This window comes from Eptatretus burgeri, chromosome 15, assembly GCF_056783735.1.
Source record: "Eptatretus burgeri isolate ZD-2024b chromosome 15, Ebu_testis_v1, whole genome shotgun sequence".
NCBI classification, from domain to species: domain Eukaryota; kingdom Metazoa; phylum Chordata; class Myxini; order Myxiniformes; family Myxinidae; genus Eptatretus; species Eptatretus burgeri.
Window position 1 is genome coordinate 35,375,364 of NC_140975.1, and position 62,500 is coordinate 35,437,863.

Below are 62,500 nucleotides of genomic sequence, written 5' to 3' on the forward strand. Positions count from 1 at the left end.
GTATCCCTCACCCCGACCCCTTCCATGTAAAACTGGTTCCTCCCCAGAAAACAGATTATACCTGGTGTGTGTATGTGTGTGTGTGTTTGGGTGTGTGTGTGTGTGTGTGTGTGTGTGTGTGTGTGTGTGTGTGTGTGTATGCGTGTGTGTATGTGTGTGTGTGTGTGTGTGTGTCTGTGTCCGTGTGTGTGTGTGTGTGTGTGTGTGTGTGTGTGTGTGTGTGTGAGAGAAATCACCCTGTAACCCACACCGACATGAAAATAAATAGCACAAACTTGTTAATTAAGGGTACAATTTGGGGAAACTTTAACGCTGAAGTCCCTAACCCTATTTCCCCATGACCCCAACCCCTAAGTTTGTGGGTTTTTTTCAAGAATGTAACCTCTGCAAGCAACAAGACCCTCCCTTCTGCAGACACCTGAACACTGGGGGAAATTGAACCCGCACAGATCGTCGAACACCCGTGGGACAAACTGTACCTTGATACTTTAAACCGTTTAAAACGTACACATAAATGTTCCTATTCGTTTACAGCTTACCTGTGGAAGTTCTGGCAGGTAACCAAAGTTGTAGTGAAGGACGAAACAGAAGATCAAACTAAGGAAAGCGACGAGAAAAATTCCTGTCCTCGCCATGTCGAAGCAAAGTTTGAACTGGGACACATAGCACGGGGTAACGATCATGAATTTTCCATCTCTCTGTGACGTCACACACAATGGTCACGGCACGATGAAGGGTACTGTTGATTGTCAGTTTGAATTTGATATTTATTTAATTTCGAGTTCATTCATGAGCCCAACGTTGTTGATGAAGGGTCATCCCGTTTCACACTCGATCGTTCTCATTTCGTTATTTCTCTGTTTCCTTTCATTTCCGGTTAAGGTGGTTCATTCACTTCATATCTTTGGGTCTTGAGTTTGAGCTCCTGTCCGCTGTTGTATTAACATCAGGTGGGGTTGACTCAGCGTGTCATCCTTCAGAGGTCGGCGAAATGAATACCAGTGTATTGTTAATGGAGGGCACTGGATCAGTGTCACAGGTCCGCCCTCAGAAAATGATGCAACCAGCAGCCAGAGGCTGCACACAATAAGCATGCATCATGAACATCTTCGGGACTGTCTGTGTATTAATACACATTTACAAAAAAAAAATTTTTTCGAAACACCTCCAACGCCCACCACAGATTCACCCCCACCCCCCAACCTTTGTAACACTCCCCAACATATTACGTCACCATGGCAATATTATACATTGGATCTCATTCTGATAACTTGTTGAACATCTCTCCACCAATTCCACATCCCACAGGCAGTTCAACAGTTGCTGCTTCTCTGATGAAGATGCAATGCTGGTGTCACACTTATCACATGTCAATAACTTGAGGTCCATATATGTGTGTATATATATATATATATATATATATATATATATATATATATATATATATATATATATATATATATATATATATATATATGTATGTATCTGTCTCTCTCAAGTCAGGTATGGGAGCATGCACTGGAGCAGCGCATTGCTGCATCCACTTTCCGCCGGTACTCTAGGGGCCTCCGTCTGGCCATCCCCAAAGCAGATACCTGGCCCAACCCCGTCTCCTTGAAATTCCCATCAACCTGCTGCAACCACGAGGCACCTAGTTGGCCCATTGGCCTCCTCCACTCACGAGGCTCCCTCGGTGCGAGAATCTGGTGAGCAGGATCAGCATCAGGGCAACGAGCCACGTGTCCATGCAGCCGCATATGCTCATGGACTATGGAGTTAACTAATCTTATTTGAGTCTCTCTCAACAACGGCTTGGTGGACACAAAGTCTGACCAGTGATAGCCAAGGATTATCCATCGAGACCTTGTACCGAAGCAGTTAAGTCTTCATCTCAGATGCTTAGTCAGAGCCCAAGTTTAACATCCATATCGCAAGACTGGAAGCACCAAGGACTTGAAGACTCAGACCTTCTTCCTGCCTGCATTGGTACCAACAGCACTACACCCCATGATCCAATTAATCCATGACTCCTCATGTCCGACTGAGATGTTGATTGACGTCTGGCTCAAAACATGTGGAGACATGGATATCACTGCCAAAGTTAGTGAATCTCTCCGTGACCTCAACATCCTCACCACAAACAGGTACAGACAAGATGGCAGAATCCAATGTCATGGAAAGCCTGGATCTTGGTTTTGACCCAGCAAACCCAAAATACCAGCGGCTCAGATTCCTCATTCAGCACCCAATGGTCCAGACAAGGACATCCAGTGTCTCCAGAACGATGACTGCATTGTCTGCGAAATCAAGGTCAGAGATCTCAATATTCCCAAGCCATGCACTGCAGCTTGATCTCTCAGACATCTCCCCCAGATTGCAGTCCGTGCAAGCATTGAAGAGCATGGGGGGGCTACACACAAACCCTTGACGCACTCCAGTAACAACTGGAAATAAGTCGGAGATGGAAGCACCACACCTGTCAGCACTCTCTGCACCAGAGTCTGTTCTCTGTGTAAGAAACCTGGGCGAGCTCAAACCCGAGAGGAAAGTGTGGATCACAGACGCTAAAGTTCAAGGGACTGTGGTGACTGGACACTCGACTCCTCGTCCCTGCCAGATTGGCGTGGCTCCAGGGTCAGTCAGGTGGAACCGGCATAACCCGATGCCCATGCAGGTGAAGGAGAGTGGCACAGGAGGATTCAAAGCGTCGGACCAGCCATTAGAGGCCACGCCGGCTTCACCAGAACCTACTTCACCATGGGTTGCACCTGACACCATCAGGACAAGGTCTGGGAGATAAATAATGAAGCCTCAGAGACTTGGTCTGTGAGAGACTGATATTGATGGTTTCTCAGTATCAGAAATGTGCAGAGCTTCAACGCAAAGGCAGACTTCTCCAGCACCCGTTGCATTGAAAGAAAGGGAGAGATGTGTTATAATGTAAATATACACAATAATGTACAATGTAAGTGTGCTTGACACATAGATACACGGCACAGGATGTGACGTATCATTAAAATATTTAAATAACGAGCAAGCTCCAAATAAGGAGGAGTGACGTGTCACGAAGTGACACGTTCCTGTATCTTATTGGCTGAGAATTTTTTCTGACCACGCCCTCTCGAGGAGGCTTCTGGGACGCTGTGTGGAGGACTTGGGAGGTGCTCTGGGTTCAGTGACGCGTGCGCTTGCATCGAGGGAAGGTCCAATGAACGGGTCCAAAGTTTTCCGACTCACGCCGCGGCCATCGGCCGAGCACGTGACTCGTGAGTATCGCGACGATCCGTCGGTGTTTCGTCTGTTTCTGCAGAATAACTGCACGACAAAGTCAAAGGCAGCAAGAACCGCCAAATTTGGCACGGAGCTTCATATTTAATGTCTCGGACGACTTCCATTTCGAGCTTTCAAGGACGAACATGAAATGCGAGTTTAGTCCGGGAAAGCTTGACGACATATTTACTTGCACCGCCGCCGTGTGGCAGTACAGGATGACGTCCTTTCAGGGGGTGTTGCACTATAAAGAGAAAGCGAGGATGTGAATCCGCACCTCAATTGAATACATGATGGTTTTAAAAATATCGATGGATTTTGGATCCGAATGATTATTAGTTGTTTTAAACGTATTTATTAGTTATTTTAAACATTCGTATAATTCTGGTTCGTGGTTTTATTTTTATTTTTAAAATTATTTATTAATTATATATACAGTATATATATATATATATTTTTTTTTATTTTTTTTTTGATAAAGTGTTCCATTTGGTGCCATCATGATCCGATCCAGCTCTGTGATGAACGCACACGGTGTCTTATCCAGAATATTCGAGAGATGGGGATAAAAGTGTCGGATCCGCCTGGAATTATAAGTATGTTGAACCAGAAGTATCCCTCGACTCTAAAGCGGTGTTAAGTTTCCTCAAAGAGAGCGGGAAATCCGTATAAATTTTTCGGGAATTCTAATGGCGACTTGGGTACCATGTTCAAGTTTTGGTGCAAGGCGTGTGGAGAGCCTCGCGGCTCTGAAAGCGCCACTGCCCCCCCCCCCCAAAAAAGAAGAAGAAGATAAGAACTTCCGGTGAATCTCGCACAGATCGCCGACTCCATTGTGACCCTGCCAAAGCCGTTGGACATTCATTCAGAATTTAAAGAACACAGAATGGAGAACGCTTGTGGTATGGCACCCACGACATGGGGACGTGGAATTTCTCTTGAATTGCCATGTTGAGTACAGAGAGTAAAGCGATGTCCTCGTTACGGGGTCACCGGCACTCAGAATGCCCCGGAAGGAATCACGTGCCCCACCACTTTGTGTGTCTGACGTTATGTCCTCTGTTGTGTATTTGTCTGAAAACCCTCCATTAGTCTGTGACCCTGTAACAAACAAAAAGTATGTCAATAGGTTCTCCATAATTTCTACATATCGAGTGTGTGTGTGTGTGTGTCTGTCTGTGTCTGTGTGTCTGTGTTCACATCATTCTCTTTGCCGTCAGGTCAGGTATGGGAGCATGTGCCAGAACAGCGCGTCGCTGCGTCCACTTTCCGCCGGTACTCCAGGGGCCTCCGTCTAGCCATCCACCAGGCAGATGCCAGGCCTATCCCCATCACCTTGAGATGCTGGTCAACCTGCTGCAACCACGAGGAACGTGGTCGGCCCATTGGCCTCCTCCACTCACGAGACTCCCTCGCTGAGAGAATCTGGTGAGCAGGATCAGCGTCAGGAAAACGAGCCACATGTCCCGACAGCCGCAACTGACGCTCACGGACCATGCAGGTAACAAATCAGCAACCGCTCATTGGACAAAAAATCTGACCAGCGATAGCCAAAGATTCTCCGAAGAGACCTGGTACGAAAGGAATTAAGTCTCCGTCTCAGATCCTTGGTCAGAGTCCAAGTCTCACATCCATAGAGCAAGACTGGAAGTACCAAGGACCTGAAGACTCGGACTTTCGTCCTCCTACACAGGTACCGGCAGCGCCACACCCCATGATCCAATGAATCCATGACTCCCCAGGCCCGACCCAGACGTCTATTGACCTCTGACTCACAGCCAGCAGAGACATAAATATCACTGCCAAGGTAAGTGAATCTCTCCACGACCTCAACGTCCTCACCACAAACAGACACAGACAGGACAGCAGCATCCAAGATGTCATTGAAAGCCTGGATCTTGGTTTTGACCCAAGAAACCCATAATCCCAGCGGCTCCGACACCTCATTCAGCACCTCGAGGGCCCCCAAAAGGATATCTAAAGTATCCGCAAAGATGACCGCATCATCTGCGAAATCAAGGTCCGAGATCTTGACATTCCCAAACGATGCACCGCAGCTTGATCTTTCCGACATCCTCCCTAAAATCCAGTCAATACAAGTGCTGAAAAGTGTGGGGGCCAGTACACACCCCTGACGAACTCCAGTAACAACTGGAAATCAGTCAGAGATGGTACCACCACACTTCACAGCACTCTCAGTACCAGAGTAGAGTTCAGACATCAGATCGATCAGTTTTGGTGGCACCCCACGAAGACCAATAATCCTCCAGAGGGCATCCAATTCACTGAATCAAACGCTTTACAGAGATCAACATAAGCTGCAAGGAAGCAGCCCCTGCCAAAACTCGTCTGCATTCGGTGAGGACCCGAAGAGCAAGGATACGGTCAATCATTGACCTCTTTGGTGTAAAGCCTGACTGCTCTGGATGCTGGTGCTCAAGCAGATGGTGGTGAACCCTATCATTTATTATCTGAGCAAAGACCTTGCCTAGCCCCGAGAGCAGCGGTACCCCTCAGTCGTTGTTGCAGTCGCAGCAATCACCTTCCCTTTCCAGAGGGACAACAAGCCTTGTTAGCTGTCATACGAGCCTCAACAATGTATACAAAAAACAAACAAGGCCTCTCTTCCAGTCGGTTTGGGTGATGCCTGTGTTCCAGGTGGAGCAAAGAACTGCCTGCAATGACATGAGTGCAGCATTTCTACCCTCCTTGAGAAGTTCAGCATGGATGCCACAGATGCCAGGAGATTTACCCCATTGAAACCGGTTCACCGCATTTTGTTTCCCCAAATGAAGGTGGATCACAGTTGATTGGAGGTTCAGCAATAGGGAGAGTAACACCCCCAACATCCAAGTTGACGGTTGGTGGATCAGCCTGGTACAGCCACTCAAAGTAACCAGCCCAGCGGGCCTTAACTTTGGACTCTTCTGTCAAGAGCGCACCACCCTCTGCTCTAACTGCAATACACCAAGGGATGGGCTTGGAGGAATGCAATGTGCCAATTCTCCAGCACGAAAATCATTTGACCACAGGTGATGCTCTATCCCCTCACGGTTTCCTCGCACATAGGCCTCCTTGTCCACCTTCAGCGCACGTACAGTTTTATGCCTCAACTCCCTGAACAGCTTGGCTCTGTCATGTTGAAGCCTGGCCTTGTGAGTCTGGTCAATAGTATCCAATGTCCCTTTATTCTTCTTTGCCGTACGGTGAGTTCCAAGACCTCTACCGGCAACAACATGGATGGTGGTCTTGAAGACATTCCACAACTCTTCAGGATTCCCCAAAGTACCCAGACCCTCACCCCCACCCCCCCCAAATCTACACTCACCCTGTTCGCAAACTCCTCAGCTTCCCTCTCCTTGAGCTTGCCAACATCCAGCCTAGGCTGGGATGGTACCATTCTCCTGGATTTAAGCTGCAACTTCAGAGTTGCTACAACAAGCATGTGGTCAGTATTGAGGAACCGAGCACTCCAGTAGACTCTGCAGTTCTGGATCGTCTTCCAGTGACCATCAACGAGCACATGGTCAATCTCCTTTGCCACACCACCAGTGTTGGAATACCAAGTCCAGCGATGAGCCTGTGGGCGCTGAAACCATGAACCAGCCACCCTAAGCCCGTGACTTCCTGCAAAGTCAAGGAACTTGGTGCTATTGTGGTTCACAATTCCAAACTCATGGGAACAAACACATGGCTCATAACCATCCCTATCAGTTCCAGTCGATGCATTGAAATCCCCCAAGATGAGAAGAGTATCTCGTCTGGGGCACTGATCAACCACAGACTCGAGCATGGCATAGAATGCGTCCTTCACGGTGAGATCACTCACCTCAGTCGGAGCATTAAAGGACACCCAAGGAGTGATGAAGCCTTCATCTCATAATACGCTCGTTAACCGGTGTTTCCTCAATTACCATTGAAGTCAGCTTATTGGACACAGATACAGCAACTCCTTGGGCATGGTAACCATCAGAGCGATCAGACCAATAGTGGGTGTTACCATCCGCCATGATCTTGCCACTATCCGGTCTCCAAACCTCAGAGAGTGCTGCAACACCGATGTCCAAACGCTTGAGCTCAGATGATAACAGAGACAGGTGATCAATCTCTCTTGGGGATAGGAGATTCTAGGCACCCATCCGACTGGGACCGCTTCAGGTTCACCCAAGGAGACCACCGTCTGGTGGATGACACCTCAGCACCACTCCACCACACACCACCGCAATATGACCCAGGAAGTTTACACCATGCTTTTCCTCATTTTATGACGGAATGGGGGTCCCAAAGGCTTTGCCCCAATCCCGTCATCCAGTGAGCTGCCCTGCAAAGGGCAGCAGCACATGAGGTACTCTCACTGAGTGGGTTTTCAGGTTTTTTTTCTGTGTTTGTGGGTTTTGTGGAATGAAGTGTTTCATGGTGCCTGTAGTGCAAATCCTGCCACCTGCCTCCTAAAAAAAAGTAACGCAACTGCAGGAGGACATCCGCAGACAGTTGGGCACTGGATTTGGATGGCTGTTGCTTCACAATGAGTTTTGTTTTTAATCCTGCTTGTTGTCCATATCCATGCACCCTCCTCATCAGTAAACCTGGTGGGGGAAGATGGTTTATTTGCCGACAACCCGACCATGAAACAGGCTGGTACAGGTTTACGTGGTACCTGCAGCAAGTCACAGATCTAATCTGACCTGACAATGAGTCTGGTGACTGGAATTTTTTATACCCATGATTTTTATCCCTTTAATCCTAGATAGGTGTACGAGGGTAGGCGCTTCTCTCCCCTCCCCGTGAAACCATATTCCCGCCCCTTCCTCCCCCCCCCCGGTTTGCCTCACATCAGCTACACGCCCCACTCGGTACCTTCTGTGTATGGGCAGCCATCATCGGTGAAGTACGTGCCTTGTAGACTACCTGCCTACACCTTTCTTGTACGAATAAGGTTACATGCATTGTGTACCTGTTTTATTCATTATGGGAACAGTAGAAGAAATTACTGGCGACAGATGAACCAGTGCAAGTTCATGAGTGATCTCGGAGGTAAACTTGCTCGAACATGGGCTGAGAAGCATCTCCATCAGGAAGATATGAGGAACAGTGTGAAAGCTGCCATCATGGAGGGCTTTGATATCAATCCCTTGTTCGTACTTATCGCTGCCTCTGGATTTCTGCAAATGCAGAAGCGTTGTGTTCAGCAGAAAGGAAGACAGAAAAACCAAAACGGTGTGCAGCATATGCAATAAGCCGGTTTGTAGTCACCGTTCATTTGTGAGGTGCTTGGACTGTAAATATATAAGTGGCCTAACCTGATGTGTGAAGTGCAGCAATGCCAACCCTCCCGATTTCATCGGGAGGCTTCCGAAAATTCACCCAAACTCCCGCCCTTACGATCACTATCCTTATCCTCCCGAAATTTTGATGTTTTTGCACTGTTCACTAATCAGAATGTACTAGTATGAGAATTGAATGAAAAGCATCGTCTGCTACGTATAGCATGTGGTAACTCCATAACGTTCGCTGCTATCAAATTGTACGTAAAAAATTGCAAATTCAAATGAGGAGCAGCGAAACATTGGGTCTGGATCTCGCTTATGCGATCATGCACTGAGATTTAGTGCATGCGGTATGTGTGCAATACAGTGCATGCGGTATGTGTGCAATACAGTGCATGCGGTATGTGTGCAATACAGTGCATGCGGTATGTATGCACAGTGTATATGCATGCGATACGCTCACTGCATGCAGCTGGGGCCCGTACCAGCCCGGCGGTCGCGACCACCGTGCGGTGTTTAATTTAACAGCCGCTAGAGTTCTACGAGTCGCGCTGCAGCTGTGGAACATCGACTTCGAAGTTACCGATGCTTCAAACCCTCGATGTTGATTACGGAATGGCAGAAAAGAAGCTTACGAAGATCAAGAAATGGTCTCAGAAGTACAAGACCGAATACAGTCTCCAATACCCGTGTATTCGAAAGTCTGAAAGAGGAATTCATCATGCGTATTGTACAGTATGCAGCGTTGATATTTCAGTTGAGCACGGAGGTCGCGATGATATTCGGAAGCACGTTGGAAGCAAACGGCACACAGACATTGCAAAGGAGAGATCTTCGAGCACGAGTACCGGTACACTTCTGAATTATTTCACCAAACAAGGGACAAGCGAGGAAGAGGATGTTACCCGAGCGGAACTTCTCTTTAGTGGATTTATTGTGGAACATAACTTGCCCATATCAGTCTCAGATCATGCTGGACCTCTATTTCAAAAGATGTTTCCAGATTCAAAAGTTTCTTCAAAGTATGGATGTGCAAGAACAAAAACTTGCAAGATGTGCAAGATGTGCAAGAACAAAAAAAAAAAAAAAAAAAAAAAAAAAAAACAAGAACAAAAAGCAAGAAAAAAAAAAGAAAAAAAAAAAAAAAAAAAACAAGAACAAAGAAGAAAAAAAGAACACTGGTCAACAATTTTTTACTTTCTGAATGTTGTCTAGATTTCTACTAGTGAATTAGGGTATTCTGGCACTGCTGAATCAGGAAATGGCATCCGTTTCTCTCCATCAGGTCAGGTTTTTGTGCTAAGTTTATTTGAAAAAATCAGATCTTGTGACAAAATCAATTACATTTTTGTGGCATTATCAGCTGATTTTTGTCAACACATATCATCCTAAACATGTTTTTAAGAAAAAAAAAATGTTTTTCCAACAACATTTATTGATTACATGATAGAAACATCGATTACTGTCATCTGAATGGTGGGCATTGATAAAGGTAAGTACAAGTAAATTGCATGTTGCGTCACCACTGTTCAAACTTCAGGGCTTGAACTTCCGTTTCTTCGAACTCCTGGAATGTTCAGCGGCAGGGAGGTCTCTCTTCAGATTCCAACAGTAGTCAGCCATCATGACTGCATCCCAGCGAACCCTGATACCTGGTCTCCATCTCCTTCATGTCCTGATGGAATCTCTCCCCCTGCTCGTCACTCATTGAACCCAGGTTCTCAGGAAACCGGTTCATATGTGAAAATAGGTAGTGCATCTTGATGCTCATGTTGCAGCCTAGGTTTCTGAAAGCAGTCAGCATGTTGTTGACAAGTTCTGCGTAGTTTCTGGCCTTATTGTTGCCAAGAAAGTTCTTCACTACCAAAACAAATGTCTTCCACGCTTCCAGTTCCAATTCGTTCATTGAGTTTTTGAACTCTGGATCTCTGATGAGCTGACGGATCTGAGAACCATCAAAGATGCCAACTTTCAACTTCTCCATGGTCAATCCTGGAAAAGCCTGGCACAAGTAAGTGAAGCAGTCACCATCTTTGTCCAGAGCCTTGTTGAACTGCTTGATTAAGCCGAGCTTGATGTGCAGCGGTGGGAAGAGTATTCTGTCTCTGTCCACCAGAGGGTCGTTGATGACGTTCCTTTCTTTGCATGGCACCAATTCCTCCCACACAGGCCAGTCCTTCTTCGTGTAATGCTGAGCACGGTCCCTACTATCCCACATGCACAGAAAACATGGGTACTTGGTGAAGCCAGACTGTTGTCCCAACAAAAAGTTCACCATCTTCAGGTCAACACAAATAAACCACTTAAGCTGATCATAACCAATTTTCTCCAACGTACTTCACCGCTTCATACTTCTCCTTCAGTGTAGTCGAGTGAGCGATGGGTACAGAGGCAAAATGGTTGCCGTTGTGTAGCAGAACACATTTCAGTGATCGATTGCTGCTGTCAATGAACAGTCTCCAATCTTTGGGTTCGTACTGTGGCACTCCAAGCTTGAGCAGAAGCGCATGTCATAAATTGGCGCATGTAGGTATTGTACATTCTTCAGAGTTCGTTATTTCAAGAAATACAACTTTTTTGTATCACATTATTACAAAATCTGCCCCATTAAATTTAGTTATGATCCACGAACTTTATGCTTTGCCTCACCAATTTTTGGAAGATTTTGAGGTTTTATGACTTCAAACTGATCCCTTTTCCGACATAATCACCCAGAACTATCGTACCTGAATACTTCTTGTCATATTATTTCCAATTAAAACAATTATTTGACATGATATTTTACCCCCACCAACTTCTTCTAAAATGCTCCACACATGCGTACATGTGAACAAAAATGTAAAAAACGACATGTGGCCATATCTCAAAAACTTGACCTGATTGAACAAAACTAATGTGAGTTTTGGATTCAGCGCATCAGATTCGTCCTAAATCAGCTTAAAAAATGCAGACAACAAATTTGTTGTTGACCAGTGTAATTGGTGAGTTGTCAAATGTTACTGCTTCATCTGTTGCCGATATTGCTAGACTCGCTCCATTTAGCCTAGCTCCAGACGGTAGCAATGACAGTGGTGAGGCCCAGCTATATCCTGTCCTGATTTCGTACCATGACAACAGTGCTGGGATTGTGAAGCAAGGTTTGCTAAGTTTGCCTGCGTGCAAACAAGATTCCACTGGAGAAAACATTTTCAAACTGCTTGATCATGAGTTCAGTGACAGGAAAATTCCGTGGGGAAATTGTGTTTCCTTTTGTGCTGATAATGCCTCTGTCATGGTGGGCAAGCACAAAAGGAGTCGCTGCTTATATCCACAAACAAAATCCAGAGTGCTACATCATGGGATGCCCTTGCCATATGATGCACAATACGGCCAAACGCGGCTCAGGCCTTACCCATTGAATTAGATGACTTTCTCATCGATATTTACTACTACTTGGACAAAAGTAGTAAACGCGTCAAAGGAGTGAAAGCACTGCAAGAACTCTGTGATGCCCCGACACACAAGATTCTGAACCATGTCGCAACAAGGTGGCTGTCCCTTGGTCAGTGCCTAGACAGGCTGATTGAACAGTGGGAGCCACTTCGCGTCTTCTTCAAAGAAGAAGTACGAAGAAAAATGCAACCAACTGTAGCCAAGACTCTAACAACGAGCAAGAAGGACGGCACTGTATCTACTGCCAGTACTGGCACTGCAGGATCAAGCACTAGTGGAGCAGCATTCACCACTACCACTGCAGTATCTGCTGCGAAGAAGACAGCAGGGACAGCACCAAAACCAATGCTGAGAGCAGGTAGCATCACCGGCCCTTCATCACGTTCATCTACAAAGCAGATCCCTTCAGAGTCGAGAAAGACTGTGATAGTTCCATATACAGGCAAAGAAGGACCCAAATTAAGTTCTGCTTTTGCCAAATCACTTGATAGAAGCTCAGCAAAACCTTCGAATCAGAGGTCTTCTTCCTTGGCTGCACCTACCTCGAGCTCTCTCCTCAAACGTAAAATTGGATCTGGTACTACGAGTCTGACCTCTTCTGCTGGCAGTAAACGCAAGTGTGATCGCCCTGCGGCTAAGTGTACTACGAGTTCTACAACTAAAAGCGCATCTTCCTCAAACACTGTGCAGGAATCTAGAGAAAAACGTGTCAACAGGATGTTCTTGTCTCCACAAACAAAACTCTATTGTTTCTTCCTTCGATATGCTAACAAGCTTTTTGAGAAGGGGAATATTCTGCTCCAAAGAGACGAACCCTGTATTCATCTCCTGCACGGAGAATTGAATGATCTTCTGAAAGATATCTTCGTACGGTTTTTGAAACCATCGGTGTCATCGGTTGCTCTGGTAAATGTACCCTTCTCTGACAGAAATCATCAGAACAATGATGAGGACCTCATGATTGGGAACGATGCCAAACTGTATATAAGGGAACAAAGGAGTCTCAAGAAATCCACCTTCACTCTGAGTGAGTCAGACATCCAAGGTTTCTTCAGTGCAGTTCGCTCATATTATGTGAAAGCCTGCAATTATATCTTCAAAACCTGGCCGCTAGATGATGAATTAGCCAAGCGTGCTCAGGTGCTGGATGTTGAGCTACACCAAGAAGTGGGGTTTGACTGTGTGGAGTTTTTCATCAAGAAATTCCCCTGTCTGTTTAGTGGCGGTGATGGTGACATCGACAGCACCCCTTGCTACCAGAGAGAATACAGCAAAGACATAATCAGAAGGGCTAAAAGAGCCACACAGCTGTCACTCAGCAAAGCTGCCATGGAAAAAGCAAGCAGCAGTAGTACCAGCCAGTAAGGTAAGAAAAATATTGCTTCTTTTGTGCTTTTTGTTAATCTTTGATTGTCCCCTAACTTACTAGTATTAACATACATGTAACATTAAAAAGTGCACAATTTTCCCCTTTTTTTGTTCAAAAAGTGGGAATTCTTAACATGTTAAATGCTCCAAAATAGGGCTCAGAGGGCACGAGAGAGCGTCTAGAACCCCAGAGCTTCCAGGGCCCTAAGGCGGGCCCTGGACCCCGCCGCAAGGGTCGAGCACTCCGCGCTCGAGATGTGCGCTTTGCGCACATTATTTGGTGTCGGTTGAAAATCCTCCCTAATTCTGATTTCCAAAAGTTGGCATCTCTGGAAGTGTCTGGAGTTGGTATAATGATAACTCTAATATAATTTATGTAAAACTTGTGTGTTTTCAGTAATCTTGCAACATGCATTTTTTTTTTTAGTTGCCATTTTTCACCAAATTTTTTTTTTCTCAAATTCAATGATCTGACCTCAATAAGTGACAGGCCCTATGATGCGTCTTCTTTCCTTACCTGAATAAACTAAGGGCCGTTGGTGCTTATTATCTTGCCAAACGCAGAGCGTTTTGCAAGATCTGTTTTTTCGTCGGTTTGTTTGTGTATTTATTTTTTTGTTACAATTGATTTTCAAGTTTCAACTCGCTCTGTAGATCACAATTTTCGTGCAATCGCTCTCAAACTTGACATGTATACTCGTGAGCGCAATAGCTTTCGACACACAAAATGTTGAAGGTCAAGGTCACCAGAAGGTCAAACATCAAAATCAACGAAACCCTTAACTTTTGAGTAATTTTTATCGGATCATCTCCAAACTTGGTGGATATATAGTATATCGATAGGCGCTCAGCTGATTAGTTTTTGGTGGCGATCGGCCTTGACCTTCATGGTTAGCGCCTAAGGTCGAAGTTGACGATCATGAAGGTCATTTTTAAATCTTTGACTAACAATATCGAGTAGTACCTCAAATTGAAGCCCAAGAAGAGTGCTTTTCAGATATAGCTATAATTTGATGACAGAATCTTTTGCTGACGTCATTGACGATATAAATATTTTTGTTTTTGGCAAGATAACCTTCAGCCTATGGCTGAGGTTTGCATCTCGTTCTTTTCTTCTTTTTTTTCCCCCCATAGTAATTGTATCCATTGTTTCTGTTGTCTGAATGTGCTTGGAATTTGACAATCAGTTTTTTTCTGCAGAAAATGTGAAAGATAGGTCATTTTTTTTCCATGATTTTTTTTTGTCCAAAACTAAATTTTACATGTGCCATCATGTTGATGTTTGAGAAATGAAAAACCTGCAGAAAAAATGACGTGTGTGTGTGTGGTGTGTCATTTACTGTCACCACTTCTCTGAAACAAAAGTGAAAGTACCACCAAACTGACTAACATATGTGTCACTGGTATTTCATGATAAATCATTAATAGTAAGTCCATTCTACCATATATCTGAACAGAAATGTATTCTATCTGTACTCTTTCCTGGGTGCTGCCAATTAATGATGTTCTGAAAGAAAATGGCAAAAATGGCAGTCATGCACTTTTTAGACCACATTATCTTTAGTGTCGCTCGACCTCAGGTTTAACACAGGTCGTCATTTGCTCTAAAATGTTTTTATACTATTAAATTGTATCGAGACTAAACATGTATGAATGCCCAGATTATGAGGTACTTTTCTGGATATGACAGCCTCAAAATGCAACCTCAACATTTCTTCAAGTATTTACACAGAATTCTTTAATTCACTGTTAACATGTATATCCTCCAAACAGGGGCACATGACATTGCCGGCCAACACTTGGTCCTTCCTCCCACCCCACCCTTTCCTCCCCCTACCCCACCCCTTCCACTTCCTCTTCCACCCCTTATGACCCACCTACAGACCAACAGACACTAACTCGGCTCTATATATTAGATTAGGTGACAGTGAGACACCTCACACGAAACTGCCATGTTTGCATGATATTTCCTACTCTTGTTAATCTATTCTTCTCCCTCTCATAGGAATCAGCAAATAAACTTTTTATCCTCTATCCTCGATCATATGATTTTTCCATGAGTTTTAGTATGTTATAAAAAAGGCTCCAATAATTATTGGTGCATTCCTGCTATTGCAGACATCACTGCATGATGATGTCGTGTGTAGGGACATCTTTTTTCATACTTTATGTAGTGCTCCTCAAAATAGTGGTGAATTGTAGGGATGCAGAGGTATGGGGGGGGGTGCGGGAATATTTTTTCCGTGTGCGGAAGGCATTTGTGGTCAAAGTGGTGAGGTTTGGTGAGTGAGGTGCCGGTTGGGAATTGGCACGCAGATTTGAATGAAATAATGGCGCACGATTCCCGTGCGCGGGTGGTATAGTGTGTCAAGGAGATGTGGTGGATCCAAGCCACGGGAGGTATCATGGTGTGCTTATTATCAATTTCCTATTGAATGGTGTGTGTGCTTGCATGCTTGTTATGTCCTATGGCTAAAAGGAAAGGGTTGGAGTAGGAATCCGAATATGAATTAGAGATAGTTATGAGACCCACGCAACGCACTTCGTCCTGTTAACCCACCAGACATGAGGGGAGGACCAACTGCACGGAGACTAACGGAATAACTGCCTGGGGATCACTGTATGTTGAGTGCCATTGCCTTAGAGGCATGTGGTTTTGCAGAACCGCAACACTATATTTGTTTTACAGAGTACAGTAAGACTCAAACCTCAAGCAGTGGTGAGATTATGCCAAAACTCACATTGGACTTTTCAGTCAACAGTATCATGCATATGACGTTCAGAATGAAAAACAAACAAACTGTAACCTTACTCGAAAATTAATCCTGCAATTTACAAGAGCAGCACCAGAGAATCAAAAGCACAAGTTGCCAAGCAATATGACAACAAATTAATGTAAAAACATCTTGACTCGATTCCATATCTGAGAAGCGAGCACAAAATGCATTTTTACTCTTAAAAATGAAATGCATACATGACCTCTATGTCAAAATCAAATTTTTCTTCAACCTCCGAAAGGAGACCTCATCCTCATCAGCGTGACAACACGCTTGCTGCATTATGGGAAACTCCTTTGTGAGGATGGCCCAATCAGAAAATGTACTTGGAGTCATTTTAACCAACTGTTTATGCAACACGACATGAAACCATGATGCTCGATCTGAACTTGTTTCCAATCTTCCAACATTGACGGAGAACCAGAAGCAGCAGTTGGAGACTCCTCTTCTTTTGTCTGAACTTACTACTGTCTTGATGACCTTAAAACTTGACAGCCCCTGGACTTGATGGACTGACAGCAAATTTTTCCAGTGTTTCTGAGACGCCATTGGACCCCACCTACTGCAGGTCCTGAATTAATGTTTTATGGATGGACAACTGCCATGGAGTTGCTGGAGAGCAGTCACCTACTTAATCCCTAACTAAGGAGACTCTCGACTGATATAAAACTGGCGTCCTCTTTCTGTTTTATGTACGGACTATAAAACTTTACCAAATCCTTATCCAATCGCTTGAAACCTTTTATGAATCTACTAGTCGGAGAATAGCAATCCTTTTGTATCCCTGGATGTACTATTTTTGATAATGTCTTTTTTTTTATCTGTGATACAAATCAGTTTTGTTACAATTTTAACAAGAATGTTGTCTAGTTTTTTATTGACCAAGGAAAGGCTTTTGATTGTATTGACCACATGTACCTTTTTAGAGTTTTAGAAAATTTAGGTTTTGTCCTGAATTTTATCTCATATATGTTAAGCTTTTATGTTGTAACATATGAAGTGTTCTCAAAATTAACAAAATATTGTATAGACCTATTGCTGTACAACGGGGAGTATGACAAGGTTGCTCGCTATCCGGACTTTTATACTCTCTCGCCATCGAACCTCTTCTGCTCCAATTATGTACACGCATTTCTGACTTCACTGGATCAATTCTCATGACATCACTCAAAATTTCTGCTTTTGCAGATGATGTCTATTTTTGTAAATAATAATGCTGATGTCGCTGTGGTGAGTCAGGCATTAAAAACATATTGTCAGGCTTGTTTAGGCAAGGTGAATTGGAAAAAAAGAAAGAGTGAAGCCCTTTGGGTCAGACCTGGAGCTTGCCCACCAATTGCCCTACCAAGAGGAATGAACTGGCAGCAAAATGGTATCAAATACCTCGGAGTGTTTCTGGGAGACGACACTTTTGAACAGTAGAACTGGATAGCTTTGCTGGACAAGATAATGAAGAAACTATCCCATCGGAAAGGACTTCTCTTTCCTCTCTCCTACTGTGGAGGAACTCTCGTCATCAATAATCTCATTGCCTCCATGCTGTGGCGTAAAATGATATGTTTACAACCACCTGGAAACCTTCTAGTTGCAGTCCAAAAGAGTACTGTTGACTTCTTCTGGAGTGGGAAACACTGGCTGCAACCCGTCATGACCTACTTGCCACTTGCTGAAGGTAGCCAAGGTCTCATCAACATCCGTAGCCGGCTTGTGGTCTTCCGGCTTCATGTTGTCCATCAGCTTCCATATATCGGAATGAAGCACTACTGTGGAAACTTCTGGCTAGCTGCATGTTACAGCTTTTCAAGCAAGCTCACATCCTGCCGATAACTTTTCTTGATGAACTCGCATCACATTGATATATCCCTGCTTTCTATGGGGGGGGGGGAGGGGAGGGTAATGATGGATGCCTGGCAAGCCTTCTCCTTTTCTGGGGAAATGGTAACTTTTATGGTTCCAGGTTTTGAGATATTGGAAATTTGGCAACATATCCGGTTCCGGGTTTTGAGGCGATGGCCTGTTCTCTCAGGGGTCTCTGCCGACTTTCTCAAAGTTAAGATTGCGGTCGTTATTTGTCACGTTTTGACTTTATTTTCTTACCGACATGTTTACTGTGTGTTCCTAGTTCGGTTTTGTTTCAAAAATTGTGCTATTTTGTGAGTTTCCGTTGATCTTGTCTTATTGGGTTTCCTTGAAGCCGATCCATCCATCCCATCTCGGAGTATGATCGTTTTTATTTGTATTTTCTCTCTATTGCCATCGGTTCCTATTTTCCCACTTTTCCCACCACCACCACCCCCCATCTATCCCTCCCAACTACACCCTCTTTTTCTTGTCTTAAAATTTAAAAAAATAACAAACAAAAAACAAAAACCCTTTTTCCCTCCATACCCACGTGCACTGATCCTTCTTTTTCCTCTTCCTACCGTCACACCATCTTCCTTCTATTTGAGCTGACCCACTCTCACCATTACCTTCATGATTTCTTTCTACAACCTTCCATTTCCTAATCTTACCAAATCTTCAAAAATCCATCAAAAAAAATTTTTTTTTCCTTGTATCATTTCTAACTGTACACCTCCCAAAACCACGCCTCTCTCGACCCCTTCCTCTTCCTGTTACTTTTCATCGACCCATCAGTTTCACTCTGGGTTTACCGATCCAAATTCACGATACACCTCCACGATGTTACTTCAACCATTCCTTTTCTGAATTTTATGCAATCATTGTTACTCTGCGTTCGCTACCCTTTCTATCCTCTGCGTTTACCGATCCAAACTCACCATTCACCTCAATTTTTCTTCAACGTTTCCTTTACCTAACCTTATTAGGGTTAGCCTTTACTTCCCTCTTCCTTAACAGTGTGGACCTCAAATATCTGGGGCCTTTGCTCAAACCTGAAAGATCTTTCCATATAGGTTGCCACTGAAAAACCAGACCTAATCTGCTTCACAAATTTTCCTCCTTCAAGACATCTCTGACTCCCTTGTATCTCTTACTGATTACTCTCTCCTCTGGTATGACAAACCGGAGTCTCGGTCTCGTGCTGGTGGAGCAGTTGCTCTCTTCATCAAAGACTATTCCTCATTCTCCATGCACTGCCCTCACTCCCCCACACCCCCAGGAATACTTCTGGCTACGGCTTCCCCTCCATTCCCACCTCATGTTTATATGTGTGTTGTACCATAAAACAAACAGTGATGATTCCATTTACACCTCACTATTGGAAAACATGGACCAACTTCTATCCTCTCACCCGAACTCTCTCTTCCTCATATGTGGTGACTTAGATTGTCATCATGCCAGTTGGCTGGGTGTGGGTACTTCTCCCACCTGCCATGGCACTTCAGCAAAAGACTTCTGCAACTCATTGGGACTGACTCAATCGGTCAACTTCCTGACCCGGATCTCAACCAACGGCACTCCATCTCTTCTGGATCTGATTTTCACAAATTTTCATATCAGCCCACGTGTCTTAAAAATCTGCTCATCTGCTCTTGCTCACCCTCTCTCTGTTCTATTCACCCTCTCATTTGCTCAAGGTCATCTGCCATCTGCTTGGAAATCAGCAAACATTACCGCTCTGCATAAAAAGGTGCAAAAACAGGTCCCTGCAACTACAGACCAATCATCCTCCCAATCATCAACAAGGTTATGGAATCCTTCATCGCTTCAGACTTTAAATCCTTCCTCTTCTCCAATGGCTTGTTTTCTGATCATCAATTTGGTTTCAGACCAGGCCACTCTACCCTGGATATGCTGCTTCTGCTCTCCCTACAATGGATGGAGGTCCTCGATGCCAGACATGAGATCAGAGCCATATCCCAAGACATATCGCATGCTTTTGATGTGGTCTGGCACCCTGCCCTGCTTAGCAAACTCTCTTCCTATGGTATCCAAGGCCATCTCCACTCATGGCTCACAGACTTCCTCTCCTGTCACAGTCAACGTGTGGCCCTCAATAGAGTTCTCTCATCCCCTCTTCCTGTCCAGGCTGGAGTTCCTCAAGGCAGCGTTCTGGGCCCTGTTCTTTTTCTGCTTTTCATCAATGATCTCTCTGACTCTCTTGGAAGTTGTATTTATCTCTTTGCTGATGACTCCACCCTCTGCCGTACCATCTGTCATCCCTCAGACCGGCAAGCAGCAGCTTCCTCGCTCTGCAGATCTGGATAAAATCATAAACTGGTCCAACACATGGAATAGGTCTTTCAATCCTGATAAATCTCACACTCTCTATATGTCTTTCCGAAAGGACCGTTTGGAACCCCCCCCACCCCTCCCCATCTACTTTCTCAACAATCCTCTGGAAGAATTCCTTTCATTCAAGCTTCTGAGTCTCACTGTCTGCCATGATCTTTCTGGGGAAAGCCACATTTCCAACCTGGCCTCCAAAGCCAGTCACCGACTGGGCAACCTCCATTATGCAAAGTCCTTCCTTGGCCCATCTGAGCTCCTGATCACATACAAAGCTTTCGTCCACAGCCTGATGGAGAACTACTCTCCCCTATGGGCTGGTGCTCCTGCCTCTCACCTTTCTCGACTTCACGCTGTTGGTGCTCCTGCCTCTCACCTTTCTCGGCTTCACGCTGTGGAAACCAAGGCATTTCGGAGCATTGGTATGTCCAGCGGTGAGGCTGAGCCTTTGGGCCTCTCACTCTTTCACCACAGGCAGGTTGGTGGTCTTTGTCTTCTACCGTATCCTCTCCGGTCTTGCTCCCCCTGCTCTGTCTGCAATATTCCACCCCCCCAAAAAAAAAATTCTGCAGGACGTTCAAGGTCCGCCAGCAACCCCCTTCTGGTAAAACTACCAAAATCATGAATCACTGCTCACCTTCACTCTTTCATTCCTCCTTTTTTCCCACCTTTGGAATAAACTCCCACACTCTCTTCAATCCCATTCTTCCCTCCAGGTCTTCAAAACAGCTGTTCACCACCACCTCTTATCTTTCCCCATCCAAAACCACAATATTTTCTATCCCCGTTAATCCACCCCAAACCCATCTCCTTCAAGTTCCATGCCTTCCTTCCCGAAAGTTCCCTGTCGTGTAAGGTCCTGAAAGTCTCTGTGGTGTCCTTCTTGTATACCCTGTGTTCCCTGCCTCATCCCTCTCCCTTCCACAAGTCTCCTTATGTCTCTGTTCCCCACTGTTTTGTCCTTCCCTCTCCCACCCCTCTCGTCTCCTGCTCCCCTTGTTGTGCATTGGCTCTCATTCAAGCCTCGACAATGTATACAACAAAAAAACATACAACATGGAAATTTTTTTTTTTTTAATGAGCCCCTATTCTACAACCGCTTTTCTGAAAAACTGTTTAAATGATGGAGGACTCATTCATCACTTCGTTGATGCCGGGCTGCTGCGAGTAAAACACCTCATGACAGTGTCTGGAAACCACTGGCCGAGTGCCGCTGCTTTGGCACAAAGAACTGGAGTAAGATCTGTCAGAATAATCTCACGTTTCCTTCAAGGGATACTCTCAACTTACCGTAGCACCCCGGAGGAGCTTGGACCTTTCCCCGAGGAAACAAGAGTTCACTTCCCTAATTCCTTGTCTTCAGCCCGCCAATTCATCTCTTTCCTGGCCTTGAACAATCCTGATGATACTACATTATCCCTCCTTTCCTTCCCAAAGAAAACTTTGTACAATGCCTACATCAAAATTTTACATGCAAAAACATTTCCTGAGCACCCGAGGCTTCGATGGCGAGATTTTTTTTTTTTAACCCCTAATATCCCCCATCTATCCCAATTGCCAAGGTGTTTACCTCTTACCTACTCCACCATATGTTATTGATATTGTTACGGCTGTGGAAATTCGCAAACCACCATTCAGGACCCTCAGGTGAGATATCTCGATAGGTACATGTGTAGTTAGCCCAAACCCATTGTATAGAGGGAATTTATGTGATTCATCCGGGCTGTGACGCTTTGAGTTCGCCATTTTTTTATTTTCTGTCGTTATTTTGAACCAACCACGTCTCAACCGCCATCACACAACAACCACCTTAATCACAACGCCAGCCATCGTCACCAACTACAACCGTGCTCCAACCCGCAGACAACAACCACAACGCCAACCCTCACCACAGAAGACCCTCCACCACCTTCGCCTTTACCTTCACGAATTCATCGCTTCCACGGCCATTCCCGCACCACCTGTGAACACTGAACATCAGGCTGTCTAGGGCCCGTTCGGCGATTGGTGCCGAACGTACCGAGCCGCGAGTGCGAATGGCGGCCTTTCCGAGGGGAAAATTCGGATCAGAAACGCTTCACGCCCACTTCTCCTCTGTCCAATTGGCGAGCGCGGGGCGGTTTGGCCCCGCCTCCAAGCGTGTGTATGTGAAGTCCGTATATGCAAATTTTAGGATCAGGAGAGGTTCACGCCCATTTTTGCCCGACCAATGGCTGACCGGGGGGGCGGCGTGGCCCCACCTCCAATCGCGTTCTGCTCCTAAAATTTGCATATTGGCTGCTCCTGCCGCCTATAAAAAGGCAAGCGCAAGGCGAATTGAAGAGAGTTGGGTTTTGGAGTTGCTTTTGGAGACTGAGAGAGTTGGGTTTTGGAGTTGCTTGGAGAGTGTCGTCGAGAGGTTGCTCTTGGGGACAAGGAGCGTTGCGGTGGCGGAGCTCGGGTCTGAGGCAAGAAGGACGGCGGTCGGCGACGAGGTTGCGGTGTGGGGGATCGCTCGTCTCGTTGCGGGACCCAAGCCAGCCAGCCACTCCCCTCCCCCAGGGCATCAACAATTCCCCCTTTCCCCCGCGCTGAGAAAGTGCCAACGAAACCCGCCAAGGGGCACGGAGTCTGGGCACAGCGGTGCGGCCACATTTGCGGCTTGCCCGCCAACGCGTCACGAGGACGTGGGTAAGACCTCCCCGGTCTCGCGGACCTGGCCGCTCCTCCAGGTCATGCGCACATTTGGCCTACGGGCCAGTCTGCCTCCTTGTCTGTGAGGGTGGCTTCTTTGCTTGTGTGTAAATGTGTGTTGGCGCCGTCTGTGAAGTAAAACTGTACAAGTGTTGCCGTGTGTGCGCGTAGTCGGTTTTCGCTCTTACATTTGCTTTTATGTGCATTTTGATTCTTTTTGGCTGTATATACGTGCTTTCCGTGTGCCGGGAAATAAAATGCTTGCTTGTTGAACTGTGCCCCTTTCGCTTTGTCTTTTCTCTATTGACTCTCCATCCTGCTTCATGTAAGGGGTTCGTCGTGGGTGCAACATCCCGGTAATTAATCTGAACCCTCCAGGTCGACGATAACACCGCTCGGTTATCCCGATAGTATGGAACGGGCCGCCCAAGCGGCTCGTATCCGGAGTCGACCTGCGGCGAGGTACGATCGCCTGGTTTACCATCCGCGTGGGTACTTAGGTAGGTCGAGTTTGGCGAACAACCCTATCCTACGCGGGTGGCCGAGTGGCACGGTTGTGGTGAGGTCGAAAGGCCCACCCGTGACTAGCTCCCGGCGTTGGTCCGAGAGGGTCATGACAGAATTGTCCGTCCGGTGGGCGACGTGCCGCGATTCGAGTTACGTGGCCGTTTGCACGCCGGCGGGCGCGAATTCGCAACAATATTAATTGGAAACTTATACACTCGATTTTTTTTTTTTTCCTTATGATTTATTGAATCGCTTTTCGATTGCCAACTATAATCTCTGCCCTTTCTGTACATCCATTGAAACTTTACCACATACTGTATATACCTTGAATGTAGATGATTACAAACCTCTCTTTACATTCCTCCAAGAATACTTTGTGAAACTTGATTCTCATTTTAATTACGATGTTCTTATTTGTGGTGTTTTTGGACCATCTCCTCAAGAAAGTGGTTTTGCACTAATTTTTTGATTGGTAAGGCTAAGTTCATGATTTGCAAGTCCAGGAAGGCAAAAATGGAAAACAAACATTGCTATTTCTTCACCTAATGTACTGCTTACTTTTAAGGCTCTTGTGAGTTCAACATTAAAACTGGAATGTTTCAGTGTTTTTAGTTTTTTTATGAACAAAAGTTTAACATTATTTAAAGAAAAATGGGTTTTTTCATGATATTTGAAAACTTGATGCTGATTTTTAATAATCTATCTTTGAAACAATGTTTTAACTATTATGTTTTCTCTCCAGTGACTGTACATAACTGTCCTTTCTCACTTTTGTAAGAAAAGGAAGAGTCTCTCTCTCTTTCTCTCTTACTTTCTCTCTTTCTCTCTTACTTTCTCTCTTTCTCTCTTACTTTCTCTCTTACTTTCTCTCTTTCTCTTTCTCTTTCTCTCTCTCTCTTTCTCTCTTTCTCTCTCTCTGTACAAATAGTGGTCAATTCATGGCCATGCAACTCTGTATTCATAAAAATGAATTTGTTCTGCCTCACAGCTCTGAAAAAGGGTATTGAACTTCTGAATGCACATGCTGTTGAAATGGCCAGAAACACGAGTTTGAATACAAGTTTGAATGCCCAGGTGGCACCCGAGCAGAACACGAGATACAACGTCACACAGATTCATGGACAGAGGATATTTGGTCCTCCACCTGGTGAGGATGAGTATCATTTCAATGTTGCTCTCGGTATTTTTTGGTGGTTGAAGTTTGAGGGAAGTTGGGTTTCATAGTTATGATCCGATCAAATCGGATATTATCTGATACAATAATTGGTAAAATGTTTTTGTTCATGTGACGTACAATCACACCTTGCAGATATTTTATTTCCTCTGTGTGAATGAAATTGCTTGGATTTAATCCAAGAGTTGCCTTTGTATCAATGAGGAAATTTTACAAGTATGGAGTTCAATATAGACGGTTCATCAATTCTTTCTTGTTGCCAGCTTTGGGTGAAGATGTGCCAGGCTGATGAGTTTAATGTGCACCGTCATTTAAAATCATTTTTACCTCTGCCACCGAAGGTGGCCTGAGGTTATGTTTTCACCTCTGTCTGTCTGTCTCTGTCTCTGTCTCTGTCTGTGAGCAGGATATCTCAAAAAGTTGTGGGCGGATTATGACAAAACTTGGATGAGTTTGTTTGGTGATAAGAACAAGCTGATTACATTTTGGTTAATGTCCGGATCCAGTTCCAGCCTATGAGTGGGATACAAAATGTAAACTGTTCAGCCTGGTGGAGGTTTGAGCTCTACCCAGTGCCTTTCTAGTTTTCTTTTAATTTATTAAATCTTTTTCAGTTAAGGCTTGGTCACAACGAACCCACGACGCATTTGTGCCACGACACGACAAAATTTGGGCAAATCGTGGGTCGTCGCAAGACAGTCCTACAAAATTTTGAGCATCGTTGCATCGACTTGCCGTCGTGAGGCAAAATTGGACATGCACCTTTTTTGCTCGACGATTTTTTTTGTGGTATCTATGTCTTGTGGCTGTCGTGAGTCTGTCTTACGTTAAATAGTTGGGAGACGGATGCGCGAGCATCTCACGAGTGACCCACGACCTGATCACGTGAAAAACAGCCGACAATGCCTGACAACTCACGATGGTCCCACGACTGTCGCATGACTGACTTGCGAAACACCCACGACATAACCACGACATATCTTTTTTTTTTCTGTCGTGTCCCCATCGCCAAACCATCTTTAATGTGTCGCAGCCCTTGTGACCACTCGAAATAGATTTCGGGCATGTTGCAAGATCTGGCCACGACAAATATTTTATGGGTCTACCACAACAAAATTTCGTACGATCCATTGTGCCCGGTGACTTAGGATACCAACCTTTTAAGCTGTCATTTTTTTTTTCCATATTAAAAATGCCAAACTGAACGGCTTCTTTTCGATACAAGTGTGATATTCCATCCCTCTCCCCCCTCCCCCCCAATCAAGAAGAAAACAGTGTGCTATTCTGGAAGCAAAATTTAAAATTCTGTACAAGCGAGGCAAACATAACCAAAGCGTATGTTTGGGGTTGGCAGCAAGACTGGATTTTGGGTGTTTTACTTGGTAGGGGTTACTGAAGGAATGCACACACCCTCGAGAGGTTGCGGAGAGTCAGAGGTCTGAATAAAAAGAGGGGGCAAGACAGGAGAGGTGGTTAAAAACGGAACCACCAACTTGCTGTGTAATGTGAGAGCAACATGATCTGTGCATTATCATGAGGGATTCCAATATTGTTGAGAGCTTTGGATTATACAGAATCCAGGAGAGACAGGTGTGAAGTGGGCTTCTTCCCAAAGAGAAAAGCAATACTCCCATTGAGCTATTGAGCTATGGGCTTTGATTGATGGAATGATGGAGGATGCCGAGTCTGTAGCTGGCTTTTGAGGCCAGCTTTTCTATATGGTCAGCCCATGAGTTGTAGCTAATGGTGAAGCCTATAAATTCAAGAGACAGAACCTTTTCCAGTGGTTTACTGTGGAAATAGATAGCTGGGTTTGTTTGATCTTTCTGAAGCGACTGGGTGAGACTGAGATTTCCTGGATTGAAAGAGATGTTCCATTGTCAGACCAGCTTCCAATCAATTCCTGGTCAACAGATATTAATGCGCCTGCTGTCTGCCTGTCGGCATGCTGGGAGTAATGTATCGCAATATGTCGAGTCATCTGCAAAGAAGAGAAATGCTTTCCGGGGCATTGATGCGAGAGTTAAAAAAAAAAAAAATGAAAAACAAGATTGGATCCAAGATATTGTCTTTCGGTACTGCAGTCTTCACTGGGAGAGCATATATATCTATAATTGAGTGAACAGGATATAATCCAAACCGATGGCCAGTTATCAGGCTGTTTTAAAAATAGGAAATACTTGATGTTGGCAGTGATAATGTATTCCATGATGTGGTTTAAAATTGGAAGTAAACTTTCTGGCCTGTCATTGAGGGGATCTGTATTTTCACCCTTCTTGTGAATGGAGGTCATGTTAGCAAGCTTTCAGGCAGAAGGGAGGTAGCCAAAGGTGGAGGACAATCTGAAAAGAGGAGACATCCACAATTTAAGGACATGTGCACTGATGTCTTGTAGACCTGTCGCTGATGCCGAGTCGAGATTGGACAGAATTTGCATGATGTAAGGAAAGACAAAAATTCGAGTACGCAGTTGTCAAGGAATACAAGGGGGTAATATGGAGATGCAGAGGAAGGAATTTGGTACATGAGATTGGAGGCAAACACTGAGTTTAGACATTCTGCCTTGTCTTTAGTGTCTGCAATGAAGCCGTTTTGAGATGAAGGAAGGGGTGCATACACCAGATTGATATTACTCGGTGTTTCAGGGACTTTTAGGAAGGAGACCAGTTGGAGAGATCGGTCTTGAGTTTAGCAAATTGATCTTTTCTGGCTTGCCTTCGAAAGAACACGGCTTTGTTGAGTTTTTTTTTGGAGTTACCTATAGTTGCCTTCAATTGGATTGGCCTTATATATTGAGAAAACTAGTTACTTGACTGCAGTTTCATCACCACAGGCCTGTATGGGTGGATGCACAATAACCAGAGATGTGGTTTGGAAAGTTCAAACACTGGGTCAGACTCTTTGAAGAGCCGAAGGACTTTGGAGCAAGGTCGTGGCTGGTTGTTACAGTGCCAGCTCTCAGCCAACTGAAACCATAGTAGTTGAAGTCTCCCTAGATGAAGAAGAGTGTGTTTGGATCTCTGGTTTCTTGTTTATCCACGTTCACAGGAAGAAAGGTGAATATTGAGTCGTGTCGTGGATATTTTTGACCACCTTGAAACAGAAATAACTTTATAATTCAAATGAGGCTATTTATTCAGGAACAAATAAAAGATGACACACGTGCACACGGGAGATGGCCTGTTGTGAATCCCGGGCAGTCTCTCCCCTTGCATGGGTTACATCGAGTATATACGTAATCTTAACAAGGCATGGTTATATTTTATGAGCTATCGTTCAAAAAGACTGATCAATCACAAACAAACAGAGAGGCCTTTAGAGAAAGCACATATGGGTCTTGTAAAGTTAAAATCACAAACACGGCATAAAAAATGGCCCCTTATCAGAGTCTTGCTCCAGATGGTCCAGACAAGGGGATTAACAAAGACAAAGTAGTAGTTGTATAAATATATTAACTAGTTTTTAACATATATATTAACAAAGTAGTAGTAGCATTAACTAAGACAAAGTAGTAGTATATATAATATATTATATCAGCCTGGTGTTGGCATAGTGGTTTGGGTAGCGGCTTGGGATCCAAAAGGTCCAGAGTTCAAGCCCCGGTGATCGCTTGAATGAATACACACCAGGAGGTTGACTCGGCCTGTCATCCTTCCGAGGTCGACGAAGTGAGTACCAGTGTACTGGGCCCGGTGTATGCCCCGGTTAGAATGGGTGTACCATATCCCTGTGTCGTAAGAGGCGACCAGGGTTGCATCAGGAAAGGCATCTGGCGTAAAACCTGTGCCAAATCATCATGCGGATTATAACGGATGATCCGCTGTGGCGACCCTTAACGGGAGCATCCGAAAGAAGAAGAAGATATATATATATATATATATATATATATATATATATATATATATATATATATATATATATATATATATATATATATATATATACATACATTTCTTTCTTTCTAATACATTAACTAAGACTAATAAGCATTTTAACTCATAAATTCAATAAAAAATTCAGGTTATCACGATTATCATGTTGAGGTAAACGGTCCATCACCCAGATAACCACTAGGTGGTTGAGGAGAGGAATGCGTAGACAGAGGTTTTCCTGTCGGCTTGTTTTTACTTTACATAGTAGGCAATAGCCAACCATTCTTCTTCAACTTGTGTGACGGTGTTCGCTCTCCACACGCCTGTGCAAACAGGGTGCTGGTACATCATCACATGGAAGAAAGGGACCACGGCCACGGTGCTTGCATTTTTAAAATACTCTGTAGTTGCTGCTGCTTTTGGCTCTTGATCAATGTAAAATCTCACCCAGAAGTGTGTCTGAGAGTGCCGAGGACAGAGAGATGATGGCAAGGGGAATCCTGAGGGAGGAGTTGTTAACTAGGAGGCCCAAGGGAAGGGAGACTGCAGTGAGAGAGTGCCAAGGTGGGAGTGATTGAGGTCTGTGCCATGCTCAGTCCCACATCTCATCCATGATATGAGCCATTCAGGCCACAGCGCGAGCTCAAGCTGCAGCACGAGTGATGGGGCTCTCGCTTGCTTGCAAGCTCCTTGGCCTGCAACCTGTGATCCAAGGGAACTTGAGGGAAGCTCCCATTCTGTCTCCTTTTTCATGTCTTGCATCCCTGAACAAGTCAACATGTGATAAATTCAGATTAAGGTTTGGCATTGAGGCCATCTTTGTCCAGTTGAAAGCACCTTATCCAGTCGTACCCTGCTGTTCCTGGACTCTGTGTCCTTTTCTCCTGACAAGGTGGAGAGCATGATGTCAAACTTCAACTGATTCTGCAACTGGTCCAGAGGGCATCATCCCATGTGTCCTAAAATCCTGCTCTGCTGTTATTGTTCACCCCCTCTCTGTTCTGTTCACCCTCTCATTTGCTCATGGTCGTCTGCCATCTGCTTGGAAATCGGCAAACATTACCGTCCTGCATAAAAAGGTGCAAAAACACATCCCTGCAACTACATACCAATCAGCCTTCTCCCAATCATCAGCAAGGTTATGGAATCCATCATCGCTTCAGACATTAAATCCTTCCTCTTCTCCAATAGCTTTATTTTCGATTATCAACTTGGGTTCATATGAGGTCACTCTACCCTGGATATGCTGCTTCTGCTCTCCCAACAATGGATGGAGGTCCTCAATGCCAGACATTAAATCAGAGCCATATCCCAAGACATATCGCGGTCCTTAGATACAGTCTGGCACCTTGCACTTCTCACCAAACACTGTTCCTATGGTATCCAAGGCCATCTCCTCTCATGGCTCGCAGACTTCCTCTCCTGTCGCAGCCAATGTGTGGCCTTTAATGGAGTTCTCTCATCTCCTCTTCCTGTCCAGGCTGGGGTCCCTCAAGGCAGTGTTCTGAACCCTTTTATTTTACTGGTTTTCATCAATGTTCTCTCCGACTCCCTGGAAAATCCTCCTTTATCTCTTTGCTGATGACTCCACCTTCTACCGTATCATCTGTCATCCCGCAGATTGGCAAGCAGCAGCCTCTTCACGCTCTGCAGATTTGGATAAAATCACAAGCTGGGCCAACACCTGGAACTTGTCTTTCAATCCTGACAAATCTCACACTCTCACCCCCTCCCCCCCACCCAATTTATGTTCTCAACAATTCTCTTGAAGTCCTTTCATTCAAACTTCTGGGTCTCACTGACTACCATGATCTTTCCTATGAAAGCCACATTTCCAAGTTGGCCTCCAAAGCCAGTCACCAACTGGGCATACTCCGTCGTGTGAAGTCCTTCCTTGGTTGGCACACCTGAGCTCCTGACCACACACAAAGCTTTCATCCACAGCCTGATGGAGTACTGCTCTCCCCTAAGGGCTGGTGCTCCCGCCTCTCACCTTTCTCGGCTACATGCTGCGGAAACCAAGGCATTTTGGATCATCGGTATTTCCCGCAATGAGGCTGAGTCTTTGGGTCTCTCACTCTCTCTCACCGCAGCGAGGTCGGTGGTCTTTGTCTTCTACGGTGTCCTCTTCGGCCTGGCCCCCCTGCTCTGTTCCCCCCCCCCCAATATTTCCGCAGGGCGCTCAAGGTCCGCCAGCAACCCCCTTCTGGTAAAACTACCAAAATCAAGAATCACTGCTCACCTTCACTCTTTCATTCCTCTTTTTTTTTTCCCTACATTTGGAATAAACTCCCACACTCTCTTCAATCGCACTTCTCTCTAGGTATTCAAAACAGCTGTTCACCACCACCTCTTATCTTCCCCCATCCAAAACCACGATCTTTTCTACCCCGCTAACCAACCCCAAACCCACCTGCTTCAAATTCCCTGCTTTCCTTCCTGAAAGTCCCTGTAGTGTCCATCTTGTTTACCCTGTGTACCCCGCCCCATCCCTCTCCCTTCCACAGATCTCCTCATGGCTCTGCTCCACACTGTTTTTTTTTGTCCTTCCCTCCTCCCCCCCCTTCCTTGTCTCTTGCTCCCTTTGTTGTATGTTCTGTGTGTTCGCTCTCATACGAGACTCGACAGTGTATTAAAAAAAATAACATATATGTTTTTATTTTCTCTTTCTCCCATTTTGTGTTCCCCACCCTGTTTTATAATTAATTAGACCTGCGCATTGTGTAATCGCTGTAACTGTGGTTTTGAGCCGTGGACTCACCCTTCGGCGCAACTATAAATTATCATTCGACCGAACGCCCACTTGTGCGCCATGATCTGTGTCCGTTCTGCCGAAGCAGCGACTTACCCCGGATTGCAATCCTGAATGGGTCGCCATTCCGACACAGGATACTCAATTGAGGGTGCAGGGATTTGGATCCTCGCCTGGGTGCCTACGATTGCTCACCTAATGTTCACAAAAGACACCGTGGAATCTTTATCGTTGCCGGAGAATCATAAGGCTCCAGCTGATAATTGAACCTTTTGATTCTAAGGTGACATGCTAGCATATGGGGCACACAATTGAATATCCCTCTGAGGGATGGCTCACACATTGATGGATGTCGTCTCCTTCAAGGAGAGCAATATCCCTGCGTGTGAAACATCAGGCTCGGTTTATAGCTGGAGCGAGATTCAAACTCTGTTCCGACAGCTTCGAGGTGAGTGCACATTATCTCTTGGCTTCCTTCCAGCCTTATTAAATTCATGACCACTGAAAAAGAAATCTTACTCCTTTCAATACGAAGTGAATGTTTGATTTCTTGGGGAATTTCAATCACGTTATACCATATGCCTGTTAATAAATCTTCGGACATGATTTTTGCCTTTGCAGACTGGGAAGGCTCACCACCTCCTCGAGGGTGTGAAGTGTACATCTGCAATATCCCCCTTAATGTTTTCGAGAATGAGCTTCTGCCATTGTTTCAGAGTGTTGGTCGAATATACAAGTTTCGCCTCATGATGGATTATAATGGATTAAATCGTGGCTTCGCATTTGTGAATTATGCTCATGAAAAGGTTGGTGATATTTTGAGTGGTTCGACCTGTATCAAAACTTGTAATGTTCCAGCTTGGTGGTATGGCTTCCTTGGACAATTTTAATTGCATGGTTTGACCACAATGGCAGATACAAGTATCACTGGGTACAACAAAAATGGACAAAATACATTCATTAAAACTAGAACGGGCACTCGTAGAGAGCATATACCTTCGCCGCTGCTACTGTTTTGTTCTTGGCATAAGAGTGTGGGGAACAGAACAAGGAGCATTTTGGTGCTGATTTCATACGAATCGGATAAGAATTGACTGCGTTGTGATAAAAAATACGCACATCTGCAAGGTCGTGACCCCCCTGACCTTCGACCCCCAACCATGAGTAAGGGCAATTACGTCATTGTGTCAAGTTGCATATCACAAGATTGGGCATTATATTCTAAACATTTTGGCATTAGTTTCATGCAAATTGGATAAAAATTGACCACGATTTTGACCTTTTCATGACCTTGACCTTTGACCCGATTGCTCCCAAAATCTAATCAAATGGTCCTTGGCTAATAACCAATCATCCCACCAAATTTCATGCAATTCGGTTTAATACTTTTTAAGTTATGCGAATAACAAACAAATAAATAATCATTGGCATCTCCCGCAAACATATATTTTGGTACTGATTATAATGCCAGGATTTGGGACATTTTCTTTTAAAAACAAGGGTAATGACATAATTGTCATGTCACCCATCACAAGATTGGGCAATGAATTCTGAACATTTTGGCATCGGTTGCATGCCAATTAGATCAAAATTGACCGTGCTATGGTAAAAATAAGAGTTTGACCTTTCCTTGACCTTTGACCCGATCGCTCCCAAAATCTAATCAAATGTTCCTTGGATAATAACCCATCATCCCACCAAATTTCAAGCGATTTGGTTTAATACTTTCTGAGTTATGCGAATAACAAACAAACACACACACATATATTCACAAATAAATAAATAAATAAATACACAGCGACCAATACATAACCTTTCGCAGAATGCGAAGGGAAAAAAAACTTAACATAGAAAAGGAACACACAAGTGGCGTTTAAAATCTGTAGGAAATGGGTTGTTGTTGGCACCGGAGAGCCTTATTTATTTATTTATTTTGTTCCCTATATACCATTGTGTATCATTACCTCTGCCACCGAAGGTGAAGGAGGTTATGTTTTCACCCCTTTCTGTCTGTTTGTGTACAGGATATCTCAAAAGTTGTGGACGGATCCAGATAAAATTTGGTGGGCAAGTTGGGTGTGTGACAAGGACGAACTGATTAGATTTTGGTGAAGATCCGGATCTGACAACGAGAGTTTAAGTGATTCTTCACCATTGAGAGATAGGACCAAAAACGATATATTACTGCATAGCATGATATTAAAAAAAATGGAATGAGTCTGATATTGTTGTGGGCCGGGGATCGGTGGCGAGGACTACCACTAGACGGAGCAGTCGGGCCGTCTCCCACCGAACACCGGAATTGGAAGGTCATCACCCCGGATAACTCCGGAGTTGACGGGTCACTTAAAGGACTGTGGTCGCCAATAATTCAACGGCATGAGGTAGGGTCCACTTGTCTATTCCAATTTACCTAAGTACTCACGCCGTCTAGCTACGGGGGAAGCCACACCCTCGGCCGACTCTGTCCGAACTGAGTCGCATGTACCGACTCGGGTCCGGCATAACCGAGCGGGAGTTACCAGAGCCGTGCCGGTCCCAATGACAACTTACGGCCCAAACGGCCTCACTATTTCTCAAACCCACACCGTGCTGGGTCGATGGTAGAAACGACAGGCAACGAACTGGAACATTTAACAGATATATATTTACAATAGGGAGGGGGACACAGAGCAGAGTTATCCGAATAAAAGAAATGCAATTTACAATGAGCACAGGCACTTAATAGTCTCTACTTACAGGACGGGCGCCACAGACACACACACACACACACACACACACACACACACACACACACACACACACACACACACACACACACACACACACACACACACACACACACACACCCAAAAGAAATGGGGCCGGTTGGCCTTTATTTGACCCTTCAGCTCGGGAAGGAAGGCGAGCTGAGGGTAAGACTTCGGTCGGGCACCTTTCTGCCTTGTGCGGTCTGGTCGAGACGAGCTCTTTCTTCGGGGGGGGGGGGACTCGATCCCACACCTTTGTTGCCGCACTAAGCACCAGGGACCGGGAATGACGCAACGGACGCCAACCAGCACGAGAACGGACCAGATGAGACGAGCGCTTGTGGGCAACATGAGAACGCCAGCAGGCAAGATGAGAACGAACAAGGCAACGAGGCTTCTTCCTTTTTGGCCAGCCGGATCGCCCCCACTATTATTCATTCCTCACGTGAGGTGGGAGGGATCCGTCCTGAGGTACTCTTTGCCCTGATTGGATAGGGCTCCGTGGGGTGATGTGCTGGCCATCCGTGATTGGACAGTGGGGAACCCCCTCCTTTCCTGGGTGGAGTCGGAGTTCTGAGGTGAGGAAACCTCCGCTCACATCCGTGGTCGAACGCACGTGGGCAATGGCGTCGATGGTGCGAAGAAGTGAAGGAAATTGATGCATAAAACCAACTAGAAAATAACTCGCAGTGCACACATGAAATTAACCCATTAGACAGAAGGACGGGACCCTAACTATAAACACATACTTATCGAAATAACTGAACTTAGGGACTGCTGTCTGTTTGTGTGCAAAAGGCTTCCAAATCCGTAACAATATGTTCTCGTGGATCAGGCATTATGTGGCGGAGGTATGCGCTCTACCGAGTGCCCTTCTAGTTGTGTATTTTATCAACTCAAATTCTATGTGAGCATGTTTACCACTCTGGTAAAGGTGAAGGTGGCATTCCAATGGTAGTTCTTCATTTGAGCAAAAAGGTCCCTTTTTTGCTCTCACAAGGACGATTGCTCAACTTGTTAGCCTTTCCTCTCTTTTTTTTGGTGGTGGTCTTTTGTATGTAGCACAAGGCTTTCAGGGTAGCATCATTGGCTGAGGGTGTGGCTGTACCACTGATGCAATGCTTTCTATACATTAGGGCAGGAATTTGGAATTTGTTTGGAGTGCTCGCCTACTTTTCACGAAGGACACCATCCAATCTTTAATGCCCACCAACTAATGCCAGCGGATGGGACGCCCAGTTTAACATCCATCCGTGGGATGACGCACACATTGAATCGCACTGCCTGTGAAACACTGCGGACATTTTATAGCTGGGCTGAGATTCGAACCCTGGCTAGACAGCTTAGAGGCGAGTGTGCATACATTTTGGCCATCCTGCCTGCCCTTCCCACTGTGGTAAGCATACACTTATTAACTTTGGGTTGATAAAAGTAATTGTTCTTCTTTGCGAATGGAGCCTGGGACTAGCCTTCACAAAGATTGGTATTCTATTGTCTTGTTTTTGTAACATATTTTGTTCAATACAATGGCAGACTTTATAAAGACTTGTCTGCTCCACGAACGATACCTTTTTCCTGTAACTTTATCCCTTGGCCAGTTATCCAATGAAGTTACATCGTCATATCCTCACCCAACCCTCACCCATCCTACTAATTTCCTTTCTCTTTATGCATGTGGTGTGTTTCTTGCTGGATATTTGGTGATTATGCATGAAGATTTGTTTTTGGAAAGTGGTTTTCTTTTTCTTGATGAACTTCTTTCCGATCTCCAATATCCAGGAGGCCATCTTTGCTGTAAAAACACTCAATAATCATGAAATAAGGCCAGGCCACTCACTTCATGTCCTTGTGAGCATTGACAAATGCCACCTTTACCTCGGAGGATTGCCCCGGGTACGTTATCATGGAAAACATCTTCGGACAGTTTAGCCCTTGCCTTTTAAATGCTGCGATGCTAATTTTGCCACCACTGCTCAGGATAAGTATAAAATGGAAATTCTGCTGGAGATGAAGATCCTGACAGATGGTGTGAAGGATGTGATTCTTGGGCCAGTGGATGAGGGAGCAAGTAGGCCTTCCAACTATGGCTTTGTTTATGTGCATTATGCATCCCACACTGCAGCTACCAATGCACGCAGGAAGCTAATGCGCAGTGAGTTTGGATTCGGGCAAGTTTTTATTCTTTAATGTAGAAAAACCTTCATTGTGGTCCATTTTAACACATTTTCTCAGAATTTATTTTGTAGTTCCTGTCTAATTTTTTTTTTCTTTTTTTTCTGAATTCCACAGACTCTGATGTACCTGTGTCATGGTTTGAAATGTATTGTAAAATAATCTCTTGTGGTAGCCATTCAGCAAAGTGTGAAATTGCTTTAGAAATGAGAGCACCTGGTGAAAATGTCTTGTGATGAAAGTGGGCTTTGAAAATGCATGTTTGCTTTTTGTTTTTTCAAGGCCCCTTCTACCTCTGGCAAAAACTCATTGATGTGCAATGGCCTACTCCTGGAGAAGTCGCCAAGGTAAGATTGTGTTTGAACGGCTTTGCACAGCTGATGTCAGGGATCCGCTGATGTGGAACCACAGATGAGGTTGTCAACTACTGTTTATTAGAGAAGTTCTGGGCCAAAATGGTCAAAACCTTTACGAGTGCGGAGCCCAGCTGTTGATCCAGGCAGTCGAAAATGGTCATTTGCTTACAAGTTATAAGTTTCTTACTTTGTTAAACAACTATGTTAATATAATGTATTAGGAATAGCCATGACTGAATTTTTTTAAGGGGGGGGGGTGTTTTAAACTATCCTGACCCCCTCCCGAAAAAAAACAAGTCCCATGAGTATGTCTCAATTACGTACTGTTTGAATGCCAGTTTCACCATGACTACGTATATTATTTATGTACTATTGAAATGCAACTCTCGCTGCTGAGCAACAAAAGAGTCGGCTCCCAGTAGTTAGTTAATGCCACAGTTAATGAGGTCACTGGTAGAAAGCCTACTAAGGGTGGACTCCTCAAGGGTGGAAACAATCCAGAACAAATGCGAAAGTGGCAGAACACTTCTCAAGTTTCCTTGGACAAAGTCTCCTCGTACATAATCACCAACGGGTGCAAACAGTAGTCGACAATACTTTACCAATCAAAATTGGTTGGTGATTTTGCATTCAATGAACTGAAAAAAACTACAGAAACTTCAACAAATAACAAAGCAAGTGGACTGGGTAACATCCCTGCTCAAGTTTTGAAAAGTGGGGCTTTGGAAAGTCTTATGCAATAAGGTTTTACATGTTGATAAACCACCGATTATGGTCAAATAGTGTCATTATTACATTCACCCCAAAAAAGTGATCTGAGTCTACTTGAGAACCATCAAGGGATTAGCTTAACTCCAGTGGCTGCAAAAACATGATGAGATGATCTTCAATAGAATCAGTTTGCATGTTGACTGAATACAGATTAAAAATCAGAATCGTCAACAATACCTTAGCAATCAAAATTGGTGATTTTGCACTCGATGATCTCCAGGGAGATCACCAGTTTCTCAGATTCTCTCACTGAGAAGGCTCATAATAGAAGGTATTAAAATAAAAATTATCAGCAGTGATAACGTTTGTGGATTAAAAGAAAGCATTCATTTCCATCAATAGAAAGAATATGTTCTTGATATTAAAAGCGTATGGTGTACCAGATCAAATAGTAAAGGCAGTGGAGATAATTTACAATGACACTCAATCTAAAGTAATGATTACATACACCCTGGTGAGATGAATTCTTCCATATCTTCAACAGAGTTCTCCAAGGTGACACATTAGCATCTTTTTTTATTTCTCATAGTCCTTGACTATGTCATGAGAACTACAATCAGTGAACTTTAATCTGGACTTCACACTCAGAGAATGAAGAAGCGAAAGATTTCCTTCAATTAACATTACCGTCCTTCATTTCGCAGACGATATTGCTCGAATTTTCAACATACTCAGAGATGCTCAGACCAGACTCAACTGGGTTGAAACAGCAGCAAAGGCAGTCAGATTGCTCATTAATGTAGCAAAGCCTGAGTGCATTCTATTTAATCAAGATGAAGAACTTAAAGTGATGAGTGAAAAAGCTTTAAAAGGGGTAGTTGACTTTCAATATCTTGGGTCCTGGATCAACAAAAGTAACAAAGAAGTAAGAAAAGCCAAGGCTTTAACAGCCCTCAAAAAGATTAATATTGTCACCTCTGAGGCTCACTAACACGATATGCCTCAACGTCGAAGGGCTTATGAATGCCTCCGCAGATTTGCAAAATGGTCTTTTACTGCATTCAGTTGTTGGTTAATCTTTACCTCTCCCTCCTCTATCCTTCTCCTCCCTCCTCTGTCCCCCCACCAATATTCCCATCAGCTAAGTGACAGATTGTATTTGCTGGTCTACACTAATATGTCAGTGTCAGTGTGTCTCCTCCATTACTCCAAAACCTTGAAACCTCGCAGCCTGAAACTTTGCTTGCATACGAAGAAAACTCCAAGGAAGTGCAAGAGTTAAAATTGGGTGTTTGGGTTAATTAAAACACCCCTTTTGAAGATGATCAACGGCCTTATTTAATTATATCCTTTATCAGGCGCATCCTCGGTCACCTCTCTCTCTATGGGATCTTAAAGCATATCCGAGGTAACTTCGCTGGGGTCTGAAGCCACCATGTTTTTTGGCCTGCTCAACCATGCCTCGACTTGGAACAGGCTCAACGATTTCTTCATTATATATATATATATATATATATATATATATATATATATATATATATATATATATATATATATTTTTCCACCTTCCTCACTCATTATCAAATGCCAATTAATCATGTCTTCAAATCACTGTGTACATCGCTTTTGTGAGTGCTATAGTTTTCAAATTAAGACCTTGGAGTGATTTCATGCATTACATGAAGCAATTTTCCACGAGCTACTCTTCCGGACGAATTGAAGTATATCAACGAAATATGATGTCACCTTTGAGGATCGGATATCATCGGCCAGACTAAGTGTCGAAATCTGATAATTGAAAGAAATAATGAGTCTTAATTAAGCCGATTATACCTATTTACTTTAAGCAAGCAAGGCTATGTCCCTCCTTCTCCATATATACGCAAGAAAATGTGAAATTTCCATAGCATTAAACTTATCTTTTTTCTACTGTTTGGAGAATTACATTGAGAGAAGAAAAGATTTAGGAACGTGCCAAAATTAACCAGCTTCATTGAGCTATATGACAATGCATTCACTGCTTGACCTCGCTCCCTGCCCCCCAGAGGGACTGCTTATCCATAGTGTCTGCCAGATCTATGTCTAATTTCGGAGGCTTCACGAGGTGCTTTACAGGGAATCAAAGCAAATCTGGTGAAAAACGGACGTTTTAAAATAAAGTTATAACGTTTGCGTGGACCGCAAACTGATGTACCATGTGACGGGTGTGCAGACGAGCAGGCAACGTGGCAGATTATCTGCAATGTTTATTTCACGGGCGATTAAACTTTGCGATGTCTCCAGGGTTCTATGTTAAACAGCAACTCTTTTGTGGATGAAGTAATTATTTGAACAAATTCATTTTATTTCTTTAAATGCTGCAGGAGTGGTGAAGACAGCTTTAAAGTTAAAGGGATCCTATATGGTATGCAGCCACAGCCTGGCCAACTGTTCCTTGTCAACCATTCAATTGGAGTTCTTTCTTTACTCCTTAATCCACTTGCCGAGCACCCTATAGTCGATAGTGTTACTGCAGGGTGTCGTACAGTCGCCCTACAGTCAAATTGTTCGCTCACTGCAGATGCTTTTGCCATGTCATCCTGATTGAGTGGTGAGTGGACAAACTTATTTACCAATGTAGGGGCAAAAAGAGTGTGTGTGTGTGTGTGTGTGTGTGTGTGTGTGTGTGTGTGTGTGTGTGTGTGTGTGTGTGTGTGTGTGTGTGTGTGTGTGTGTGTGTGTGTGTGTGTGTGTGTGTGTGTGTGTAGACACACACACACACACAGTATGTCATAGTATAAGTGAGCAAAGCATTTTCTCGGGATGAATGTTGTGCCAGACTTGATACTTGGACTATATAAATATATATTTGACCTTGTGGTGTGCAGGTTCAGAATCTACGCTTCACTGTTCCCCGTTTACATGAGCATCTTGGAGGAAGGGCAATAAATGGCAGTTCTGCAAGCTCTGAGACCTCCACACAAATGTGATTTTTTTTTCCTATCATTCTGAATTAATTAAGTGATTTAGTCATGGTAATTGTTTTGCTTTTTAAAATGGCAAATTATTTGACTTGTTCGTGTACTTCGTATGTTAAAGTTTTACAATTTTGATGTGCTATTTTTATTGTGTTGGTTCTTGCATACATTTAGCTGAGTAGATGCTTCATACTTTTGAAAAATGACCTGTGTTCGTTTTGGTTTTGGTTCAATGAAGTATGATGTATCATTTTATTAAAGGTTATGATTTTGGCTTTTCATACCTTTTTGTTTTGTTTTTTGAATCCTCATAAGATGCCCTGTTTTTCACAGTTCTCTGGAAGCACAAAAGTGCCCCGTAAATGCAAAAACTGTATAAATTGCACACAACTACTCCCTTGCATATAAATAGCATGATGTCAAATCGAGTACATGTCAGACCATCAGCGATAATGATGGCATTTTTGTTTGTGGTCTATGCTCAGTATAAATTTGAGAATGTTGGATGAGAAAAGGAAATAAAAACCTGAACATACTTAAAAGTAATATGTAGGAGAAGGAAATGTTGAATGAATGGAGGGAAAAAGGTGTTGGCAAAGAAAGACAAAATTAACTTTAAAGACCAGACATCAACTAAACTTCAACACCAAATGCGAATAAATGATGTTTGCATGCATTATTTATCGAATTCCCAATCTGCAATCAACTTTTTTTTTTTTTTTTTTAGTGAATTGCTTTTAATTGCAAAACATATTGTGTTGCCTAACCTTTGACTGTGTGATGTAAATGGGGGAACGAGTTGGCTTGTCCACAAACTGTTGAACTTGAAACTGTTGAAGCTTAAAGTTCAGCTTGCCTTAATGTCCTATTGCCCCAGGCTGTTAATGCCTGGTGTTGGTTTTAATGGTTAGGGTGGTGGCTTTTGGATCCAAGGGTCCTGAGTTCAAATCCCGCTCATCTGTTGAATTAATACCAGGTGGGGTTAACTCTGCCTGTCATCCTTCCGAGGTCAGCAAAATGAGTGCCAGCATGCTGGTATGCTGTGTCGGAGTGGCAACCCGTCCAGGATTGTGCCCAACAGCCAAGGAGACTGCTTAAGCAGCACCAACATTCTGCACAGAGTATGGTCCTAATATTCTCTCCTCCTCAAGCTGTTCATATTTGCTCTTATACGAGCCTAGATTATGCATCCAAAAAAACAAAACAAAAATGCAAAGTCCGATGTTTTAACCCTTTCTAAATTAATGTGAAGCAAACGTTTAGCAGCTCATTGGGTTTGGAAAGTCAGACGGATTTGTGCGGACTTCAAAATGTCTGTGCTACACCTGATGCAACTTTTTCAGACTGCAACTTAGCCGGTTTTCCAACTTAATGTTCATAGTTATCATCCCAGCTTCAACAGAAAGTTCTTGTTGAGAGATTCTGGGGCATTTCACATTTTGGTTGGAAAATGTGTGCATAAACCCGGAAGAGGTATGAAGTGTGCTTGCCTTCCCTCCCACCTATAGCACGTGGAGGTGGAACAGTACTGGAACCATGCCAACATTCTTCGGGAAAGATCGATGCCTCTCCCCACACTCAATTCTATATAAACCGTGGAGGTCAAGGTTTGGCAAACACTTATCAACTCCTGTATCTGCTGTGATTTAAAAAAAAAATTTATACACTGTCGAGGCTCGTTTGAGAGCGAACACACAGAACGTACAACAAAAGGGGTGGGAGAGGGAAGGATAAAAAAGTGTGGAACAGACATTAGGAGATCTGTGGAAGGGAGAGGGACAGGGTAAACAAGATGGACACTATTGGGAATTTCAGGGACTTTCAGGAAGGAAAGCAGGGAATTTGAAGGAGGTAGGTTTGGGGTGGGTTAGCAGGGGTAAAAAGATTGTGGTTTTGGATGGGGGAAGATGAGAGATGGTGGTGAACAGCTGGTTTAAAGACCTGGAGGGAAGAGTGTGATTGACGAGAGCTTGGGAGTTTGTTCCAAAAGTGGGGGGGGGGGGAGGAATGAAAGAGTGAAGGTGAGCAGTGATTCTTCATTGTGGCAGTTTTACCAGAAGGGGGCTGCTGATGGACCTTGAGTGCCCTGAGGAAATATGGGAGGGACATATCACAAACGGAATGGGGGGGGTGGGGTGGACCTAAAGACAGCCTCATCGTGGGAGATACCAATGATCTTTAAATGCCTTTCTTTCCACAGCTTGAAGCTGAGAAAAGTGAGAGGTGGGAGCACCAGCCCAGAGGGGAGAACAGTACTCCATCAGGCTGCGGATGAAAACTTTCTACGTGTTCAGGAGCTCAGATGTGCCAAGGAAGGACTTTGCACAACAGAGGAGCCCAATCGGCGACTGGCTTTGTAGGCCAGCTTGGAGATGTGGCTTTCCCCGGAAAGATTATGGCAGACAGTGAGGCCCAAATTTTGAATGAAAGGACTTTTTCAAGAGGATTGTTGAGAAAGGAGATGGGGGGGGTGGTGTTTCCAGGAGGTCCTTTTAAGAGAGATAGTGAGTGTTGTCTTTTAATCCTGACAAATTATGTTCCACGTGTTGGACCAGCTTGTGATTTTATCCAGATCTGCAGAGTGAAGAGGCTGCCTCTTGCCGATCTGAGGGATGACAGATGGTACGGCAGAGAGTTGAGTCATCAGCAAAGAGGTGTTCATAGCTTGGATGGCTGGATGTGTTGCCACAGGTGGCATGGGTTGTGTTGGATGCCACTAGGTAGTCCGAGTGGAGAATGCCTTGGCATAGGGGCAACGTTGGATCAGCATTGCAGTCTTTTTTTTTACCAATTTGGTGCATACACCGATGAGGAAGGTCAGGTATGGGAGCATGTGCCAGAACAGCGCGTCGCTGCGTCCACTTTCCGCCGGTACTCCAGGGGCCTCCGTCTGGCCATCCCCCAGGCAGATGCCAGGCCCATCCCCATCTCCTTGAGATGATGGTCAACCTGCTGCAACCATGAGGCACGTGGTCGGCCCACTGGCCTCCTCCACTCATGAGACTCCCTCGCTGAGAGAATCTGGTGAGCAGGATCAGCGTCAGGAAAACGAGCCACATGTCCATACAGCCGCAGCTGACGCTCACGGACTATGCAGGTAACAAATCTCATCCGAGTCTCTCTCAGCAACCGCTCGTTGGACACAAAATCCGACCAGCGATAGCCAAGGATTCTCCGAAGAGACCTGGTACCAAAGGAATTAAGTCTCCGTCTCAGATCCTTGGTCAAAGTCCAAGTCTCGCACCCATAGAGCAAGACTGGAAGTACCAAGGACCTGAAGACTCGGACTTTCGTCCTCCCGCACAGGTACCGGCAGCGCCACACCCCATGATCCAGTGAATCCATGACTCCCCAGGCCCGACCCAGACGTCTATTGACCTCCGGCTCACAACCTGCGGAGACATGAATATCACTGCCAAGGTAAGTGAATCTATCCACGACCTCAACATCCTCACCACAAACAGACACAGACAGGACAGCAGCATCCAAGATGTCACCGAAAGCCTGGATCTTTGTTTTGACCCAAGAAATCCGTAATCCCAACGGCTCCGACTCCTCATTCAGCACCTCGAGGGCCCCCAAGAGGATGTCTAAAGTCTCCGCAAAGATGACTGCATCATCTGCAAAATCAAGGTCCGAGATCTTGACATTGCCAAACGATGCACCGCAACTTGATCTCTCCGACATCCTCCCAAAAATCCAGTCCATACAAGTGCTGAAAAGTGTGGGGGCAAGTACACATCCCTGACGAACTCCAGTAACAACTGGAAATAAGTCAGAGGCGGTACCACCACACTTCACAGCACTCTCAGTACCAGAGTAGAGTTCAGACATCAGATCGATCAGTTTCGGTGGCACCCCACGAAGACCAAGAATCCTCCAGAGGACATCCCGATTCACTGAATCGAACGCTTTACAGAGATCAACATAGGCTGCAAGCAGCCCCTGCCGAAACTCTCGTCTGCGTTCGGTGAGGACACGAAGTGCAAGGATACGGTCAATCGTTGACCTCTTTGGTGTAAAGCCTGACTGCTCTGGACGCTGGTGCTCAAGCAGATGGTGGCGAACCCTATTAAGAATTATCCGAGCAAAGACCTTGCCCGGCACTGAGAGCAGCGTCACCCCTCGGTAGTTGTTGCAGTCTTGGCGATCACCCTTCCCTTTCCAGAGAGGGACAACAAGGCCCCTCTTCCAGTCAGTTGGGATGATGCCTGTGTTCCAGGCAGAGCACAAAACTGCATGCAACGACGCGAGTGCAGCATTTCCACCAGCCTTGAGAAGTTCGGCATGGATGCCACAGATCCCTGGAGCTTTGCCCCGTTTCAACTGGTTCACCGCAGCCCGTGTTTCCACAAGCGATGGTGGACCACAGTTGATTCGAGGGTCAGCAACAGGGATTGTAACACCCTTGACGTCCAACTCGACAGCTGGGGGATCAGCCTGGTACAACCGCTCGAAGTAACCGGCCCAGCGGGCCTTCACTTCAGACTCCTCTGTCAAGAGCCTACCACTCTCTGCTCGAACTGCAGTGCTCCGAGGGATGGGCTTGGATGAACGTAATGCGCGAATTCCCCTGTAAGCGGGACGAGAATCACCTGTCCACAGGTGATGCTCTACCCCTCACAGATTCCTCGCACATAGGCCTCCTTGTCCACCCTCAGTGCACGTACAGTTTTACGCCTCAGCTCCCTGAACAGCTCAGCTCTGCCATTCAGCCTGGCCCTGCGACTCTGGTCAATGGTATCCAGTGTCCCTTGAGAGACAAAATTCTTCTTTGCCCTGCGGTGAACTCCAAGGCATCCACCGGCAACATCAAGGACGGTGGTCTTGAAGGTGTTCCACAACTCTTCAGGACCCCCAAAGCACCCAGACCCCCAAGTGTCCACTCAGCCTGTTCGCAAACTCCTCAGCTACTCTCTCATCCCTGAGCTTGGCAACATCCAGCCTAGGCTGGGATGGTACCATTCTCCAGGATTTAAGGTGCAGCTTTAGAGTTGCTACAACAAGCCTGTGGTCAGTATTGAGGAACTGAGCACTCCGGTAGACCCTGCAGTTCTGGATCATCCTCCAACGACCGTCAATGAGGACATGGTCAATCTCCTTTGCCACACCGCCAGCGTTGGAATACCAAGTCCAGCGATGAGCTTGCGGGCGCTGAAACCATGAACCAGCCACCCTAAGTCCATGACTTCTTGCAAAGTCAAGGAACTTAGTGCTATTCTGGTTCATAGTTCCTGACCCATGGGGACCAACACACACCTCATAACCATCCCTATCAGTTCCAGTCGATGCATTGAAATCCCCCAAGACTAGAAGTGTATCTCGTCTGGGGCACTGATCAACCACAGACTCGAGTGTGGCGTAGAATGTGTCCTTCACGGTAAGATCACTCGCCTCAGTCGGAGCATAAATAGAGACCAGGGAAATGACACCTAAGGAGTGACGAATCCTTAATCTCATAATACGCTCGTTGACCGGTGTTACCTCAATTATCATTGGGGTCAGCTTATTGGACACAGCTACAGCAACTCCTTGGGTATGGTCACCATCAGAGCGACCAGACCAATAGTAGGTGTAACCACCCACCATTATCTCGCCGCAATCCGGTCTCCGAACCTCAGAGAGAGCTGCAATCCCGATGTCCAAACGCTTGAGCTCAGATGATAACAGAGACAGGTGATCATCCTCTCTTAGGGATAGGACATTCCAGGCACCCACCCGAAGGGACCGCCTCAGGTTAACCCAAGGAGACCGCCGTCTGGTGGACGACACCTCAGCACCACTCCGACACACTCTCCCGCAATCTGACCCAGGGATGTTACCCCGTGGTTTCCCTCCTATCAAAGATTGGGGGTCCCGAAGGCTTTGCCCCAATCCCATCATCCGGTGAGCTGCCCTGCGAAGGGAAGCTGCACAGGAGGTACTCCCACGGAGTGGGTTTTCAGATTTTTTTGCGTTTTTGCGTTTTGCGGAATGAAGCGTTTTACGGTGGCTGGAGTGCAAATCCTGCCACCAACCTCCTAATAAGAAGTAACCCAACTGCAGGAGGACGTCCGCAGACACAGTTGGGCACTAGATATGGATGGCCGTTGGCTCACAAGGAGCTCCTCCGCCCTTTGACAGGTTTTGTTTTTAATCCTGCTGGGTGTCCATATCCAAACACCCTCCTCACCAGAAAACCTGGTGGGGGAGACGGTTTAGTCGCCGACAACCCGACCATGGAACAGGTTAGTACAGGTTTACATGGTACCTGTAGCAGGTCACAGATCGAACCTGACCTGACGTATGACGTATGACGTATGAGTATATGACCTGACGATGAGGAAAAATAGCTACATACTCTACCTCTCTCTGTCACACATGCCTTCCTATTACAGCTCACCTGGGGATGGCCTATCCGGCTTCCCAGCTCTCCCCCTGCTGCTACCACCTCATCTTCAACATCCCTTCACTGTTCAACCTCAAGGCATAGTTGTCATCCTTCTGTCTTGTGGCCTTCGCTTCGCTCTCTTCACCCTGTTGCTACTTTTGCAGACGACATATCTGCTCTGACTTCCTACCACTCCTGTTATTCCATCCATCCATCAGGACCATACTCTGTGCAGGGCGTTGGTGCTGCCTAAGCAGTCTCCTTGGCTATTGGAAACTATCCTGGACGGGTCGCCACTCCGACACAGTATACCAGCATGCTGGCACTCATTTTGCCGACCTCGGAAGGATGACAGGCAGACTCAACCCCACCTGGTATTAATTCAACAGCCGAGTGGGATTTGAACTCAGGATCCTCGGATCCCAAGCCCACCACTCTAACCATTAAGCCAACATCAGGCATACTCCTGTTATTGCCATTCCTTTTATCACTATTACCACTCCTCTTCTTTCTATCCCTAACTCTATTTATATCTCGACCTCCTCTACTCCCAGTGGCACGAGTGATACCCCCACTCGCTCCAACTCCACTTCCTAACGCCATTATTTGCACACAGCCCCCACAAGCTCTACCGTTGTCCCCGCTATCTCAATCTCTCTCTGGGACTTTCGGAATTAAAATTTACATCAATAATGACAATAAAAAGTACATGGGTTGACCTAATTTACTTTGACCTTACAAGGTCATGACAATTTTTTAAAACGACTTATTTTGTACAATGAGAACAAAATTTCCCACTGAAGATAGCGTAGAGCAAGGCACATTTACGCTTAATGTACATCATATATCTCTGAGTTAAAGGTCAAGGTCAAATGGTGGTCTGAAAAAAGCTTGGTTTTTTTTTTTCCCAATGCGGAATATCAAAGACCACTTCACCTTCCAAGATGTCCTTGCATCAAAATAGTGTACCTGTACTGAAGTTGTGCACCTAATATTTGATTTGTGTTCTTGTCATACTTTTTTTTCAGATTGTGACCTAAATAACAAAAAACATGTTTTTGATCATAACTCGAGTAATTTTCTTTCGATTTCCATGATGTTGAGTTTTCGGGATAGTTTGTGGATGGGGACTCGTTCTAAATTTGTACTCTATCCCTAATTGTTGAAGGCCATGGTTACGGATAAGCTCCCGAGAGAAAGCGTCCAACAGACATACTCAAGCTTTGGGACAAGCTTTGACCCCGATTGTTTGGCCATGACGAAGCACAATAGCACTAATTTTCTACTCCACTGACAGTGAATGGATGGACTTTCCTTTGTACTCCAACATGGCTGCAGGGTATATAATGTGTCCACACATTGCTGAAATGACGAAACGCCTCCATTATTTGTACTGCATTGTGGGATATGGATAGTGTGTTTGTGTTTTAAGATGGGCATGCTACAGTTTTTTATTTTCAGGAAACAGTAGTTTGCGACATCCGTCAATGGTACTGTGAGGCCGACGAGTCTGCACTGAACTTTTCAGCATGTGCAAAAGTGGGCCAAGTAGAACTTGAATTGATTGATCTCCAAGACACGGACGTGTGGACTTCTAAGTTCAGAGGCTTAGTGACCGAACTCAAAAATCGAGAAAGGTCGACATCTTCCCTGTCATTTCAACTGGTATGGACATAAAAAAGCGAGACCACATTGTGTTTGAAGTTTTGAATTATTTACCTAATGCTTAGGTTGGCTTTGGCTTTTCCAGGTGTTTTTTTTTGTGAAATGACTTGCATTCCTTCCTCTGGCTTCTTCCTGAAACATGTAACAACACCAGTTCTACCTTCTATTGATCTGTACAGTGAGCTATCAGCATATGTTAATTCCTGAAATCAGTAAAACCGACATTAGAAATGTGTTTGTTTTAACTTTACGAATATAAAGCTTATATTTACTTCCGCCACGAGAGGTGGACGGAGGTTAAGTTTTCACGTCTCTGTCTGTCTGTTACTCTGTGAACAGGATATATCAAAAATTTCTGGACAGGTTGGATGTGTGACAAGGATGAATTTATTTGATTTTGGTGAAGATCCGGATGTGAGACTTTAAAGCGATTCTTCACCATTGAGAGACGGCTAAAAATGACAAACTGGACAGTACAATATTTTAAAAAGTTGTGGATGAGTTGGTTCGGTGACGAGAACAAGCCAATTCGATTTTGGTTCAGGTCTGGATTCAAATCCAGCCTCTCAGTGAATACAAAATGTAAACTGTTCAGCCTGGTGGAGGTATTCGCTCTACCGAGTGCCGTTCTAGTGCCTTATGAGTCCAGACATTTGAGACACCCTGCACATATTTTCAAGTGTTTGTGCGTTTGTACGTTATTCTTTCACGGCCGAACCGTAGCACCTCAAGGTCCCAAATTTTGGGGTTAGGCACTTCAGAATGTGCGAAAGGTTTTAAATTACCACACATTGGCCTTGATGGCCGTTTTGAGGCCACCAAATGCCGCTATAAAGAGTATATATCAAGATGTGGGGTCAGGCAGTGCTGGCACGCAAGCAAAAGGTAAGCACCATGAGCTAATAACTCCAGAGCTTTTCAATGTCCAACATTGTCCTGAATCTACTGGAAGAAGCTCAACCATCCAGGCAGCACCGGGTATATACTCTTGGGCCACACTGGATAGCCCCTGCTCATGGTAAATAAATAAAGAAACACAGAGGCGGTTACCAAACCTGGCCGTCTCGTGCTGCGCAGCTGAGGGTGGGCTGATAAGGCCTATTTGTACTCGCTGTGACTTTTCCTTTTGGCATTTTGACCCAATTATTAATTATTCTTCGCCATATTCTCATAAATAACGGCTTGTTGAACATTTCATGAGAAAAGCTCAAATGGTTAAAAAAAAATAAAGTTATTCCCTGCGTGCACACACACACACACACACACACACACACACACACAGACACAGACACACACACAGACACAGACACAGACACAGACACAGACACACACACATCAATGGATTTTAAAAGATGGTGGGACTGAGCCAGACAGACAAGTGTTGGTTCTGCAAGACAGAAACAAAGTGTGAGTCACCTGCTTTTGAGATGCACAAAACTATTGTCAGAACAACTTTACACACAATGGCACAACAAAGCATGTGAAATGATTCATTGGCATATCTGCAAACATTTCACCATCCCAGTTCTAGAAAACTCATGGAAACACAAGCCAAGGGCAATCATTGAAAATGAGGATGTCATGCTCATCATGTGTGACCCAATAATCTCATTGTGTGTGGACATAGAAGACAAAGCCTTGCGAGCGGACATCGTGCTCAGGAACAAAAAGGAAAAGACTATCGGTAAGCGAGATATCAGTACCCAGCGATTTTCACTTCAATAATGTAGAAATCAAGAAAATGACCATATACCAGGACCTCGAAAATGAGATCAAGAAATCTTGGAAGCTGATCCATGAACGGTGATTCCTTACTGCAGCGAAGGTGAATACTTTGAATCCCGTGAGGACTTTGTTCCATCTCCTCAAACCCCCGAATGGAGACAACAACCAACGACACGCACACAATATGTAGGTGTTGGCTTTAATCTCTTCAAGTGAGTGAGTGGGTGACACCAACTTCACGTACACACCACACACACACACACACACACACACACACACACACACACACACACACACACACACACACACACACACACACACACCTGCTGTGTGAGGGACAGGCTAATCAATGTGTGTGACCATGTCCCCTTTATGGCTTCAGTATGTGTGGGTTCGATGTACTGTGGCTCTTAAAATGTTCTGTTTTTGACCGAATTTGATAAAAAAAAAGATTTCTTATGTGGATCATCAGCCCATGGCCTGGAGGTCGGCACCTCCATTGAAGCCTTTCGCCTTGGTTCGAATTTCGACCGAACTATAAACCATCATCCTGGTGTTCCACAGGTAAGGTGATTCATCAATGTGTGTGTGGTCGCTCGGATAGACATTAAACTGGACGTCTCATCTTCCATCATTAGGTGGTGGACATTGAAGATCCCACGGTGTCCTTGAGGAAGAGTTAACAAGCTATCGCCGGCACCATGGCAAAATTACAAATACCTGTCCTAACTATTGCTGGCAAGGTAATGGCAAACCGCCCAGTGTAACCCTTGCCAAAAAACTGCTCTGAAACACAGTATGGTACCCATCAGCATCAGAAAATGCCTTGCGTTGTCTGCTCACTACCCCGTTTCTACCCCCGATTAAATTACAAACTTTGACAATTGTTCATTTAATTAAAAAATGTTAAAACACAAAAAACCAACAAGCTCAAATGAGCTAAGATCCTCGTCCTCTTAATGATGACGTCATAACAACGATTTGACGTCATTGTGATGTATCAGGTTTACGATAAATTATCTGTGCTAACGCCTGGCTTGATTCCCGCAAACAAAATTCAAACAGCTTGCCTAGTTTCGGAGATAATGGTATAGGCGATTTCCATTAGCGGCGATATTATGACGTCAATTTTTTTTTCCAGGAAGAATTTCCAAAATCCGAGATGGTTACTGCCTGCGTGTGGGCTTTCTGCATATACATGGAAAGTTTCACGAAGATACAATGAAAACTCTGGGTTGTGAAACAAAAAATGTCAAAAAATAGGAATGGCGTCATGAAACTTGATATGACGTCATAGTGATGTATCGTATCTGCGGTGATTCATCTCTGCCAATGCCCTGTTCGATTCCCGCACACAGCATTCAAAAAGCTTGCCTAGTTGCGGAGATAATTTTTTAGGCGATTTCCATTAGCGGAGATATTTTGATGTCATAACTTTTTTTTCTCGGAGGAATTTCCAAAATCCGAGATGGTTACTGCCTGCGCGTGGGCTTTCTGCATATAGATGGCAAGTTTCACGAAGCTCCGATGAAAACTCTGGGTTGTGAAACAAAAAATGTCAAAAAAATAGGAATGGCGTCATAAAAATTGATATGACGTCATAGTGATGTATCATATGTGCGGTAATTCATCTCTGCTAATGCCCTGTTCGATTCCCGCAAACAATTCAAAAAGCTTGCCTAGTTTCAGAGATATTTTTTTAGGTAATTTCCATTAGCGGAGATATTTTGACGTCATAACTTTTTTTTCTCGGATGAATTTTCAAAATCGGAGATGGTTCCTGTCTGTGCAGGGTATTTTTACATATATACGCCAAGTTTCAGGAAGTTTCGATGAAAACTGAAGGCTGTGAAACAAAAAAAGTCCACAAGAAGAAGATGAAGAACAACAACGTGAGTAAGACTTGGAGATCCTCCGCGAGGATCAAAAAATCGGGAACTATTTTCAACTAAAATGTCCAAGTCTCATGAATTCTCCCCTCGCGTCACCGCCGACTTCAACCCACGTGCGCGTACGTCATACATAGATGGCGTGATTTGAATGAAGAAGAAGATTCGTAACGGCGGGTGGCAGCCTGAAGGGCGCGGCGGTCCCTATCGTTATAGAAAGGGTAAGACAACAATAAAAACAGCACAAATAATGATAAATAACCGCCACGGTACAAGTCGCGAAAAGAAATACTTAAAGGAGAAAATAACAAAGAAATACCAGGAGGTCGAGTCGATGGCTCTCCGCCATTTTCGTTTGGATGTGGTTTTGTTTTTTTCTTTTCTCTCCCGCCTTGCTCTGCAGTTTCCTCGGTAAAGGCAGCAACGTGGCTCCTGTCGTTTATTAACCTGCGTTTCCTCGTTTGATCGCCCGCTTCTTCGACTCGTGATGGCGACCGGAGCGAACGCCATGCCGCTGGGCAAGCTGCACCCGGCGTTGGCGGGTAAAAGGCCCCCGGAGAACGACGGCCTGAGCGATGCGGGTGAGGCCTGGTCCAAGGACTCGGGCGCTTTGTTCATCGCTCGTGACCTGCGCGACCGGAAGGGTCGTCCGTCCGCGTGGGAATGTACAAGCACGTCGGGTGGTCGTGTTGCTCTAACAGGTTTCTTTGCTTCCTTCGTGTCGAATTCCCGGCTATCGATCGTGAAATGGCGGAGCGGCGCAGCTGCCGGTTTAAAGACTGTTTTGCCTTCACTCGTCGTACTATCCGCAGGAATGTGTTTCCGCCATTGACTAGACTGGCCTCGCTAGAGTCTCATTGAACCTTTGCTGACCCCCTTTACCTTGGAGTGGGAAGTAACGATGTGGACTAATGTTGTGGGTGTCTTGTTCGTCGTTAGCGCTTGGCGTGAGGGTGATGTCCTTTTGTGGATCCATTTATATCGATCACACAACCATGGACTTGATATCTTCGGCTTGCATTTCAACGATGGACCTGTTTGGAACTAACCCGAGGTGTGTGTGTGTGTGTGTGTGTGTGTGTGTGTGTGTGTGTGTGTGTGTGTGTGTGTGTGTGTGTGTGTGTGTGTGTGTGTGTGTGTGTGTGTGTGTGTGTGTGTGTGTTTACCCTGGAGCAGCCACACCGTTTCAGCGATCATGACCAAACTGGGTACAGACGTCGGCCATGGTCCAACTTAGGCACTTGTCGTTTTTGGTGAATCTAGGTTAAAGGTCAAGGTCACCGAAAAAACCGAAATTCTTATTTTCACAATAACGTCCGCTAAAATGGTCGTATCGACTTGAAACCAAATCCAAAATGTGCATCTTCCAATTCTGCATCCAACCATACGTCTCATTGGGGTGTCACACCAACACCCTTCTTAGCGGTCAGGGGTCGAATGTCGGGGGGGGGGGGGCAGGGGAGGGTTGGGTCAAAACTTTCAAATTGTGATTAAAAATGCCATTTCAAGTCCGATTGACTTCCAAGTTATGATCATGACCTAACTAAGTGCTATAACTCATTAAACAGTTGCACTATCGACTTTGAAAAAAACAAAAAACCTGGAAATCAATTTGGTTCTGAGATCATGGAGATATGACAAAGTTATTCTGGCAGTTTCATTTGTTTGTTTCACAGCAAAACGGGGCAATCCTCATAAGGTTTCCAAAAATCTGTTTGATACACAACACAACAACATTCTGGCGGATGTAGATAAGAGTTAGAAACGGTAATAAAACGTGGACCGAGTTCAAAGTTTGTTCAGTGAAACAACTTGCTGTTCATGAGGTGTCTATCAACCATCGGTGCCAGCCAGCTTGTATGGAGAGCACTGGCAAGGACTGGGGTGTGCATATTGCGTTAAATGTGATTAAAGCTGAGGAGTTAAAACAATAATAATAATAACACTGAACCAACATCATGAACCATCGAAACGAAAGTTTGGACATTCGTATCTCAGCGTTAATAGTTCTGAATCATCGTTATGGTTACTTGAAGTTAACTTGTTTAATCCAAGCAGCCCCGTTCTACAATCGTAGCATTCAAATTTTTCAGCGTAAGAGGCACCCTTTTATACAATGTTGGGAATATAGGTTAATAGTGCAGGTAAGTTAATTATAAACCTAATATGAAATAAAAACTAGAACGCCACTCAGGAGAGCACAAACCTTCACCAATCTGAACAGTTTACGTTTTGTATAACACTGATTGGGCAGAACTACATCGGGACCTTAATCAAAATCTAATCGGCGTGTTCTTGTCACCTCCCCAACTCATCCGCCAAGTTTCGCCCAAATCTATCCATAACTTTTTTTGAGATATCGTGTTGTATGTTGTTTTTGGCCCAATCTCTCAATGGTGAAGAATCGCTTTAAAAAAATAATTGCAGTATCCGGATCTTCAACAAAACCTAATCATTTCGTCCTTGTCGCACGTCTAACCTCTCCACGAAATTGTCAATGTACACACACTTTTTGAGATAACGTATGTTCACTGACAGACATAGACAGGAGTGAAAACATAACCTCCGTCCACTTTCGGTGTGTGTGTGTGTGTGTGTGTGTGTGTGTGTGTGTGTGTGTGTGTGTGTGTGTGTGTGTGTGTGTGTGTGTGTGTGTGTGTGTGTGTGTGTGTGTGTGTGTGTGTGTGTGTGTGTGTGTGTGAACATTAATATTTTGGCACGCCCCTTTCTTTGTTCCACCATCAGTTTTTTGTTACTGCAAGAAATGCAACAAGATTTGGCACATATACTAATGATATTATTGTCTTCCTGAAGAGGCCCCTCAAAATTCGTTTTGATGCATTTTCACAAACTCCAACGGATTCCATTCAAATTCGGTACGATTATGGCTTTTGGTCCAACTTAGGTCATTGGCTATAAAAAAATTTTCCATAACACTTCCAATATTCGAAAAAAATCGATAAATCGATATCCCTTGTGGGATTTTCCATTCAAATCCACTCAAGTTTAAGGCCTACAGGGGACGCAAATTTCCACTTTGCCCCAGGCGCTGTTTACCTATGCTACGCCAAGCTGTTAGGGTTAGGGTTAGTGTTAGGGTTAGCTAACCCTAACCCTAACAGCTAACCCTAACAGCTAACCCTAACCCTAACAGCTAACCCTAACCGCTAACCCCTAACCGCTAACAGCTATTCAGGAAATTTGCAAGAAAGCCCGAGCAACGCCGGGCATTACTACTCGTGTATGTATGTATGTATGTATATATATATATATATATATATATATATATATATATATATATATATATATATATATATATATATATATATATATATATATATATATATATATATATATATTTTGTGTGCTTGGGGTCGGTGATGAGAACGCCCACTAGGTGGGGGAGGTTACGCCGTCTCGCACCAGACTCCCCAGAATTGTAGGCCGTCGCTCCGGATATTTCCGTGAGCCGCAGGTCGCAGAACCGACCGTGGTCGCCAATATCTCGATCGCGTGGCGTCGGGTTATTTGTCTCGAGCCAAAGTACCTCAGTATCCACGTAATCTCGTCTACCGGGGATCCACGCCCTCAGAACGCCTGGTCGAACCGGATTTACGCTACCGGCGGCAGTAAATTCACACGACCGACTACCGCTTTGCTACCTACCTTTCCGGCTCGTTGCAGTCGAGCGGGGCCTGCCCGCCCCGCTCAATTATGATGTCATAAGACATAAATTATGATGTCATAATGAAGGCACCTATGACATTAAAAAAAAATCACTAATTTCCCACGAGTTCTTGCCATGTGCCAAGTTTCAATTTTTTTCCCTGGTGTAGTTTCAGAGATACAGCGGTCCAAAGTTTTTCCTTTTTCACAACGTGGCTGCCTCACCACGTGACCTATGACGTCATAATTATCATTTATACATTCTTCATGAGTCGTCACTCCCATGGGAAAAATTGTCTCAATCCAGCAATTGCTTGCAGAGAAAAACACAAGTTTTATGTGGACAAACACAGACAAACGGACCCAAATGCAATAACCCCTTCTCCAGTGAGGGTAATAAGAGGAAGAATCTAACAGTGTAAGAACCACTGTGCCAACAGTGATAAAGTTCCATAATTTTTATTTATTTAATATGACCTTTACAGTCTTTATTTTATTTCAGTTGGATTATTTCCTTGAACACTGTGCAGGCTGAGGTGTTCTCTGAACTCTCCAGTCTAGTTCATATTGATTTACATTTAGCAATAGCAGTTGCTAAATGAAGTTAAGTTTTATCTTGTGGATCACATTATATCATCAGATGCAGAATTTTCCAGAATGGATCATCTAAACCTAAACAGAGGGCAAGAAGAAATATTGTCAGTCCAAATTTGGTTGCAGCTATGGATAGAACCCAGTTTTCTTTGCTGTTTTTTTAAAAAAAAATTAGTGTCGAGGCTCTTGGAGGAGCTAGAACACAGAATGTATGAGGACGTAACATGACGAAAAGAACAACTGAAAGAGAGATTGGGGGGAGAGGAAACCCACCAATAGCTGGGTAGATGGAAAAATACATGGGGTCTTAGACCGATACAGGATGTCGGGAAGAATGAGGGCAAGGGGAGGATGTGGTGGTGACAAGATGGATACAGCTGCAAACTCTCAATCACAGAGGTGAAAGAAAAAACTGAAAATCTGGAAAGAGGTGGTCTTGTGGAGAGTTAATGGGTGTAGAAAAGATCATTGTTGAGAATAGGATGCTTGTGAGCAGCTGTCTTGAAGCTTTGGATGGAAGAATGGGATTGAAGAAAGTGAGGAAGTTGGTTCCACAGGTGGTGAAAAAAGAGGAATGAATGAGTGGTGAGCAGTAATTCTGAATTTTGAGAGTTTCTCCAGCAGGGGGTTACTGTACTGGCAGACTGGGTATACCTTGCAGAAACATGGTGTGGGGGGGGGGTGGAAATGGCAGAGGGTGCAAGACCAGAACGGATGCAGTCAAAGGTAGAGCGAACACTGACTTGGCTGTGATGTGAAAGTGATAGACTCAGAGATCATCAAGGAGATTCCAATAATTTTGTACATTGAACAAATGACCGTCACTCCCGCACGGGGGTAATTTTTTTTTATATCTCTGAACCAGCTGGGACTTTTGGAATGATATTGTGACGTCCACGGGACTTGAACAGTCCCGCCAACGTAGAATGAGCCGAAACGATGGAGGCGGTTTATTTTTTATAACCCAAAGATGGCGGTTTTAATCGCTCTACAACAAACGGGACGAGGAAGGTGGCACGAGTCGCTTCTCACTGAGTTAATAATGTTTATTTCTCTAACCATAAATAATAAGACTCAGCAAGAGGAGGGATCCGGGGCGATTCGACGGGATGGTGGTGTGGGTTCGGGCGTGGGGAAAACACAAACAATTCCAATGGATATACAAATCTCAAACCCTCTAAGGCACCAGGTACACACACACACACACACACACACACACACACACACACACACACACACACACACACACACACACACACACACACACACACACACACACACACACACACACACACACACACACACACACACACACACACAACGTAGCTGGTCCTGCTGGTCAGGCTGGCCCGTGGTGTAGGCGCAACAGTCCCTGGATTGGCGTCGGACGAGCTGGCGTTGCGCTCGTCAGGGGCAGGAGACACCGTGGTGCTGTCGACCTCCTGGTGTCGGCCCAAGTCCGCTCACAGCTGCCAGGGAGCCAGTTCTGGCGCCAAGTTGCGAGCAGGAGAGGGAGGCAGGTCCACCCGCCGTTTGACCCCGTACTCCGAGCCAGCAGAACCTCAGAGCCAACTGAGGTGAGGCACGAGGCACAGCAAGGCCACGAGACACGATCAATCCAGGAACGAACCAGCGCAACAATCGAGCACGCTCCGAGCCCAACAGCCTCCACCAAAACGGTTTCTCTTTTTCAATCTTCTTCTTCCACCCCTTTTCCCGAACAGACCCTTTTTATCCTCGAGTCCTCGTCACTTCCAATCGAGCTGTTTTATTGGCCCTCCGCCGTCGCCTTCCGCCAATCGTGATCACGGGGCGGAGCCATCCGCAGCACTCTCCTGTAACGTCACGGCAAGCCTCCAGGGAATACTAAAAGGGGTTTACGCAGACACACTTACCCTAACCCGTCTCCCTATCTAATTACGTGACAATTATCATTTCCCCCTTGAAGAAATGGACATTTACTAGACAACTTATCACCACTGAATTGCTACTTATTACATCAAGATCCTGGTACACTCGAACAGCATGGCATACCTAATTAAACATCCTAATTACCCTTTGAATGCATACCCCCCCTCAGACGTAACAATATTTTACGTCAATAATGGGAATACAAGTATGTGGGGTTGACTGTTTTTTGACCTTGACCTAATTTTAAGGTCATGGCTGAATTGTAGATATTTTAACTGTTTTCACCATAACTCGATTTATGTTTGTCCAATCGGAACAAAATTGCCCTCTAGATAGCTTGGGGCAAGTTGCATTTACACTTGATTTACATCATATCCCTCCAAGTTAAAGGTCAAATGGCAGTTGAAAAAAAAATGCAATAAAATGCGTTTTTTTTTTTTTTGTTTGTTTGTTTTTTTGTTTTTTTTTGTCCGTTCAATTTTGCCAGTGATGCAGAATCTGAAAAACTGCCTTTGTCTTCCTCTATGTTCCTGCATCATAGTGCACCTGATATTTGATTTGTATGCTTAACCTACTTTTTTCAGATTGTGACCTAATTAACAAAAAAACACCTTTTTAATCATAATTTGAATAATTTTCTTCCGATTTTCATGATCGATGAGTTTTATGGGGACACATTTTCTTAATTTGCATTCTATCCATAAATGTTGAAGGTAAAGGTATTATGGTGGTCCGAAAATAATATGGCCATCATTGGATCGCATTGTGAGCCCCGTTGGATAAAGCGATCGCCAAGGATAAGCCTCCCCTATCGCTTTGTGATCGTAGATTTCTTGTAATTAGAATGATATACAGTGAGAAATAAATTGAGGCATCACTTTTGTATTGAACCTCATATATTCCTATTTCACAATGTTTTCCACTTTCCAACCCCTTAAAATGGTCATGACATATTTGACATTGAGCCATCACTCTTCTGTTTAGATTTTGGCAACTTAAAGTCCCGTCCATTTGCTACTTTCCTGTCGTACATTTGCATTGTCAAGAGTCGACTTATTTGGGTGTTTTTGCACCAAAGTCAGGGATATGAACTATAACCCCCCCCCCCAAAAAAAAAATGTATGTTGTCCTTTCCAGAAGATATGTGACCTCTAAAGATCCAGGAGCCACTGCAAGCAAATGTTGGGGTGGGGAAGGTGGGGTGGTAATAGGAACGAATTACCTTGGCTTAAGCTTCATATTGGTGGAGGGGTAGACTCCTTAATAGTCAATGTTAGTTGTGTTGATACCAGGCATTCACCTGCCCTACTTATGCTCTGCAGCTTTATCCATGGTCATGGTACCTTCGATGTCCAGCGGCGATATTGGCATGGGTTGTTCTCTCATGCAGATGCCCCCACCCTCGATGGGGGGTATCATGAGTGGAATGGAGAGTCATCTGGACAGGAAGAGGAAAAAACGGAGCCGATGGGGAGATGATGTGGTTGATAAAATAAATGTTCCTGGCATGCCCACGGTCTTGCCGCCAGGTCTCACCAAAGATCAAGAGAGAGCATACATAGGTAATGCATGTGAGTCTCTCTCCTACTGACAATTGCTGTCTTGCCACGTTCACAATGGATGGTGATTTTGTTGTACATTTTATGACATTTAGAAGCACACGTGACTGACCAAAGCAAATGTCTATGTGTTTTGTTTGACAGACTAATCCTTCATTTAATCTGGGCATGTGATGGGTAATTTTGAGGTTTTATTCTTCTTACTTACTTTTTCCTTTATCAAAGCTCATTGTGGAACATTTTGTAGTTATATATTTGTTTCTCACACTAGATTCTTAAAACGTGTGCCATTTTATTTGCCACAATTATGATTGTTGTTGGTGCCCAATTGTTGCTTTCGTTAGTATCATGTTTTCTGCGTAGCTGCTTTGGAGGGTTTGCATGTTGGATCATCTTGCAATACTCATGAGCTGTTTGTTGCAGAGAGGGCTTTGTTTGACCCTAACATTATTGTGTGGTGTTTTAACCCCGTTTCCTCCCACTCTCCTCCCCTAATTTAACACGTTTCAGTACAACTGCAGATTGAGGATCTCAACCGTAAGCTGCGCACAGGAGACCTTGGTATTCCATCAAATCCTGAAGAGAGGTTGGAGAGGCTGTTGATTCTGCTGACAGTAACATTTTTTTTCATTTGTATTCTGCTGTGGGGTATCTCAGGTCAGAATGCCAGTGCCACTATGCTGGAATATGCCTTATGTTTGGATGCCAATAAGCTGTGAGTGGGGAACATTTATCAACCTTGTTACGTGAGTATTTGGTGAGAAGTGGGTTCCACCTGGATTTGAGCAGGATGAGAGACAACCGGAAATTCCAGGAATGATGCACGTATCTCTTATCCTACTTCATCCTAGGCTATTTTCCCAGCTTTTTGGTCTCCATTTTGGGTTTGCTGAAAATGGATTTGTAAATTTCTGAGCTGATCATGGTTTTTGATGAAAATGGATACATTTTAATTGTGATGCCATATCTGACGTGAATTTGAGACGACGAATGAAGTTTTGTTGCCACTCTTGCCAACAATATCGTCTGTGCTCTGATCATTTTGTTTTGTGTTTTCCTTGGGCTGCCAGGATAGCCAAGAGGTACGCACACTCACACCTGAGCCGTCTAACCTGTGCTCGAATCTCGGTCCAGCTATAAACTGTCATCCCGGTGTTTCACATGCAGGGTATCTCGTCAATTTGTTTGCTGTTCCTGGATGGATATTGTACTGGGTGTCCTGTCTGCCAGCATTAGTTGGTCCCACTGTGTCCTTCACAAAGAGTAGGCAAACCAATGTTGCACCCTCACCAAAATTCCAATTTCTGCTCCAACCTACTTAGTCGAACATCGAGCCAGACGAGCCAGTCCGTGAAAGGCTTCCCTAAACTTTCCCCGACCTATCGCATGAGGTGGGAATTATGGCCATCAAAGACGCATTTTCGTACACTTCATGCTTTGCGTTTATTCGACTTTATCACCAAATTGTGAAAGCCATGACATGCAACGGTTACGGTTGATACAATTGTTACAACAACGCAATAAAATATGAAAGCTGCTTGATTCTTATCCACATTAAAATTGCCAGACTTTGAATTTGCTATCGGGTTATTCCAAGTCCAGAAGCATCCTCCAGTTGTCACAGTTCGATCGACAGAGCAAGTTGGAAGGAAGTAAGTTTTGTGGGCACTAATGACTTGAGTATCATTATTTCTTTTGGCTGGAATGTTCAGAAGCATAAATTAGTTACTTTTTTGATTGTGCTAATTCTCTGACTGGTATAAGGATATATAAGAGAGAAATAGGTCGCCCTTGATATGCAGTCTCAGACCTGCCTAACTTTATGCAAACTGGGTATTTTTGTGTGCAAAATTTTGCTAATTTACCAAATCCTATGGTTATCTGGGAATGTGGTATGCTGAATTTTTTTTTCCAGTGAAAACTGCAATTCCTTTTGTGTGTATTTTTCCGACTTATTTTCACACCCAAATGTTTCGTCAAGGCGTGAACACGACTATCTTCTGGTTAACTTTCTTACCGTGCAAGCCAGCAGCCAAGAGTTTTGTAAAAAGGCATCGAAGCAAAAGATTTACTCGTGATCCAACGACATTGACGTGTTCATGGGTATATCAGCCGGTCATAGAAATGGATATCACAAATGAGGGATCGTTTTTCCGAAAGAATACCTGAGGTGTTACAAAGCAAGACTTGGACTTCCCTTCTGTAATGGTGTCCGATCAAGGTTCGACAAAGTGGTTACAAAGTCCCCTGTTTTTTTTTTTTTTTTAATTGACTTGCGTGTCTGTGTACTTACGACTGATGATCAAGTGATAGATCCAACCCAAAATATTAAATCTTACAAAATGAAAAGTAATTCTCCACATTTTAATATTGGGTAGTCGGGCGGGTGGGTTCGGCAGATAGGAATGCAATCTGATGAGTATTAAATGTAAGAATCTATCTTTGTCATTGGAAGCTTTATTTCTGAGGATTACGCCTTCATTCGATATCCCAGGCTCATTCTGCTTTATTTCTTATTGCCTTATTATTTAGTCTCGGAATTGTGCTCACTTTATGTTTGCAGTTTATTCGAGAACAATTTTTTCCAAGGAATGTGATGGTGCCAACCGTTTTTTGTTTGTTTGTTTCTTTGTTTTGGATACAAGTTGCCCAACAAGCCAAATGCCATCACCCTCCCCTCTCAGGGGCACGAGCGATGGAAATTGCAATGTTTGGTTTAATATTGGCTGATTTGAGACACTTAAGTGACCATATTTTGTTCTGATGCATGCCCAGTTTGATAAGACAATTTTGAAATCCAAAATGGCTGCCAAAATAGTGCAATTTGCAAAACTATATTTAAAGTGGCTGGTAAAATCAACAGTAAATCCTTTTTAATTTTAATTCTGCATA

General features: G+C 44.5%; 2 protein-coding genes across 7 annotated transcripts in view; both read left to right on the plus strand.

Moving 5' to 3' along the window:
* Window positions 1-3,067: 3,067 nt before the first annotated feature.
* Window positions 3,068-40,512, plus strand: LOC147011919 (putative RNA-binding protein 46). 2 transcript variants are annotated; one of them, XM_085857523.1, is made up of 7 exons: window positions 3,068-3,266; window positions 24,474-24,632; window positions 31,905-32,089; window positions 35,813-35,926; window positions 36,011-36,185; window positions 36,488-36,552; window positions 40,140-40,512. In XM_085857523.1, the coding sequence occupies exons 1-7, from the start codon at window positions 3,209-3,211 to the stop codon at window positions 40,239-40,241; spliced, it is 858 nt and encodes a 285-aa protein (XP_085713649.1). In that variant the 5' UTR covers window positions 3,068-3,208; the 3' UTR covers window positions 40,242-40,512. The 2 variants fall into 2 exon arrangements, with proteins under 2 accessions (XP_085713649.1, XP_085713650.1); XM_085857524.1 differs by lacking the exon at window positions 3,068-3,266 and adding an exon at window positions 3,755-3,866.
* Window positions 40,513-52,179: 11,667 nt separating this feature from the next.
* Window positions 52,180-62,500, plus strand: part of LOC147011920 (splicing factor 1-like) — a 104,198-nt gene continuing 93,877 nt past the window's right edge. Inside the window, exons 1-3 of one of the 5 annotated variants that reach the window (XM_085857527.1) lie at window positions 52,180-52,459; window positions 59,372-59,620; window positions 60,119-60,194. In XM_085857527.1, coding sequence (XP_085713653.1) covers window positions 52,366-52,459; window positions 59,372-59,620; window positions 60,119-60,194 — 419 coding nt within the window. In that variant the 5' untranslated portion in view covers window positions 52,180-52,365. Of the gene's footprint in view, window positions 52,580-59,368; window positions 59,621-60,118; window positions 60,195-62,500 lie in introns of those variants that run through there. The other 4 variants (XM_085857528.1, XM_085857525.1, XM_085857526.1 and 1 more) reach the window with 4 other exon arrangements.

Excerpts from the sequence above, each read along its gene's own strand:
- LOC147011919 (XM_085857523.1), top strand. The coding sequence starts at position 3,209 with ATGAACGGGTCCAAAGTTTTCCGACTCACGCCGCGGCCATCGGCCGAG. Across the intron at positions 32,090-35,812 it reads TGAATTATGCTCATGAAAAG|GAGGCCATCTTTGCTGTAAA; the intron begins GTTGGTGATATT and ends TCCAATATCCAG. Across the intron at positions 36,186-36,487 it reads ACGCAGGAAGCTAATGCGCA|GCCCCTTCTACCTCTGGCAA; the intron begins GTGAGTTTGGAT and ends TGTTTTTTCAAG.